Consider the following 71,122-nt stretch of genomic DNA (forward strand, 5'->3'; position numbering starts at 1 on the left):
TGAAGAGTTCTATTCGCAGTCAGCAGAAAGTGGATGAATGACAGGTAATCTGTTGCTCTGGTGCCCAGAATTGTAAAGAGATGCCATTGGCACTGTGTGTTTTCTTCACTGGGAGCAATGTTCCATTCATCTGCGGGAGTCTCTCCCTGGAATGTACCCTGAAGGCCAAGCTGCCCCCGGAGTCACGGCAGGAAATGCTTTGGCGGTTGTGTGTGTGCTAAGCATGACCCTGAGGTGTTGCAAAGATTGGTGAAGTTATGCGCTTTTGTATCTGTCTTCCCTGCTAGGTTTCAAGTGTCTCTGAGGCAGGGGCTTTGCCTTATTCATCTTTCCTATAGTGCTCACAAGAGGGCCTTCTGTCAGTACGTGATGAGTTGAAGTGAAGGACTGACCCTTCTCCTTTGCTGGTGTCCTCTGACTTTAGGAACAGCAGCACGGACGAGGAGATCGAGAATCCGTACTGGAGCGTGCGCGCTCTGGTGCAGCAGTACGAAGGGCAGCAAAGGTCCCCGTCTGAGTCCAGCTGCTCCAGGTAACCGTGGCCTCAGATTCTTTACCACTCCGGTTCTGGCTAAAAGCTGAATTCCTGGGGAGTCTCGGGGTTCTTAGCCTCAAGCAGCAACACAACAGGCCATGAGGCACCTAAACCCGTTCTCTTTCCCTCCGATTATGTTTGGCCTTAAAGGGGTAGCCCCCAGCACTGCCTCTTGGTTTTGTGCTGGCAGGAGGGGAGGGTGGGATGCTGTGAATTTCCCACCTGAGGAAGCTTTGTGCAGAGCCACAGTGCCCGTGCTGGGACCTGCCATGGTCCAGCCTGGTGGTTCGGATGTTTATCAGCTGCCAGCGTTTATGAGAATCAGTTCCATTGCACTGGCTTATTGTCTGGGTACAACTAAGTTATGGCCTGACGGGGCTGCAACAAGCTCGTAGCAAGAGAAAATGAGCAGAGTTGTCGTAGAGCATTAGACTGTTTCCGACTTTCACTTACAGGGCTGGGAACTATGGCATATTTGAGTGGGCTAATGATTAGAATACATATGTGACTAGCTGAAAGGCTGCCTATATACTATAGAGCCAAGTGGGGAGACCAAAACAGGACACAGTGCTCTCATAAAAGCCTGATCAATGCCAAGTATAGTGGCAGGAAAAGACTACTTTCCTGGCTTATGTAAATCCTGCTCCTACGAACACATCCCCAGGTCATGTTAGCTTATTTACTAACTTCATTTCATTGCTGAATCGTGTTTAATTTATGCTCTTTTGACCTTTTTTTTGTCTCCTGCCTCAATCCAGCTTAGGCTGTTCTAGTTAAGCCTAATTGCTCTTTGTCTTATAAGCATTTTATGTGTCTTTGGTGTTTTTCCTCTTATTTCTTTTTCTCATAATATTCCATCTTAGTTTGATGGACCAATTCCTAGTCTGTGGAGGTCACATGCAATTCTTTCCCCATTTTAATATTCTGGTAACCTTGCTCAACTTTAATGATCACATTTAATAGATGTGCTTTCTTATGTATAAAATTCACAAAACATAAAGTTAACCATTAATCATTTTACTTTTTTAAAAAATATATTTTATTGATTTTTTACAGAGAGGAAGGGAGAGGGATAGAGAGCTAGAAACATCGATGGGAGAGAAACATCGACCAGCTGCCTCCTGGCACACCCCCTACTGGGGATGTGCCTGCAACCAAGGTACATGCCCTTGACCCCGCAACCAAGGTACATGCCCTTGACCGGAATCGAACCTGGGACCTTTCAGTCTGCAGACCGACTCTCTATCCACTGAGCCAAACCAGTTTCGGCCATTTTACTTTTTTTTTTTTTTTTTTTTTTTTTAATGAATCTTTATTGTTCAGATTACAATTGTTTCTCCTTTTTCCCCACATATCTCCCCACCACCCAGTTCCCACCCCCCCTCTGCCTTTACCTCCCCCCCCCCGCTGTCCTTATCCATAGGTGTATGATTTTTGTGCAGTCTCTTCCCATGCTCCCCACACAGACACCCCTTTCCCCCTGAGAATTATCAATCCACTCCCATTCTATGCCTCTGATTCTAATAAGTTTATCAGTTTATTCTGTTCCTCAGATTTTTAATTCACTTGACTTTTAGATTCACTTGTTGATAGATATGTATTTGTTGTTCATAATTTTTATCTTTCTTCTTCTTTTTCCTCTTTTTAAGGAATACCTTTCAGCATTTCATATAATGCTGGTTTGGTGGTGATGAACTCCTTTAGCTTTTTCTTATCTGTGAAGGTCTTTATCTGCCCTTCAATTCTGAATGATAACTTTGCTGGGTAGAGTAGTCTTGGTTGTAGGTTCCTGCTATTCATCACTTTGAATATTTCTTGCCACTCCCGTCTGGCCTGCATGGTTTCTGTTGAGAAATTAGCTGATAATCGTATGGGAGCTCCCTTGTAGGTAACTAACTGTTTTTCTCTTGCTGCTTGTAAGATTCTCTCTTTGTCTTTTGCTCTTGGCATTTTAATTATGATGTGTCTTGGTGTAGTCCTCTTTGGATTCCTTTTGTTTGGGGTTCTGTGCGCTTCCTGGACTTGTAAGTCTATTTCTTTCATCAGGTGGGGGAAGTTTTCGTTCATTATTTCTTCAAATAGGTTTTCAGCATCTTGCTCTCTCTCTTCTTCTGGTACCCCCATAATTCTGATGTTGGTTCGCTTGAAGTTGTCCCAGAGGCTTCTTACACTATCTTCAACTTTCTGAATTCTCTTCTCTTCATGCTTCTCTGGAGGAGTGTCCTTGGCCTCTTTGTATTCCAAATATTTGAGTTGATTCTTGCAATCCTCTAGTCTGCTTTTGGGTCTCTGTATAATATTTTTTTATCTCAGTCAGTGTATGTTTAATTTCTAGTTGGTCCTCATGGAATTTATCGGCCTTTTCCATGAAATTCTTGAAAAACCTTATAACCGTGGTTTTGAACTCTATGTCCAATCGCTTGTTTTCCTCCATTTCTTTGGTTTGTGATCTGTTTCCTTGTCTTCTCATATTCTCTGCTTCCCTGAGTTGGTAGGGTAGTTTTGTGTACTAGGTGTCCTATTGGTTCAACGGGTCAGCCTCCCAATTACTTGAGGTGGACACTCTTGGTGTACTCTTGTGTACTGTGTGTCCCCCAGCAGGAGCTACAGCAAGGTCTAGTTTTCTCCTCCTTTGCTTGGGCGGTTTTGGAGCAGTCTGACTGGAGCTGCAGTTGGTTAAGCTGCCACAGAACAGGCCATTTATATGTAAAAGCCGCTGTGTGGAGCCTGGGCGGGTTTGTAGAATGTGCGGGGCGGGGCCTCAGGGCGGGGCCTCAGGGCTGGGCGGGGTCTCAGGGCGTCACTAGGCTGGGGCGTGGCCAACGGCGATGGCTGCCGTCAGCCGTCTCTGCCTTTCCCGTTTCCAAGTCCCTGCGCCCCACGGTCCAGCGCAGTAAACAATGATTGCTGGGCGCACCACCGCAAAAAAGTCACTCTCACTTTCCGACCCGATGGCCGAGAGTCCAGCTTCTCCCCATAGGTGTCTGTGTCTCCCGAGTGTCCCCAGAAACTGGATTTCAGAGTGATCGGGAGCTTGTCTCCCTGCGGGTTGAAGAAAAGCCGCGCACCCAGCCGCCCGCCGCTGGCCCGATTCGCGTGCCTCCGTACCTCAGTTTTTCAGCGATTGTGCTCCTTTCTGTTCTTAGTTGTCAGTCTTCCACTCAGCCAGCTTTCCCGTGGTTCTGGGTGGTAGACGTTTTTGTCTTTTAGTTGTGTTTTTGAAATTGTTGTGTGAGGCAGCAGATTAGTTGTTTAACTATGCCGCCATCTTGGTTCCTCCTCCGGAAATCTCGGCCATTTTACTTTTTAAAAATCATCACCCGAGGACATGTTTCGAGAGAGGAAGGGATGTGGGAGGGAGGGAGGGAAGGAGAGGGAGAGAGGGAGAGAGAGAGAGAGAGAGAGACATCAGTGTGAGAGAGAAACATCCATTGGTTGCCTTCCTTCGTAAGTGTCCCAGGCCTGTAAGTTTTCGGTGCACAGGATGATGCTCAACCAACTGAGCCGCTCCGGCCCAGCAATCATTGATCATTTTAAAGTGTACAATTCATTGGTATTTAGTACTTTCACAATGTTTGCAACCATCACCTCTATCCAGTTTGAAGACATTTTCATCCCCCCCAAAAGGAAACCCTGTACCCATGAAGCAGTAGGCGTGCCTTTAGTGAGAATCCAAACCATTTCTTCCTTGCTTGCTTCTTAGAATGTCACTTGGTACAGAATCAAAGGATGTTTCGTTGTATGATGAGATCTATTGCTTCCTGCATGGCCACAGGCCTTTTGCTCTTCTGTGCCTGCCAGCGTTGTGGGGGTGTGTGTTTGGGGGGCGGGGTGGAGGAGGGGGGGCCTCGATTTCTTCCTGAGAGCAGCTGCTTCCTTCCGCTCTGGCAGGACGCAGACTGGGGCAGCCTCCGTGAGGGTGTGACTTAGTGACCCACTGGAACTCCGACTGCAGTGGGCTGATGGGACAGTTTGCTAGGAGGGGCTCAGAGAGCAGTTTGCATTCCGCTTTCTGTCTTTGACTCCTTCCTGATTTTGTTCTTTTCTTCTAAGCTGACCGCTCACTCACCTTGTTAGGGTGTTCAGTCAGCACCCTGCCTTTTCCTCAGCTTGCTCCCTGGGACCCAGCAGGCTGGGGCACAATCTGCTCCCTCCCTCCACCCTTGCTCAGGGGGAGCCCATCTAATGGCTCAGTGACCACGAAAGCCGGAGACCCCGGGATGTGACTGGGAACCGGGAGAAGGTTAAGATTGGAAGATAGCCCTCAGTGTCTAATTCCCTGCCCCCCTCCTCGAGGGACACCCTGCCGGCCCGGTGCTTCCAAGACCTCAGGCCAGCCTCTCCCTGTGTCCAAGCAGAAGGATCCCTAGTGGGTAAAAAGGCACACGCGGAAACGCCCGGAGGGGAGGTGGGAGAGATGGGCGGTCCGCGGCTTCCGGGGGAGACCGCACCCTCAAGAAGCTGGCTTCTGCCTACCCCGACCTCTGCGTCCCCGAAGGGAGGGCTCAGGGTGGAGAAGGCAACGTGTACAGATCGGGGTTCTCAGGGCCAGGACCAGCCCCCTGGGGATTCTGCCCGCCGGCGGCCCCTCCCTGCCTGGCGGGTGCACCCCCCGCCCCCGGTCCCCCGCCGGGTTCCGCCTGGGTCCGAGCCGGCGCTGCCCGGCGGCGTGTGGCCGCCTGGGGAGGGCGGGCAGGGCGGGGCCGGGAGGGACGGGGAGGCGCTGCGAAGCTGGGGTCCCCCGCCCGCACGCCGCTGCCCGGGGCTCGGCCGGCCGCGCTGCCCAGCCGCGGAGCGTCTCGCGGTCGGAGATGGGTTGAGATGCCCGCGCCCCGGGCAAGCCCCCAGCCGCGCGGCCGCGGACACCGCCATGCGCCCGCCGGTGCCCGCAGCCTGCGAGGGGAGGCGGTCCCGCCCAGCCCCGGCTGCGGCCGCGTCTGAGCTGCCGGGACCGCGCGCCACAGACCCGGAGCATCCCGGTCCCTGGGGCCGGGCCGCCGGCCTCGCAGCCCTCCCCCATCTCTCCCGCAATCGGCCGGCAGCCCGGGTAGTTGGCCTGCCCCAGCTCGGGGAGACATGCCCGAATCTGGGAGCGCTGTGACTCTCAGCCCCCCACTTCACCCCGGGAAGCAGGCTTGCTGAGCTCGGAGCCAGGAGGGACCATGGGAGGGACGCAAGTCAAATGGTGAGCTGAGGCCACTCTGGCTTTGGAGGTGGGGGCATGGGTGGGAGCAGAGCCCGACTGGAGGATGCCGTTGGCCAGAGGTAGACGGGGATGGTGGGGGCGCTGTATTGGGGAGAACAGGCTGCTGGCCTGGGATTCTCACTATAAGATACAGCGGGTGAGGGAGCTGGGGTTCTCACTATAAGATACAGCGGGTGAGGGAGCTGGGGACCACTTTCTGATAAATTAAGGTTGGAGAGATGTTAAACCTGTGGGAATTAAGTGTATCAGTCGGACCTGATTTGTAATCACTTGTTCCCTGATTTGAGAGGATTATGATGGCAGGTAGGGGGATTACTTGCTTATGAAATAGGGCTTCAAAGCACATCAGGCAGAGCCTATAGCATGTAATTAATCAGTGTGAAAATACTTTTCTCTGACTTGAGGAAGAGGATCTAATGCACCATCCTCATTCATGAGGTTCTTCTTGCCTCGGGATTTTTCTTCCTCGGTCCTTTCTCTTTTAACTTGGCCATCTAGTCCCATGGCCTTAGCTCTCTGGCCTCACAAACTGGCAGCCTCAATTCAAGAAAGAAAAATGTTGTTTTCTTCTGGCTGCTCGGCCACTCCCCCAGTGGGGTTGGATATGCAGACATCCGCCTCCTTCTGCCCTTATGTGGGAGACAGCTCACTCAGGAGGGAGAAGGTGGAGCTGAGCATGCTCTCTGCTTTTAGGAAAGCAGCATCCTGGTTCACACCACCCCCCCAACCCACCCTCCTCTCACACGTTACCCACTGTGGCCCGTCCAGTGCAGGCAGTGGGACATGTCAACCACAGCACCTTGTCAGCTGAGAAAGTGTCTTAGTTCTCAAAGCGGAGCAGCTGCTTCAGGCCTCTTTCGGCACGTGGATCCCAATTTCTATAAGGCGAATGCTGAGGCCTGAGCAGTCATAAGTCTGTTTCTTTTGTTTAAATATATTTTTATGGATTTCAGAGAGGGAGGGAGATATAGAAACAGCAGTGATGAGAGAGAATCATTGATTGGCTGCCTCCTGCACACCCTCTAGTGGGGATTGAGCCCGGAACCCAGGCATGTGCCCTTGACTGGAATTGAACCCGGGACCCTTTAGTCCGCAGGCCAACGCTCTATCCACTGAGCCAAACCAGCTAGGGCTTAAATCTGTTTCTTTATAAATAACACTAGAGGCCTGATGCATGAAATTTGTGCAAGGGGCTCGGCCCTCGTAGCCCCCGCTTCACCTGAAGGACATCTGGAAGGACGTCCGGGAGGTCATTCGGCTGTCCGGTCTAATTAGCATATTACACTTTTATTATTATAGAGGTACCCCTAAACTAGTGCTTTTCCAGCAGCTAATGCATGTTGGCCTGGAAGTTAGATACCTAAGTAGTGAAAGGTGGATAAGAGAATTCCATAAAGCAACTCCTTCCTTCCTTCCTTCCTTCCTTCCTTCCTTCCTTTGAAATTTCTCTCTCTTTTTTTAAATTACACTTTATTTATTTATTTTTAAATCATCACCCAGGATATTTTTCCATTAATCTTTTAGAGAGAGGGAAAGACAGAGAGAAACATCGATGTGAGAGAAACACATTGACTGGTTGCCTCCTGCACGAGCCCCAAACAGGGCCTGGGCTGGGGAGGAGTCTGCAACCGAGGTAACTGCCCTTGACCGGAATCAAACCTGGGAACCTTCGGTCCACAGGCTGACGCTTTATCCACTGAGCCAAACTGGCTAGGGCGCAATTACCTTTTCTTAATACCACTTCTTGCCACTCTTCACCCCCCTTGCTTGTTTGGGTTGTAGATCTATAGGTCTGGTTAAGTTCCTTTCTTTAAGTTGAAGAAGCAACAACTTTAAATTTTTTTGTGTGTTCTAATAAGGATGAGAATGTATTACTGATTGAGGGCATTTCCATTGAAGCCTTTAAACTTTGGACAACGAGGAGGATGAGAACCTAGTCCTCAGGTTGCCTCAGGGGCTCTGAATTCTCTAGGCACCTCCTCTGTGCTTGCCTCTTGTTTTTACTGGTTTCTGGAAAGAAGAAATGTTAACTCCTGATGGTGGCTGTGAGGATTAGCCTGGGAGACTTCAGGGGCATGTTAAGTGGGTCAGTGAATCCTAGACACTGTCCCTGTTGTCTAGGTGATGGATCTGGAAAGGATTCCTGAGAGGGGGCTGGGCCTGCAGCCCCCATGGCCCCTGAGAGTGTTTCAGTGCTGATGTTCTCAGGGTGCAATGCAAAGAAGCGGGCTCTGCAGCTGCAAGCTTCAGCCTCACACCCCCATCTTGTCTTATAGCTTTGCTGTTGTTCTGGAGATTTTAAATTCCATTTCCCCAAAAATCCGAACAGTTCCTTCCAAGGCTAGTAAGAATTATATCAGAACGTAAGAATTGTTGTGAGTTGCTCATGACAATTTGAAACCAGTGTGGCAGACATATAAATAACTCTGGGAGTAAATCAAGTAAACCTTTACCATCTCCAAGCAGGTGTTCCCCTTTTGACCTGTTACCCTTTTCCTTATCAAGTCCTGGCTCTATTGATGTATCGCTGCTCCTTTGTCCATCCTGGTGCTGTCCACACTCCAGCACTTTCTCCCTGCTGAGGCACCTTCCACGCCTTCCTCTCCTTTGGCATCAGCCCAGAGCTGGTTTGCTGTGATTACTCTGCTGGTATTGCTTGTGTGTGTGTGAGTGATTAGTATATTGGAAATAGATTTTCCTTCAAGTATTCAAAGATAGTAAAACACATACTATATCAGTCTCCAAACTTGGGCCCAGGATGGTGATGGTAGTGAGTAAAAAAAACAAAACAAAACTTGCCCTGGCCAGGTGGCTCGGTTGGTTGAGCATCAGCCATATACCAAAAGGTTGTGGGTTTGATTTCCAGTCAAGGCACATACCTAGATTGTGGGTTCAATCCCAGTTGGGATGCTAATGAGAGGCAACTAATAGATGTTTCTCTCCACATCAATGTTTCTCTCACTCTCCCTTCCTCTCTCTCTCTCTAAAATCAATAAAACATATCCTCGTGTAAGGACTAAAAAGAAACAAACACACACCAAAAAACCCTCAGAAGCTCTTTAAAATGCTAGATTACCGCCGAAACCGGTTTGGCTCAGTGGATAGAGCGTCGGTCTGCGAACTGAAGGGTCCCAGGTTCGGTTCTGGTCAGGGGCATGTACATTGGTTGCGGGCGCATCCCCGGTAGGGTGTGTGCAAGAGGCAGCTGGTCAATGTTTCTCTCTCATCAATGTTTCTAGCTCTCTGTCCCTCTCCTTTCCTCTCTGTAAAAAGTCAATAAAATATATTTAAAAAAATAAAATAAAATAAAATGCTAGATTACCAATTCTGATAAATTTCTTCTCAGTGAATTAAGCCTCAAGGCAGCCTTGTTGTGTAAAAGATTTCCTAGGACTGGGTCATTTATTCATTCAACACGTTTATTCATTCAACAAATATTTGTTCTTACAGTGATCCAGGTACTGTGTTAGGCAATAGGAGTAAGATGGATAAGAACATGTCTCTGGGCCTTAGCTGGTTTGGCTCAGTGGATAGAGCGTCAGCCTGCAGACTGAAGGGTACCGGGTTCAATTCCGGGCAAGGGTATATTCCTGGGTTGCAGGTTCCATCCCCAGTAGGGGGCATGCAGGAGGTAGCTGATTGATGATTCTCTCTCTTTCTCCCTCTCTGAAATCAACACACACACACACAACACACACACACACACACACACACACAAATATATATAAGAAAAACAAAACTTTAAAAAAAAAACCCACACATGTCTCTGGGATAAATTATGGAAGTTGGCTTCTAAACAACTTTGTAATAATTGTTTCTCTTTCTTTCATCACAGCCTGACTTCACCCAGTCCTATCCACAGTGCAAAGAGCGAATCCATTATCACCCAGTCGGAGGAGAAGGCAGAGTTTGTGATTATTCCCTCTGAAGGAATAGAGAACAGGACAGGTACTATTTCGTGGATGCCTGGGTTGGCTCAAGGAATAGCTCTCGGCTTGAAGAGTTTGGGGATCCTGACTACGTACCTATAAGCTCCCTGGCCTTGTGCCTCTCCATAGTCTGTGTCTGCAGGCTCAGCTCTACAGGGCTCTAATGTTTTAGAGCCAACATAGTTATCCTCTTGGAGAATGTCACTTCCGATGTCCTAGCTGTCAAAAACCTTGCAGCAGTATAGACAGGCTCTTCCTCGGGCCCCTGCCTATGAATTAGGAAATGACTTTGGAACAGTCGGAAGCCTTATTCAAGTAAATAGATTTCATGATTTCTGTGTTATACAAATAATTTCAGTCCTTCTCTAACTTAAATTGGGGCCAGGAATATAGAGGAGTTGCTGAGGTGTCTGTGAGAACGTACAGTGGAGAGCAGGTCTGCATCAGGTTTGGTATGAGGGCTACAGAAAGGACCACAGGAGTTCCCTTTGTTTAGACTTCTCCTTCCTCTGTTTCAGTTGCTCTGTTTACTCACATAAACATAGAGGAAAACAGGAAGAAGCAAAACACGTGATTTAGATAGAGTTTTCTTCACCTATTAGGGGACACAATGAAACCGAAGCCCTCAGAGGAAAAACTGGAATTAATTTCTTCCTTATTCTATTCCCTCTCTAAACCTGGCATTAGTAGCAAAGAATACTACTGAGAACGGTACTGAGTCAGACACTCCTGGGACCCTGAGGAGGGAGAGGGAGAGCATTTATTGAGCGCTTGCTCTGGGCCCCACACCACATGGCCCTGGGCATAAATTACCTCATTTAATCTTCACAGTGACCCAGAGGGATTAGCCTTACTATACTCATTTTTATGAATGAAATCAGAAGAGATTGTACAGGCAGGAAAACAAAACAAAACCAGAGAGAGAGATTAAACAATTTGTGCAAATATGGTTTACTGGTTCCTTTTCTGTGTGAGACACTGTTAAATGACAGAATGGTCTCCTCTGAATCTCCAGAGCAACCAACAGGACTTTTGTTTTCATGGCCTCTGACAGTTCCCCTCTTTGTACCTGGCAGAATCAAGCTCTAAGAGTGCCCGTTCTAGAGAATTAATAGTAAAATCTGTATGTCCCATACCAAGACTCCCAAAGAGGAGGTCTTATGGCTTCCTAAACGTTCTGAACAGGATGTGTTTCCCCAACCCATTAAGTGTTACTCCCTTGAGCCTGGGGTCTGAGTTAATAGCCAATTCTTTATGTCTCACAACCCCACCTGGTGGCGAGTCCAGGCTGTGCAGCGAGGACAGGTTCAGGAGGCAGTGACCTGATCCTGTGAATGCCAGGACTGGGAACGCTTCCTGCCGGAAACTCGGTTTTCTTCAACATGAACTGTGCTCCCTCCTTTCATGTTGTAGAGGAGACAGACTCTCCGGTATCCCGAGACTGGCGACCAGGCAGCCCCACAACCTGTCTGGAGACGTCATGGGAAGAACAGCTGTTGGAACAACAAGAACATTTAGAAAAAGAAATGGAGGAAGCCAAGAAAATGATATCAGGACTACAGGTAGCTCCTTCCCTTGTCGTTCGTTCGTCTTCGGCGCACCAACTGATTATTATTCTTAAATCACTGGTGTCAGTTGAAAATAAACTGACTCAGTTTTGTGTGAGGTCAGAGTTGAATGGGGAGTTTAGACAGAGGGAGTATGACTCAAAGGGCAGACAATTCCTTTTATGTGAGTAAAGCCCTTAACATGGACCAGATGGACTCTTGTTTACAACACAATTGTCAGGAGTTCTACGAGCCTGGGAGCCATCAAGCCCTATCAAACCCTGGTTCTGGCTCTCAGCTCATAGGTGGGTTCCTGCCCGCTCTGCAGCTACAGCCGTGCAGTTGCAGCTTTCACCAAATAATGGCACTCTGAAGAGTCAGGGATTGTCTCCTAGGACTTCTTCAGGAAGGGTGTGGGAGCCAGTAATACCAGGGTCTCTGTCTGAATCTAGCTAAACTTTCAAGGATTCAGCTCGCTCCTAATGCGTTTACAAGTGAATGCCAAGGCTTCGTGATCAGGTAGAAGAGGTTTTCTTTGAGCAACAAAGCCCTTCAGTCTTTCCTATACCTTCAGTGCCAGCTCAGGAAATCTCCCAGAGGCCGGCTGACCCACTTGACTTGGTTTCTCCCCTGAAATGACCCCCCAGCCCTCTGACTTTGTGCGTCTGTCTCTATTTGGGGGAGCCCTTGTAGTGTGCTGATGACCCTGAAATTGTCTAGGGATATTCCTTTCTGTTTGTGCTGGGAACTGCACTGCTCTTGAATTGTCAAATATTTATGGAGACATAAACAAAGCCCACATTATGTGAGTGGTCTGGCAGCCGGCAGGCGGTGCTGCCAGCCAACCAGCAACAGGGTGAGGACACAAAGGGTTCCTTAAAAAAACAAGGAGATTGGTGCTGTGGTAAAATATTTGCATAATGTATGCCCCAGGAAAGGAGAAGGGTGGGAGGAATGTTTACTGCCTAAATATTCCTCCCTGGAGAGTTGTTGATTTCCCACCTATTTTCTTTGTATGTTTTAAATTTTTTTAAAAATATATTTTTATTGATTTCAGAGGGGAAGGAAGAGGGAGGGAGAGATAGAAACATCAATATGAGAGAAAATCATTGATTGGCTGCCTCTTGCACACCCCACAATGGGGAGCTGGCAACCCAGGCATATGCCCTGACTGGGAATCGAACCATGACTTCCTGGTTCATAGGTCAACGCTCAACCACTGAGCTACACAGGCTGGGCTCTTTGTATATTTTAAATGTCTGCCTTTTAGATAGACATTTTCTGCCACTCGATTAAGGCATGGTTTAATTAACGGGATGTGTGTGTGTGTGTGTGTGTGTGTGTGTGTGTGCTGTCCTTTAATTGGAACTATTAAAGCATGAAAAACTTTGGGGTTACACCCAACCAGGTTTTCCCCAGGATAATGTGATTATATGAACATAGATAACCATCAGTTTGGTTTGCATTTTTCAGTCTGGAAGAAACCCAATGGCGGATTAGACAGAAAAAGAAGAGAATCAATAGGCAGAAAGTCAGCATCCTAATATTCTCTGCAAACAGAGGAGTTTAATTCACAGCCACATGACCACAATGAGAATTCAGTTTCCCTGTGGAATACAATGGGGCTCACAGCATCTACTGGCGTTTTAACTCCTTCAGGGATGAACAAGTTGCGTGCTAAGCCACATCCAGTTTCTGACTTATTCGTAGGCTCTCATGAGAGCCCATCCAACACTTTGCCATTAGGGTCAGTGTTTCTGTAACATGGCTCTCCCTTAGTTCCCTGCAGCGCTGTGGATTCTTACACGTCTATGCATACTTCTTACCACAACTCCATGGGATAACCAAATTAATTTGATTTACTAAACTTTTATTATTAATTAGTGCTTGGTCGACCAACCAGTGCTTAGATTCTTATATACCAACATTTGTGGTTAGTTTGTGTTATATTTATTGAAACAGGATTTAATCTCTGTAACTCTTCTCTTGACTGGATTAAGAAAGCTCAAGATACAAGACAAGGACACATTTTTAAATATTTCATTCAGTTGATAGGTCTTGTAATACCTGCCTGCAGGGGTAGATCCAAGTTTTGTGAGTCCAAAAGTACACAGTTTGGGAGGCCATCTTTAAGACTAAGATTACAGCCTGGCCGGTGTGGCTCAGTGTTGACCATGGTTTGATTCCTGGTTAGGGCACATGCTCAGGTTGCAGGCTCAATGCCCAGATTGCAGGCTCAATCCCCAGTGGGGGGCTCAATCCCCATGCAGGAGGCAGCTATCGATGATTCTTTCTCATTGATGTTTCTATCTCTCCCTTCCTCTCTGAAATCAGTAAAAAATATATTTTTTAAAAGACTATGATTATAGATTATGCATCCAATAGTAGATATAGGAACTTGGGAGGGCAGTGCAGGCGAGTGGCCCTTGGGTTTGAGCTTCCTTAGCTTCAGGGTAAATCTGCCCCCTCCATATTCTGATGAAAACAAAGCCTGGTGTGGGGAGTGGAAATGAATGCCCATATTTCTCTGCAAGTATGTTTTCCTTCTTGTTCTATCAGGTTGCCTTAGGGAGTAAAAATGCAGAATTATTCAAACAAACCCAAGTCAGTGCTATAATTCTAACTAATTTATTATAATAAACTTTTATATGCTAGGAAATTCAACACTGCTTTTAGTTCACTTCCCAGCTGGCAAAATTCAGTTTGAGGAGCTCTGGTTTTGAAATGCCGCTTCTGAGAGGAATATTTATTTTAGATTGTTTTCTGGGGCCAAAGAGCCTTGGAGCAGAGGAACTCCAGATAGACCCAAGATGAGTCATTGGAGGTATCTAAGGATCAGGGTCACAAATTACCAAGGAAATTTCTAGAGGAAGCCCAGTTGTGATTTCAATAAGGGATGAGCCTACCAACCCCAGACTCAGTTCTCTGATGGGAGGTGCATTTCTTTCTGTGTTTGTGGTTACCCAGGCCTTGCTGCTCAGTGGGTCCTTACCTGAAGATGAGCAGGACAGGCCCTTGGCCCTCTGTGAACCCGGAGTCAATCCCGAGGAGCAACTGGTGAGCTCCATCTTTTGTGACAAAACCAAATAACCTGGTTAATGTACTTGATTTGTTTTTAGTATTTGACCCCGTTGTCTGCACCTGCTTGAAATGCTCTCTTCCCTAACTCCAACTCTTCTGGTTTTTCTCTTCTATTTTAGAGTACTTTTCCTTTCTTTTTTCTTCCTTTCATTCAGTCAGTCAGCAAATATTTATTGAGTGTTGACTGTGCTAGCTGCTGTTTCAAGGTGCTGGAGATACGCGAATGCCAAAACAGTCCCGGGACCCTCCCCTCGGGCATTACATTCAGGGGCCTGTTCTGCCTGAGCCTTAAATGCTTGCTCCTCAGGGCCCTCTCCTGACTCGCTTTCCCCTGGGTAATAGGTGCCTCCATGGCTTCACTTACCTCCCACCTGACTCAGATGTCGCCTCAAATATTTATTTCTAGCTCAGTTTTCTCTGTGGACTTCTAGATTTATATATGCCACATGCAATTGCCTGTTGATTACCTCCACTTGTGTATTCCATAAGCATCTCCGTTTCAATGAATCCTAAATTAAACAGCTTTTCTCTCCCTTCTCTCACCACCACCAAAACTACTTCTCCTTTTGGATTCTGTTTTTTATTACTGTCCATCTAGCCAAATACCCCAAACAAAAATCTAAGTGTCATGTTTTTAATCCTTTCTGACCCTTCCCTCTATAACCAATTAGTCACTAAATTTTGTCAGTTGACTTTTTAAATATCTTCATCCAGTTTTCTCCATTCTCACAGCCACTACTTTAATTCAGGCCTTTATCCAATATTCTAGCAACCTTCTAAATAGCTTTCCTGATTCCTCTCCTGTTCTTCCTGATTCATTTTGAATATAACAGCAAGAATGATTTACCTTTAAGGGAAACCTCATTTTGTCATCTCTTCACCTAAAATGTTTCATGGATTCCCCATTGCCCTCTCTGGCCTTTCATGATCCGGCCCCTATTTTTCTCTCCAACTTCATCCCTTGCTATTTCTCTTTGCCTTTGCCCAACCTCCTGCATCCAACACATACTAGTAGTTACTTTAAACTTTGTCCCTGTTCATCTGCTTCCATCTCCCTGGGCATATGCATCCACTAGAGGGAGGACACTGTTTTCTAGCCTTTGTATCCACAGTAGTAAATGTTCAATAAATGTTTATTGAATGAATGGCCTCTGAATTTCACAGCATAGGTACTTAAACATCACTTTTTGCCTTATATTCAGATTATAATCCAAAGTCGTCTGGATCAGAGTGTGGAGGAGAATAAGGACCTAAAGGTATGTCAGGACATGTACATTTACCCTTTGAAAAAAAATTCAAACTTCAGGACAGTAATAGGGAGGGGGTAAGAGATGCAGACTCATGACTCTAGCTGTACCTATGTCTGTATTGTGCCTTTGATTGAAAGAGAGATATGTCCTATATATGGCAAAAGGTAACATCTTTTTAATCTCAATGATGAGTAATAGGCATCTATGTCATTATACCTTTATGTGTTTGAAATGTTACATTATTTTTTAAAATAATATAAATAAAAACTGGATCTATTATCAGTATGCTCTTTTTTATAATTGACATAAACATATTAGTTTCAGATAAAGAACTTATTGATTTTATATATATATTTATGTAAATGATCACATTAATGTTGGTGCTGCAAGTGTTCAGGAAGCCCCAGTTTGGGACGCCAATTAATGCCGGACGTTGGGTTACATTTATCACCAGTGGGTCTTGATCCGGCATCTAGAAGGGTTCTGGAATCTGGAGAAGGCTGTGCATAGATTAAGTAAGAGTCCAGAGATGAAAGATAATTTTGAAAGGCATTGGGGGTCAGAGGAGCTTTAGCTAAAGGAGCTAAGTTCTCCTTGTCTCAGGACACCTTGCTTTTTATTAACACAAATTGTCCTAAGGCAAGGTGGAGCCACACTTCAAAGGGTAGGGTTTCGTACAGAAGCATTGACAGATTGGGGAATAGCCTACAGCTGTTCAGGTGTTTGGCCAATAGGAGGCAATAACATGTAGATTAAGATGCCCTGAGCTGTCTGGCAGCAAACAATCAATCTTTTTCAGGTTTGGGGAAATGCCTTTAGCCATTCCCAGCAGGTGATAACATATGTGACTCAGCCCTTGTTGAGTCCTCAAGTTCCATCAACCTTTTGATGAAACTCTTGCAATTATGACATGCTGGAATTGGCTTCTGGCATCACATAGTTAAAATTTTTTTCTTGTGATGTTATCTTTTAAGATCTACTCCCTTAGCAACTTTCAAATATGCAGTACAATATTATCAAATATAGTCCAGTATCTTTTTGTTGTTGTTGTTAATCCTCACCCAAGAATATTTTCCAATTCATTTCTAGAGAGAGTGAAAGGGAGGGGGAGAGACACAAAGAGAGAAACATTGATGTGAGAGAGACACATCGACTGGTTGCCTCCCACATGCGCCCCAACTGAAGCCAGGACCTTCAGTCTGCGTGCTGACACTCTGTCCCCTGAGCCAAACTGACTAGGGCAGAGTCCAGATCTTTTTAAATGAATACTTCCCAGAATTCTTTTAGGTCAGTGGATCTTAACACATTGCAGACAGATCATGAGAATTCTTGCTTCACAGTGTTTTACAAAGTATCATACTTTAAAAAGATATTAGCTTGTAAGAACATGTAATAAATAACTTCAAAATGTAATGGGTATTTAATTTTAAAGCGTGCCTTTAACATTTATGTAAAACGTTTTTTGTACTCATTCAATAGAAACTTATCTGGCCACTGGGTAAAGCTAGCAATAAAACTACTGGTCCGCAATGTGTTAACTTGTTTTGAGCCATAAGTATATGCCTAAAACCATTAACCCTCTCCCCAGAAATATGCAAGAGCACATGCACACACACTCACTGACTTGAATTTTTATTGGCATAACTTTGGAGCCCATCTGTGGAGTCCAGATTAACCGTTTCCATTTCAGATGTGTTCATTCCAAACTCTTGATGTGATGCAATAAGAAGAGAGTGGGGTCCGAGTTATGGGTGTTCCTCTCCTAAAATCTCTTTCCTAGTGATAATCATATACATATGTTTATTCTATTGTCAAGGAGGGGTAATTACTTGACACTGCATTATTGGGCTAAATGTATTTTTGTTTGGTCCATGAAGAACAGCACGCTCTTAGAGAATCAAAAGCAGCTTGACCCTTGGCTAAACATTAGAAACCAAGATAATCATTGAAGACATGGGGGTAGGCATATTGAGATGGATCACGTATTTCATGAGAGGGATTTAGATTATTATGATTCCGTTTCCTGGTGGTGAAGATTGCTAATTGTAGGAATGAGAGCCTATGGGAATGTGTGGTGTCTTCTTTCTTGGCGTTGAGCCTGGGTGCCACCGGGCAGAATGGACTGGGTCAGCCTTCAGTGTTCACTGGACCAGACCTTTGTGCCTCAGTAGACAGTTAATTTTTCATAGAATGGTTATCTGAGTTTTGTGTTCCTACTGACAGAACGAGGTAATGCATCTGAAGCAGCCCAGATGCTCTCCATCTGATCTAACTGTATTTGGTTTGCAGAAGGACTTGCTGAAATGTAAACAAGAAGCCAGAAACTTACAGGGAATAAAGGTAAAAAGGAAGACATTTAAATCTTTAAATAAATTATCTACAAGGTCAAGCAGTCTACTGGTAAGAGTAGGTGCTAGGAGGTTGGATGGGTCCTCTAGTCTTTCTTTGTATACATTTGGTGGGACCTTTGGCAGACTCTGTGCTATTAGGAAAGGGAGAGCTTTGTAGATGGGAAGTGAGACATGGTAAGGAATATATATATACCTTTGTTTTGCTGAGGCTTATTTCTGGGGGTTATGACCCCTGGTGCTGCCACTTCCCTCTGTGCTGCCTTGTTTGTTTCTGTCTGTAAACAATCAATTCTTACAGTTCTCTTCAGTTTTAGTATTTTATCAGTTCTAAAGAGGTATATCCTTGCCCTGACTGGTTTGGCTCAGTGGATAGAGTGTCGGCCTGCGGACTGAAAGGTCCCAGGTTCGATTCCGGTCAAGGGCATGTACCTTGGTTGTGGGCACATCCCTAGTAGGGGGTGTGCAGGAGGCAGCTGATCAATGTTTCTAACTCTCTATCCCTCTCCCTTCCTCTCTGTAAAAAATCAATAAGCCGAAACCGGTTTGGCTCAGTGGATAGAGCGTCGGCCTGCGGACTCAAGGGTCCCAGGTTCGATTCCGGTCAAGGGCATGTACCTTGGTTGCGGGCACGTCCCCAGTAGGGGGTGTGCAAGAGGCAGCTGATCGATGTTTCTCTCTCATCGATGTTTCTAACTCTCTATCCCTCTCTCTTTCTCTCTGTAAAAAATCAATAAAGTATATTTTTTAAAAAAAACTCTTAAAAAAATCAATAAAATATATTTTAAAAAAGTAAAAAAATAAAGAGGTATATCCTCTTAAAAATTGTAATTTACTTAGTTCTTGAATAGTTAATAGTACTCAAATGGTTTAAAGTTAATAAGGTACAAAAAGATAATCCTTAAAAGCCTGACTTCTGGCCCTGTCCCCCCAATCACCTAGTTCTCTATCCTGGAGGCAACTTATCAGTTATCAACAAATCCTATATAATAAAAGCCTAATATTCTAAGTGTCCAGTCGACTGGTGGGCCAAAGTGTAATATGCTAATGATATGCTAAGGCCACTCAACCGCTTACTATGACATGCACTGACCACCAGGGGGCAGACAGTCGGCTTGTTGACCAGTCGCTATGATGTGCACTGACCACCAGAGGGCAGATGCTCTGACTGGTAGGTTAGCTTGCTGCTGGGGTCTAGCCGATCAGGACTGAGCAAGATGGACCAGACATGCCCTGGAGCCCTCCTTCAGTCCCTCTGTGGCTGGCCAACCTCCCGTGTCTCTCCCTGGCCCCAATCGTGCACCGGTTGGGTACCTCGGCCTGGCCTTCACCCTCTTACAATCCAGGACCTCTTGGGGTATGTTGGAGAGCCGGTTTTGGTCCAATCCCATAGGGGAGTGCCGCTCAGCCAGAAGCCGGGCTCATGGCTGGCAGGCGCAGTGGATGTCTGACTACAAGAGGGCGCAGGCCGGGCTGAGGGACCTACCCCCCTCGAGTGCACAAATTTCGTGCACTGGGCCTCTAGTCTATATATAAAGCCTAAGCTCCCGTCCAACCAGTAGCTATGATGCGCACTGACCACCAGGGGGCAGACACTTAATGCAGGAGCTGCCGAGCTGTGGTGATGCACCCAGAACCAGAGAGGAGGGAGCCTGATTCTGGGGTGCGTCACCTGAGAACCGCCCTCTTGCAATCCGGGGCCCCTTGGGGGATGTCGGAGAGCCAGTTTCAGCCTGATCCCCGCAGGCCAGGCCGAGGGACCACACCGTGCACCGGGCCTCTAGTACATATATAATTTCCCCCCAAATAATAGTATACAGCTTGACATGTTGCTTGTGGCTGCACAGTGTGCCACTAAATGTGATTATTTAATCACTTGCTCATACAACCAGTGATATAGCTAATCAACTTGAATGCATGTTATTTCACCCAAGTGGGAGCATGTCTGTGTATAAATACTGGAAGTGGAAAACAGTGTTCCCCTCTTCCCTGCACTTCCATTTGTGGGCTAGACTAGAGCATTTTTCAGAGCCTTAGTCTTTTGAGATACTTCAGAAACAAACGTGTTCCATGGTCAAGTAAGTTTGAGAGCTGCCCTCTGGACTTGAAGAGTCACAGTGAATAGTAACATATTAAAGGACCTGGGAGGTTTCTCATAAGGAAGGTGGCCTAAAGCAAGTTTAGAATTAATAACCACAGAAGCGCTTTTTCTTCCATGGAGCACTGGGAAATGTTCCTCTGAACTGCTGGTGCCAGGGCTTCTTAGACTGCCTTTGCCATGTGCCATCCTGGCAGACAGCATGTTCAGGAATGGGCTCCCACATTCTCCAGAGCCTGCACCACTTCTCTGTGGTCTGCGAAGAGAGGAAAGTCAGGGTCAATACATTGGAATGCAGCCCCAGTCCATAGTTCCATTGGAGGTCAACAGTGGTTGGAGGAATGACCCTTTTAAGTATGTATAACTCACCTTTTCTTAAGCATGGGAGAAACCAAGCGTGTCCAAGCTGAGAGAAAGATAGCCTAAAGTTGGTAAGGTTCTAGGATATGGGAGGAGGAACCATAGTCCAAGAACAGTTCTGAGCATGGAAATATGTATATTCCCAGGCCTGGTCCAGATTAGGCATGGAAGCCTCCGGCAGGTGCAGGGCTCTGGGAGGCAGGAGGAGGGACCTCAGGGATTCTGGATGAATAGGGTGGCAGGCAGAAACAGGTCCCAGCCTTCTAGGAAATAGGGCATTGGCAGAGAGGAAGACTGAGTATTTATATGCCCAGGATATAGATGAGAAAGCCAGGGTGGGAGGAAGGACAGTGCATCATCCAAGGTCACTGTCACAAAAGTAAGTGGTGAACTTGTAATTTGAATCTAAGTCTTTTTATTCCCCAAGACCTCTCTCTATGACACCACCCTGTCAGGAATGAAGTAGAGGGTAGTGGTGAGTACTAAGTGAAGGAAAAATCAGGTTTCGTGTAGTTTGGTAGGACAATGGATAGGATTGTCCTGTAGATGTCACTGTCCTGGAAGGGGCAGAAAACCCCTGCTTATCTCCTGTGGCAATCCCTAAAGTCACTCCCACCTGCGTTGCCAGAACTAATGCGGGATACGTAGTGAGGGGTTTAATAACTCTTAGTAGTAACTGGCTGGTTGATTAATTGGGACCACAGTAATTAGCTCCCCCCCACCCCACCCCCCAGGATGCCTTGCAGCAGAGGTTGACTCAGCAGGACACATCTGTTCTTCAGCTCAAACAAGAACTACTGCGGGCAAATATGGACAAAGATGAGCTACACAACCAGAATGTGAGTTAAATGAATGAACTCTGACTTCACTGAACCCCAATTAGGTCTGCTGTCCTAACCTCTTAATTTCAGGTTGTCCGCTCTCAGTGTCTGCAGTTATTTTATTTCCTGTTAGACTTGAGTCTGTTCCCAAGGGAGAATCTCCAACACACTGGCCTCAAGCCCTTCACGTTGAGGACACCGCGACACGGAGGCTACCCTGTGCTTCCAGTCTGTGTAAAGACACGGAGAGCAGCTGTGTGTTTTGACCACAGTCATGCCCTCTCTGCTTCTCACATGAACTGTGGTTCCTAAATAGCTATTTTCCTGCTGGGCTTGGCAGACAGTACCTCCATGCCATTAATTCTTTCTTACCCTTCTTGCAGGTGGATCTGCAGAGGAAGCTAGATGAGAGGAACCGGCTCCTGGGAGAATATAAAGTAAGAATGAACGTCAGTTTGGAAATAATTTCCATCTGACCTTGTTTTATGAACAGCCCATGTTGCTGTTGTTCAAAGATCACTTAAGTGCTCTGTTCTCATCCTTGCTTTTGGCAAGGAAATCCTTTTCTGTGTTCCCTTGTTCACTAACCCTAACCCTAAAGATAGAGAGCATGGCTAGGAGAAGGGGCACAGAACTGAGTGTGGAAACTTCAGTTCAGTCTTAACCTTTCTATCTAACTAGCATGGATAGCAGGTAGTGGTCCTTCTACACACAGTAGTTCCCTTTCTCCTTACCCCTCCAAGAACCCTCTGCGCTATGGAAGACTGCTGTGGTGTGCGATGTCTTCCGGGTGTAGCTGGAGGAAAGCACCGCTCTCCTAAGGCTCTGCTTTCCTCCGATGGAAGTTGCATCGCAAAGGGTGAACTGTTCGATGTTCTTGACTTTGCCACGTCTGGAAGCTCTCTCTCCATTGCAGAAGGAGCTGGGGCAGAAGGACCGCCTCCTTCAGCATCACCAGGCCAAGCTGGAAGAAGCACTCCGGAAACTCTCTGAGGCCAGTTACCAGCAGGTGGGGCATCTTCAGCACGGACTTCCTGTCCCTGTGGCCTGAAGAAATGCTTTCCTGACTTAGTCTCTGGTTTGCAGGTGGATCTAGAGCGGGAGCTAGAACACAAAGATGTCCTTTTGGCTCACTGTATGAAAAGAGAGGCAGATGAGGTAACCTCTAACTCGGGGTCTCCCTCCCACATTTACAAGGGCAAAGAGGGTTTTGTTTCTGAGTCAGGACTGAACCAAAGCCACAGGTCAGTTTTTTAGGAGGTTATTTGGTGAGGGGGTTATGAATACAGATTCCAGGGTAAGAAAATCTGGTGTCAGATACATCTTTACCACTTTTTAAAATTAAATTTATTGGTGTAACATTGGTACATCTTTACCACTTTTGACCATTGTGTGACTTTAATTTAGTTAGCTTCTGAACCTTAGAAATAAGGCTTATCTGGAAAATGGAAGTAATAGTGGCCCTCTCTGCCATTATGAAAAATACATAAAATAACCCAGGTATGGGGGGTGGGAGTGTCTGGGGAGAGGTCAATGGGGGGAAAAAGGAGAATATACTTTCAATAATAAAGAATTTAAATTTAAAAAATAATCCAGGTAGATAACTAAACAGTCCTGGCTCAGAATCAGGATCAAGAAAAGTTAATCATTACGTGGTTGGTGTGACTCAGTAGTTAAGCTTCAACCCATGAACCAGGAGGTCACAGTTCAATTCCCAGTCAGGGCACATGCCCAGGTTGCTGGCTTGATCCCCAGTAGGGGGCATGCAGGAGGAAGCTGATCAATGATTCTTTTTTTTTTTTTATCAATGATTCTTATCATTGATGTTTCTATCCTCTCTCCCTCTTCCTTCCTCTCTCTCTGACATCAATAAAAAGATATTTCAGGAAGGAAGAACGGGAAGGAGGGAGGGAGGGAGGAAGGGAGGAAGGAAGGAAGGAAAGGAAGGAAGGAAGGAAGGAAGGAAGGAAGGAAGGAAGGAAGGAAGGAAGGAAAGGAAGGAAAGGAAGGAAGGAAGGAAGGAAGGAAGGAAGGAAGGAAAAGAAAAGTTAGTCATTGTTTTTTTTTAAATTACTGAAGCAAAGGCCGGAGGTGCTGTAGCAGCATTCTCAGGCCCTCCAGTGGCCAGGCAGAGTGTAGGTTGGGGGCTTCCCAGCTGAGGTTTCTCTTTTGTTTATTCTACATTCAACAGTGCCTAGGAAGGGTCAAGTACAGGGGATGTAGCGATGAACAAAGGGGGAAAAGGCCCTATACATTCTAATAGAGAGAGATAGGAAACAGATATGTAATTATATAATTATAAACTATGTCAGGAAGTGATAAGTGTAAAGAAGAAAAGTAAGACAGGAAATCTTGGTTTGGAATTCTCTCATAACAGGCATCATTTCTTCTTGCTGCTGTAGGTGACCAATTACAACAGTCACAGCTCTCAAAGCAATGGTTTTCTCCCTCCGGTGGCAGGAAAAGGAGCTGCTTCAATCACTCCTAGAGGGGTAGGTTCTTAAGATTTGAGTACAGACCTGCCACTTCAGCTGAAACCAGAAGAGCACCTTAGCCATCACCAGTGGACTCGCCTTTTATACCCCACTTCCCTGTTCTTGCATCTGTTGGGTGTGTAAAGATCTGAGGCACTTGTTATTCGAAATGAAGAATTGGTGGGAAACAGCAGGCCTGCTTCTGTGGAGGAACAGTTCCTATAATCCACACCTCCTCCCTCAAAAATAAAAGATCTATCCTGGAAATTTCTCCCCTATGTCTTCTTAAGCCCAGTGGCCGGGAGATAGTTAATAACATGATATGCAGCCTGCCAGCAGCACCTCACTCTCGCCCACAGACCAGCGACCTGCAGCTCGTTCGAGATGCTCTCCGCAGCCTGCGCAACAGCTTCAGCGGCCACGACCCTCAGCACCACACCATCGACAGCCTGGAGCAGGGCATCTCCAGCCTCATGGAGCGCCTGCATGTCATGGAGACCCAGAAAAAGCAAGAAAAAAGGGTAATCCTCGTTCTATGCTGTTTCTCTCAGGCAAGCTCCCGAAGAAGCTTAATTTTATCCATTTTAATCTAGAGGAAGGCAGTGCTAAAGGAGGAGACCCTGCTGAAGGTTAGAGTTGCTTTTCTCTTTGGTTTTCCTCTTCATCATGGTTTGACAATCCAAGGAGGGACTTCATGATAACGCTCATTCCTAGCACCTGTTTAACTGTCTAAGGAATTGTGGTGCTTGGCCCCGTGGCTCTCTCTACTGCTTATTTCCCTTCCCCTCCCCGCTGAATGAGCTCGCATTAGATGAGGAAATATATGGAAAATGCTTGAAAATTAGAAACCCTTTTATAAATGTGCATTATTATTGTTAGAATAAATATGTACAGTTTTATACACTGTGGAAGATGTATATTTTAGGCAAATGGTAGAAAGAGTATATTTTAGGCACACTTTTTTAATTTAAATTTCTTGGTTAAGTTCTCCCGTTGATCATAATTCTTGTGATTTTTGTATGGCTCTCCAGGTTCGGGGAAAGTCACCCAGAACTCAAGCAGGTAGTGAATACCAGGAGTCCTGGCCTCCTAATTCCAGTAAGTGCTCATTATTGCTCAGTAAGTTCTCCTGGAATATTAAATCAGACATTAGTATTTTGTGGATCGAATTTTTCTTATATAATTTCACTTTCATAATGTGTTGTTTCTGTAGCAATACTAGTTAGTATCGAGTTATTTCTAGGACTATGAAGATACCATCATCATCACCTCTATCACTTCAAGCACCATTTATTTAACCATGTTCTAGTGACTCAGAGAGGCTAAAATATCTTTGGGAAACACTATAAGCTTAAAACATTTACCAAACAAAACAAAATTTAAGACAACAAAAACATACACAAATCATCCTACAACCCAAATAGCACAGAAAATTCCAGTTCTTCCTAGGAGCAAGAAGGTTGATTTTGGGGGGGATTTTTCTTAAAACTTTGAGTGCTTGTCATTCCGTTTAAGTCCTGCAAAATCATTGCGCCATCTAGTGCTCATGGCTAGGTAGTATTTCTTACCTGCTCTATGCCTGCTCATTACATTTTCCCCCCTGTTCATTCCAACATGTTGGAAATCTACCCTGCCTCATAATTTCTGTTTTACTCTATATCTTACCTTTTGATTTAATAACTTACACATTTTCTTATCTTTTATAATTTACCCAGACACAATCTAAAAGTATGTAAATAATTTTCAAAAACCAAATAGTATAAAGCTAACCATAACCAGTTTTGTATGCCACATATACAATTAAGAAAATAATAATAAAGTATGTCCTGGCCAGTGTTTCTTAGTGGTTAGAGCGTTGGCCTGCAGACCAAAGGGTCTGGGTTCTATTCCTGTCAAGAGCACATACCTTGGTTCAGGCTCCTCCCGCATGCAGGAGGCAACCAATCAATGTGTTTTTCTCACATTGATGTTTCTCACTATCCTTCCCTCTCTCTTCCACTCTCTATAAAAGATCAATGAAAAAATATTAACAACAACAAAAAAGAAACATGAAACCCTGGCCAGCGTGGCTCAGTGGTTGAGCCTCGACCTATGAAGCAGAAGGTCACAGTTCGATTTGCAGTCAGAGCACATGCTTGGGTTTCGAGGGCATGCAGGAGGCAGGCGATCAGTGATTCTCTCTCATCATTGATGTTTCTATCTCTCCCTCTCCCTTCCTCTCTGAAATCAATAAAAATATATTTTAAAAAAGAAAACTATAGAACACAGATGAAATAAATCAAAGAACATATAAAGAAATGGGAAGATATACCATGTTTATTGATTAGAGTACTCAATATTGATCCATTCTCCCCAAATAATCTATAGCTTCAATCATATTCCAATAAAAATCCTTTTGTAGATATAAACAAGCTGATTCTAAAACTTATATGGAACAATAAAGGGATTTAAATAGCCACACAGGCTGGAGGGGGTTAATGGTGGGGGGGGGGGAGTGACATATGTAATACTTTCAACAATAAAGAATTATTTAAAAAAAAAAAAAAAGGAATAGCCACACAGAAAAAGTTGAGAAAGATAAACAAAGTATTTGGATAACCACACTATCTGATTTCAAAACTAAATAGTACAGTATAGGTCAGTGATGGCGAATCTATGACACGCGTGTCAGCACTGACACGCATAGCTATTTCTGATGACATGTGGCCACTGAGGCGGCCGCATGCCGAGGATGAAACATTTGCTGCTCCTGAGGATGAAACATTTGTGAAATAATGTTTTTTCCTCAAAGTGACACACTACCCGAGTTATGCTCAGTTTTTTGGCGAAGTTTGACACACCAAGCTCAAAAGGTTGCCCATCACTGGTATAGGTGAATGCATAGACACATGGATTAGTGGAACAAAATAGAGAGTTCAGAAATATTTGGCCAGTAGATTTTCAGTAGCTATGAAAGGGCTAGTCAATGGCAAAGGAATGAAGGTTTAGGTTACCCGACCAGAAAAAAACAACAACACAGAAGGATAGGCTTTTCAACACATGGTCCTGGAGTAATTAAAGACCCATATAAAAACAGTCTTGACACATACCTCATGCGATATATAAAAATTAACTCCAAATGATCATGAACTTAAAAACTACAATTGATTTGTGATGCCTTTTAAAGTTATGTATTAAATTTATACACACACATACACAAAGATTTGTTTTGGGGTCTTTTATTTGAGTTTTTTGTACATGCTTTTTATAGTAATTTCACACTGAAGTAACAATTATTTTATCATGATTTAATGTTGTGTAAGGCTTGTTCTCCCTCATTACTCTCTTTTTCACTAGGAAAGTCTGTAATCCAACTCAGTTTTCTTTACCAATCAACTGAAACTGCTCTCTAATGTACTGATGACCTATTTACTAAACCTATTTTTAGTTCTATGCCTCTGTGTGGCATTTGACATCATGATTACCCTTTCCTTGAAATTCACCCAGAATGTGTCCGTAGCATATGTATTAACTTGGGCTGCCACAACAAAACACCACGGACTGAGGGACTTAAAAAACAGGAGTTTATTTCCTCACAGTTCTGCAGGCTGTGAGTCCCAAGATCGGGGTGCCAGCATGGCCAGGTTTTGGTGAGGGGGAGCTCTCTTCCTGGCTTGCAGATGGCTACCTTCTTGCTGTGTCCTCACATGATGGAGAAAGAGCTCTGATATCTGTTCCTCTTCTTATAAAGGCACCAGTTCTATGGGATCAGGGCTCCACTCTTATAACCTCCCTTAACTTCAATCCGTCCTTAAAGACCCTGTCAGTAATACAGTCACACTAGGGTTTATGGTTTCAATATATGAATTTGGGAAGGCCATAATTCAGTACATAGCAATATTATTTTCACATTCTATTATATTGTAACTGTTTTGCTATTTCACCCCACTAGACTTTGAGCTCCTTAAAGATGGGGATTGGATCTAATTTATTTTTGCATCTCTAGTATTTGATACATAATAGGCAACCAATAAACATTTTAAAGTATGACATAACTCACCTCTCTATCCCTATATTAGTTAATAGTACTATCATGCATCTTTTTTTATTTTAATTGTTGATAGTATTACAGATGTTCTCCATTTCCCCCCACCTCTATCCTCTTTCACCCTCCTCCTCCCGGCCTTCGCCACATTGTCGATGTCCATGGGCTATGCATATATGCATATATGTTCTTGGGCTAATCTCTTCCATTCCCCCTCCCTTCTGAGATCTGCTGGTCTGTTTCATGTATCCATGCTCTAGTCCTTTTTTGTTCATTAGATTCCACATATGAGATAATATGGTACTTGTCTTTCTCTGACAGGCTTATTTTGCTTAGCATAATAATCTCCATGTCCATCCATGCTGTCACAAAGTTCCTTCTTCTTTACAGCCGCGTAGTCAGAAAGAATATATGCACCCCTGTGTTCACTGCTATGTTATTTACAATAGCCAAGATCTGGAAACAGCCCCAGTGCCCATTAGTAGATGAATGGATAAAAAAGATGTGGTACATTTACACAATGGAATACTGCCATGCATCTTTTTCCCCCCAGACTATAAAACTATTTTTACTCCCCTCTTATCCCCAACATTCAACTATATCCCAAGTACCAAGACTTTTACCTTCTAAAAGTCCCTCAAATCTGCCTTAGCCGGTTTGATTCAGTGGATAGAGCTTCAGCCTTCGGACTGAAGGGTCCCAGGTTCGATTCCCGTCAAGGGCATATGCTCAGGTTGTGGGCTTGATCCCCAATAGGGGGCATGCAGGAGGCAGCCAATCAATGATTCTCTCTCATCATTGATGTTTCTATCTCTCCCTCTCCCTTCCTCTCTGAAATCAATGAAAATATATTTTAAAAAAATTAAAAAGAAAGGTTCCTTAAATCTATCTCTTCTCTGACCTCATCTTGCCCTTCCTCATCTTTCAGATTGTTTTTAATTGCCTGTTAATGGGATTACTGGTTTCCAGAGTTTCTCCCATCCAACTCATACTTACTTTGCTGCTAGATTGGCCTTTCTACTAGTAAATGCCTGTCTGATCGTGTCACTCTTTTTTAGTATCTCCCAGAGCTTACGACTAATGTCTAAATGTTTTATGCTGGCAGAGCCCTTGTGATATGTCCCCTGCCTATTTTATTATTCTCATCTTCCACAACTTCCCAATGTATTCCTTGTGCTCCAGCCTTACTAGTTAACTTTTAATTTTTAACATACATGATCACATTCCATGCATTTACATGATCACTTGGAATGCCCTTTCGACTTCTCTATCTGATGATTTTTTAAGTGCTTTATGGGGCCTTTTGACCTCTTCCAGGTGGAATTAACCACTCCATCTTCAGTCCTCCTGTGCAGTTTGCACAAGTCTGATTTCAGTGTAATTATTTATGTCCATATTTGTCATCCATACTAGATTATAAACTCTTTGAGGTCAGAGACCACATATGGTTAATTCTATATTTCTGAAATTAGCACATGGTAAGTGTACAATAAATGTTTGTTGAATGAATGAATGAATCAATCAATCAATCAATAATAAAATTTAGTGATTTAAGTGAATATTTTAGGTGCTAGAGTCCAACGAGCATCATGGTATATAGTTTTAATAATTGGCATTCTTTGAAGAAAAATTCTGAAAACTGTGATTACTATACAAAGAGTGAATATTCCCTTGTTTTCCCCTGTATTAATTCTTCCCTCACAGTCTCCTTTATTTGAAACCCCTTCCTAGAAATGCTCTCCTTTGGCTGCCAGTTTGAATGGGACCAATATCTAGAAAAAGTTAAGAAGAAAATATATGTAGATGGAATTTCAGGACAGATTTTTAAATTTTTATTAATCCTCACCTGAGGATATATTTTTCCATTGTTTTTTGTTTTGTTTTTTTAGAGTGGAAGAGAGAGAGGGGAAAAGAGAAAGAGAGAGAAAGAGACATTGATGTGAGAGAGACACATCAATCAGTTGTCTCCCACACATTCCCTGACCAGAGCAGGGATCCAACCTGAAACCCATGCCCTTGACCGGAATCGAACTCATGACCCTTTGGTGTGCCGGCCAATGCTCTGAACACTGATCAACACCAACTAGGGCACAGGACAGATTTTTAATGACACTTTATTATTTTTTTGTTCTTATGATAAAAGTTTCTGATTGGTCTTTCCTCCTGTTCTCTTTTTTTTTTTTTTTTAAATATATATATTTTATTGATTTTTTACAGAGAGGAAGAGAGAGGGATAGAGAGCTAGAAACATCGATGAGAGAGAAACATCGATCAGCTGCCTCCTGCACACCCCCCACTGGGATGTGCCCACAACCAAGGTACATGCCCTTGACCGGAATCGAACCTGGGACCCTTGAGTCCGCAGGCCGACGCTCTATCCACTGAGCCAAACCGGTTTCGGCTCCTCCTGTTCTCTTAATTTTTTATTTTTTTAAAATATACTTTTATTGATTTCAGGGAGGAAAGGAGAGGGAGAGAGAGATAGAAACATCAATGATGAGAGAGAATCATTGATGGCTGCCTCCTGCACGCCCCCTACCGGGGATCAAGCCTGCAACCAAGGTATGTGCCCTTGACAGGAATCGAACCTGGGACCCTTCAGTCCGCAGGCCAATGCTCTATCCACCGAGCCAACCCAGCTAGGGCTCTTCCTGTTCTCTTAAAGTCATAATCACAAGTACTCATTAATAAAAAGTTTCCAGTCCTGGTTGGTGTGGGTCAATTGGTTGAAGCATCATTGTACACCAGAAGGTGGTGGGTTCTATTTCCAGTTAGGGCACATACCCAGGTTGCAGTTCATTCTGGTCAGAGAACCTACCAATCAATGTTTCTCTCTCACATTGATGTTACTCTCTCCCCCTCCCCTCTAAAATCAAATTTTTAAAATTCTAAAAAAACACACAATACAAATTTATTTTAAAACTAAATAAAAATTTTACATAAGTACCTATACAAAGGGTAGAGACAAGATGTGGATCAAGAGAACTGAGTTAAAAACCACGGGCCAACACATACAGATCCTCTGTAGCTAAGGGATAAGGTAGATCTTCTTTGACTGGAAGCATGAGGCTCCCTTGCCATCTGAGTTTCTAAGGTTATTTTGCTCCTATGGTTCCTGTTCCTATTCATTTCCCATTTCATGAATTGCATGAGCATTCTCTACCACAGACCTCCAAAGCTTACGTGTCGGCAGTGTCTGCAGCTCCTGCTGTGTCCACTCGGCCCTAGCGGAAACGTTGCTGGGCTTCTCTGGCCTCTTGGACTCTTAGCAACAATACCTGTCAGAACAGTTGCTATTTCCCTGCTAGAAATACCTAGAATGGATAAGAAATGATGGTCTTGGTGATAGTGTCCATATCCAAAGCACTTCCTGTCTTTGTGGCCCTAGTGGTGACTTCCTGTGGGGCCCACCCTGTGGACTTGGTGTTTGGCAAGGGTGTGGAAAGAAAAGTGTTCTGTGACCTCAGGCAGCTTCATCCTCCTGGGACATTTAAAAAAAAAATTATCTTTATTGTTGAAAGTTTTACAGATGTCCCCCTTTTTCCCCTATTGACCCCTCTCCCCCCCACCCCCAGTCTTTCACTTGTTGTCTGTCCATGGTTATGCATATGTGCATATAAATTCTTTGGTTAATCTCTTCTCCACCCCCCTGCTGCCCTCCTGGGACATTTTAAAAAACTGGAAATGAGGGGTGGTTGAGTACAAGTTGTACGTTCTGACCAGTCTCTCTGATTGCAGCCTTGCCTCACTCACAGAGCTCTCCAACTGTCAGCAGCACCTGCACTAAAGTGCTCTATTTCACTGACCGCTCACTTACACCCTTCATGGTCAATATACCAAAGAGGTAAGATTCTTGGATCTATTTCTCTTTTTAAAAGGGCAGGAAGGCAGAATCATTAGTTATTGCCCATCCATCTAACCAGCTAAGAGGTGTTGGAGAAGCTTATGGTGTAGTGAGGAGAGCACAGGACATAGAGCTTCTGGTTTCAGCTTTACCAGGGCATTACAAGGGACAAGTCATGATCTGCTAGGCACAGATACAACAAATATGCTTCCAATCTTGATATGCAAATAGGCATATCAAGTTAGGAAATAGTTTAAGTGCTCATAATAGTTCCTGCTGATAGCCATGGATTGCTGTCATTGATCTTTGTTACTATTTGATGACTACAACTACTGTATTGAGAAATCATATTAAAAGAAACTTCAAACTCTGGGCCAATATACTCCCTTCTAAGGTTAAAGGCTCTGAAATAAATATTTAAGCTGTGGAACCAACTACTGAGAAAAGTGACAGGATTTCTCTTTCTTAGAGAGTCTGCTTTTACTTGGTCTGGGTTAGAAGGGAATTCAACAAATTAGATTTTAGAGACCTTATGTCTTTTATCCAGAGAAAAGGAAAAGAGTGATTTGGCTGTTGCTGAATAAATCTATTTTAAATTCTCAGATCACCCCATTTGTAATGCCATTTTTATTCCCTAATGGTGACTAGCTCCCTAACCTCTGCTTTGTAGAATCATCTGGGTTATAAGGGGCAGTGACCTAACAAAACCAAGCTATTTCTGCCTCAGGAGACTTTGGCAGGGGCCTGGGTTTAAAGCTAGCCTTATCTTTCCAACCTGTTGATAAACAGTCTATTTTAGAGCTCTATTTGTTGCAGGCTGGGGGAGGTGACACTGAAGGATTTTAAAGCTGCTATTGACCGAGAAGGGAATCACCGGTATCACTTCAAAGCGCTGGATCCTGAGTTTGGCACTGTTAAAGAGGAGGTACAGTCTTCTTGGGGAGTCTGGGTGGTATTATTGGTCATTCCTGAACCCCAAAGGCTTCTACTCAAGGACTAGTATCCATAAGTACCTGAGGTCCCTAACCAGGTCAGAGGAATGTCCCAAAGCCTCAGACCAGTCTGACTACTCTAGACTGAGAAGGTCAAGGAGTGGCCCGAGAAGTTGATAGCTTCTTTACTTCAAGGACTTAATTATTTTGACCAAACTTGTATAGAATTTTTATTTTAAGAAAAATAAAGGACCTTCGATTGAACAAAAGCTTGGCTTTGGGGTTCCTTTTGTATCTGTAGTCAAATCTTAGAAAACGTTCTGCTTCCTATGTAGAGCAAAATAAAGAAATAGGCAAGAATATGGAACTGTAAGTAGTGGTGGTACTTTCTCAGATATGAAAGTGAGGAACTTCTGAAAAGTCAACTGTACTTATTCTTAACTCCTTGATTATTGTCTTAGCCTATGCTCCTCTTTATAGTCCATCTGCTAAAAATAGACTTTCTTGTGGAAAAGAATTCTAGGTTATGGAGTATTATAAGTGCTTTCATTGTAGTTATAGAATGAAGAGGGTTGGGAAAGCCAGTATTTTATTTTGTAACTAGTTCCTCATTGAAATGTTTTTTAAAAATATATTTTTATTGATTTCAGATAGGAATGGAGAGGGAGAGATAGAAACATCATTGATCGGCTGCCTTCTGCACGCCCCCTACTGGGGATTGAGCCTGCAACCCGGGCATGTGTCCTTGACTGGAATCCAACCTGGGACCCTTCAGTCTGCAGGCCAATGCTTTATCCACTGAGCCAAATTTGCTAGGGCCTCACTGAAGTGCTTTAATAACCCTGTTCTCTTAGTGGCTCAGTAAATGAATTGAATGAATGAGTGAAAAGAACTGCATGCAAACATGTTAAGATTCTTCTTTCTGACCAATTTTTTCCCCATTCTTGTTTTAATGTTTATACTGCTGCTTCCTCCTAAGAAGCCTAATGTACTATATGGTTCCTAATTTATGAATTCTTATATATTTCTATGAGCAAAGTAGTGTTAGGGATGCTCTTACCATTTTATACATGTGGAACTAAGACTAAGTAATTATATATATAATTTTTTTTACCCGTTATAACTTTAGGGACAAAACCAAAGGGACATAGACTCTAACTCTCAAACTCAAAGCTTTCCTCTACACTTTTCTTTTTTGTTATTCCTCATCTGAGGGTATTTTTTCCATTATTTTTTAGAGAGTTGGGGAGGGAGGAGAGAGAGAGAGACATTGATGTGAGAGACACATCGATTCGTTGCCTCCTGCATGCACCCCGACCAAGCTTGGGATCAAACCTGCAACCCAGGTACATGCCCTTGACTGAGAATCAAACCCACGACCCTTTGGTGTGCAGGTCAACACTCTAACCACTGAGAAACACTGGCCAGGGGTCCTCTATGCTTTCTTATCCTTTATATTTGAGGTCTTATTTTTATCAGCAGCAGTTGTTTAGTGAGACTTCCTATCTTACTGTTCTTTTTTCATTATGGCTTTTTTTCTCTCTCTAGGTTTTCCATGATGATGATGCTATCCCTGGATGGGAAGGGAAAATTGTAGCCTGGGTAGAAGAAGACCGCGGGGAGAATTAATTCTAAGTATCAGATTTGGACTGGTGGAACTTGGCATGCCCTGGCTGCTTCACTCAGGAACGAGAACTAAAACTAGAATACCCTACAAAGTTTCTAGTTTTTGCTGCCAAAATAGAAGCTTCTCCAAGTGTGACAGCCACAGGCCAGTCGTTTCTGTGCCTGGTGTATGTGGTACTTAGAATCCCTGTCCAAATGTAGACCATGAATTCATCGGGAGTTCCTTGTCCGTGGGAACACAGTATTTTATTCTGCTCTGAGGACAACAAACCGAAGGCCTTAACCAATAGGATGGACGATCTTGCTCCTGTAGGGGCATGGCTGCTACTATCTGGAACCTGGGAATTGGATGCCTCGCTCTGCTGTTATTTCAATTGGCCTCAGTGGTTGCAGCAATCAGAGTCCAGCAATTGTACTCACAGACAAGGCAAAGATACCAGCTTTTTTGCTTCTTTGCAGCTATTACAAACCAAGAATAACTCATGGAGTGGTACCAAAGATGAAAGCCACTCTTCAGGAATCTTTTGGACTGGACATGGATGGTACTGAATTGTTAGTTGGATGGAAAAAGGGCTGCCCATATTTGTGCTAAACTGTGCTAAAACCATAATTAAGTAAGACCTCGGGCTGCCTCTTGTGTCTTAACTGGATCTGCAACTTGTCCTTTAGCCCACAGGGCATAGTCCATGTACTGCTAGTTTTCTCTGGGGACTCTTCAACTTTAGAGCCATTTTTCCCCCTTCCAACTGATGAATTTTATATTTGAAAGGAATAAGGAGTGAAAGTCTCCTTAAAAATCCAGGCGGGTATGGAAAGGTGCTGCTACCCATATCTTCTTGACTTTCTTTCTCTCATGACTTTCTTTAGCTCATGGCATCTCCTTTGCAATTAAAAGGAGACAGACCATTAATTTCAGTATTTGTGGTTTATGAAGTATTGAGCATGAGTTACTGATCTGCCCTTTAGTTCAAGGCCAGAGTTATTTTCTCATATATTTAGTCTAGGCTGATCCTTTAGGACACAATAGAAACCATGGGGCATGGAGCATGGGTTGTAAATGGCAGGGCTGATTCTGGGTGAAAAAACCTAGAATCCTTTCTCATGTGTAACATTGTCAAGTGTAAAGTTAAAAAAGAAAATTGTTAAATTTCTAGAGATTACTCAATAACTTGGGTTTTTCTCATTCATTCATCAAACACTATCAACCAGCCATCATGAGAGAGAGAGAGAGAGAGAGAGAGAGAGAGAGAGAGAGAGAGAGAGAGAGAGAGAGAGAGAGGTTTGCCTTCCAAAAGCAGTCTGCCTGTGACCACCAATGTACACTGCCAACCAGGAGAGTTGGGCAGGTCAGTTCTGGGTTCTTGACCTGTCTGTCTCTAGTTCATCTTCCCTTTTCTGCCATTTCAACAGACTACTCACTCATTGGAGTTCTGAGATGACATTTTGTTGTTTTATAAGGATGTGTTTGGAGAATTCTTTTGTACTCACTTGATTTTTTGTCTGAGAACCATGTCTATTTTTATAATGAGTGTGAGTTCTGTATATTCTCACGTTCTGTATACTGTGTCCATTGTCTGGAGAACCCAGTAGCTTTTATATTGGGCTCTTCTTATCAGCCCGTGGTTTCCGAATGAGCTTTATTTTATTACAGGCATACTAATGATAACTAACTCCTGTTCCAGTTCTACCTGTCATAGTGTGGAGCTAGTTTTACATAATCTATTTGATAGTTTTTCTAGCAGACAGGAGATCAAAAGACACCTGATGTCTTCATGTAAGTTTACCTGGTCTTCTATTGAAGGATGATTTCTCATCAGAAATGACTGTGAAAACTTGGGAAAGTCAGTCATAAGAATAATTCATTATGAAAGCACCCCGGTATATTCTCAGTTTATTTTTCCCAGAAAGTCTGGAGAAAAAGTCCTAATGTCACTAATTTGTCTGTTGCATGGATTTTAGTGTTTTGCTATAAGACAGCATGAGGGTTATCAGGCCAAAATTCATTACTGTATTTCCAGTACAATTTACCTTGAGTGTCTGTCTCTTAAATCAGTTTGTACTTGTCAGTTTTCTTTCAGCAAACATTCTTACCATCATGTAGAATCTACCTTTTCAGAGAAAATTAAATCAGAGCAAAATTTCAAAGTTCTCTAGCTTTCTTGTTTTTTTATCTCTATGTTCTTTGGAAAAGGCGCTGCATGGCCTTAGTGCCTCCATAGAAAGCAGAAGTTGAGTTCAGGGGAGAAAATGAGATAATTTTTTCCCTTTAGCTCATCGATCTCTTATGCCCTAAGCACCTCCGTTACAGGATGTCACTCCAATAATTCTTGTGTAAAATGTGTTGGTAATCTTCATTCCAGTTTCTAGAGACAGAGAAACCTTCTGGGGTGGAGTGTGCATTGATTCATGCTGGTGTGAATAGTCTCCTTTTGGATACACTGTGGCTGTACTCTAGGAGGTGTCTTGATTTAGTATCATCCCCTATCCGTGTGGGGCAGTCCATCCTGCGACAGCTGAAGTTCTTTCTTTGAGAAATCTAAGGAACTAGAATGTTTAGAGTTCATAAAATAATCTCTATACCCTGTTAGATATTTTTAAATGATCCTCTTATACAAACTAGTCTAATCGAAAGCTCAATTCCTTTAAAAGTTTTCATTTAAAAACAGAATACCGTGCTTAGTCAGTTCCCTAAATTAGCTGAAAGTGGAACGCTTTACAATTTGTACCTAAATAATTCAGATTAAACTCACTTGGAAATGACAGTCCTACTTACTGACCAACTTTTCAGCTCTTTTTGACCAGGATGGTTATAAATTAGGGAAAATATCTTATGCTCTACATCCAATCCAAGAGGACTCTAAATTACTTAAAAAGCATTTAGGTCAAAATAATTTTTATCTTTTTCCTATAAAATAAACATTATGATTGCACACTTCTTCTATTGTCTGAATTTATGTAAGAGGTATAGCTTGCTTAAATATATATATGTAAAATTATATTTTCTTAGAAACATGGATGTTTGCAACCATTGCTTTCAAAGAGATTACCATGTATTCTCTCGGTTTTACAATGTTTTCACAAAGACCATGGTTATAACAGAGGCTTCTGATTATCAAAGTGATAACCAGTTTTAACTGCCTGTATATACCAGATCTGTGAACTAATTAAAAAACACACACACACACCAAGCTATGAATAAAATGGAATTTGCAAACCAAATACTATTAATCATTTTCACTTGTGTTTATTGACTGAAAGGAATCAATAAGCAATTTACATTTAGTGAAAGTAAATTTCCTCAAGTGATCTCCCTGGTAGCATGTTTACTCATTACTTGAGGAGTGGAGATAAGGACTACTTTATTGCTACAGATATTTTACTATTGGTATTTCCAATGTAAGCACAAAACATTATTATAAAGGAGAATTTATTGATTTAGCACTTATTTTGAAACTATAAATATGCAAACAAATAAGAATTCAAGAGTGCAAACCTTTTTAGTTTTGAGTTTTCCTTTTCTTTAAATTCCTTTACCAATCTGTTTAGGGGAGTTCAGACCTATTCTTTCAGGACTGATTTGAAGAATGTAAGAATTTCCTAGCCTATCTCTGGGGTCAACTTATTATCCCAGGACTGTTTGACCTGTGCCCTCCTCTGATTTAGCTATACTTGTCAAAAGTAAATACAGCCCTAACCGGTTTGGCTAAGTGGATAGAGCATCGGCCTGTGGACTGAAAGGTCCCAGGTTCGATTCCGGTCAAGGGCATGTACCTTGGTTGCGGACACATCCCCAGTAGGGGGTGTGCAGGAGGCAGCTGATCAATGTTTCCCTCTCATCGATGTTTCTATCCCTCTCCCTCCCTTTCCCTTCCTCTCTGTAAAAAATCAATAAAATATATTTTAATAAAAGTAAATTCAGCCGTGGCTGGGTCGCTTGGTGGGAGTGTTGTCCCATGCACCAAAAGGTTTGGGGTTCAAGTTGGGGCACCCAATTGATGCTGTTTCTCTAAACATGTTTAAAAAATACATATCCTTGGGTGAGGAGTTGTTTATTTAAAACACATTCTTGCCCTAGCTGGTTTGGCTCAGTGGATAGAGCGTCGGCCTGGGAACTGAAGGGTCCTGGGTTCGATTCTGATCAAGAGCATGTACCTTGGTTGCAGGCTTGATCCCAGTAGGATCAATAAAAAGATATTTAAAAAATAAATCCTATATAATAAAAGACTAATATGCAAATAGACCCAACAGCCGAACTGGTCGCTATGACATGCGCTGACCACCAGGGGGCGCGTGTAGAACATGGTGGGTGTTGGCTGCGGTGAGATGGTGGACCAGGTGAGCGGGGGTGCCAGACCAAGGCGGGGTGCTGGTTGCTGTAATCAGGGCCAGCCTCTGGTGGTTACTGAAAATTCTTTGCTCCCGTGCACTGGGATCATCATCTACAAAAGCTAATTTATAATTTAGATCCAGTTATTAAATTCAAATGCAGTGGAAGTCTTGTAGGTGGTGGGAATGGCACCAGGTGTCTGACCAGTGAGTCAAACCAAATCTGGGTTCAGCAACATCAGTACTAATGCCGCAGGCAGTTAGACAGACATGAGCAGAGCAAGGACCATGGGCCAGAGACAGAAGGTCACCAGGGTGTAAAGTCCCAGGTGCCTAGCAATGGACAATCAATTGTAGGGTGGAACCTCGGGCACAGGGTGACTTTTTCTCCCCTAGCACTGGTCATGAGGTTTGGACCCCTGACCTTTCCTCTTTAGAGATGACATTGAGGCTTCAGTAGTATTTAAGCAAACATTCTTACCATCCAGGCCCAGATAAACAAAACCAGCCATGGCTGACATCAGGACCAGCTGCACGGAATAATGACCCGCCTGCCCTGGTGCTGGCCAATCAGTGGAGACCACAATGCTGAATGGACAAACCTGGAAAGTTACTGAATATTTAATTGAAATCTTCTCATGGGACCTCCTCTAAAATTCTTAGCATGGAGAACCAGTGTGCTCTTCCTCCCTGGAGCACGCCCCAGCTTTTCCCTTCTCCATCCTCCTCCCAGCCCCAGGCACATTGCCCAGGCAGTGTGGCTCTGTAAGAGAACATTGATTGGGTAAATCACAGATGTAGAAGTAATTCCTAGAACAAATGGGCTTAGAAAACAAGCTATGGAGGTAAAGGAAGGGCCCTGAGAGCTTGGGAGTGAGGAAGCTAATGGTAGCACGCCTAGGGCAGGGACGGGGAGAGGGTTAGGCAAAGGCATGGGGGTATTCCCAGGAGGGAGAGTGCAATGGTTCCTCTGTCCTAGGGGTTTTAAGGGTGGAGATTTTAGGGGAGGTCCCAAGAGCTCTTAATAGAATATTTTTGTTTTTTGTTTTTGTTAATACTAAGCAGTTTTCCAGGTGTGTCCTTTTAGGGTTGTGGTCTTCACTGACTGATTGGTGGGCACCAGGGCATTGGCTCAGTGGATAGAGTCGGCCCTTGGACTGAAGGGTCCGGGGTTTGATTCCAGTCAAGGGCACATACCTCAGCTGCAGGTTCCCTGGCCCTGGTCCCTGGTTGGGGTGTGTGCAGGAGGCAACCAATCAATGGGTCTCTCTCACATCAATGTTTCTCTCTGTCTCTCCTTCTCCCTTCCACTCTAAGAAAATCAATGGAAAAATATCCTCAGCTGAGGATTAATAAAAAAACAAAATCGAAGCTGCTGGTTCTGAGATCAGCGATGGCTGCTTTAGCTTATTTCTGGAGCTAAAATACTACTGAAGCCTCAATGTCATCTCTAAAGAGGAAAGGTTGGAGGAGGGCGGGGGGGGGTGGGGGGCGGTGGCTAGGGGAGGAAAAGTCACCCAGAGCCAGGTCCCACCCTACAACTGATCGTCTGTTGCTAGGCACCTCAGGCTTTCCACCCTGGTGACCTTCAGTACCTGGCGCATCGTCCTAGCTCTGCTCATGTCTAACTGCCTACCACAGAAGTATATATTTTAGGCAATTCAAAATCATTACTGTTAACGTGAAAAACCACTAAAACCTATAAAGAATTTTTGTGAGTTTATTTGAGCCAAACTGTCCACATATGCCGGGAAGCAGAACCTCAATGAATTGAGATAAAGCTCCGGAGAATGGCGGGTTACATCTGTATTTATACGTTGCAACCAAAGGAAAGGGACATAGGTGGGTTACATGAAATCCATTGGTGATAGACTAGAAAGGTGGGAGAAAGCAAAGTAGGCAAACCCTTGGGATTGGATAAGAAGTAAAATGATGGACACATACTTAGGTGGGTACAGGAACAATTAACATAATAATGAAGGAATTTGTAGTCTTTGTCCTGGAGCCCAGGTTGTGCCCCAAGGGGTCCAGATAAAGGGAAGTTACAAGTTACTCAGGCATTTCAAGGGTATGTTATCACAGATGCAAAAAGACAGATAGGCTCAGTTTAAGTCAAGGTTGACCTTGTCTGTGAAGATACCGGCCTAGGACGTAACTATCCACCCTAACTGCTTTTAGTTAAACTTTAATTTCAGACCACCCTTTGTGGTTACTTTAGGTCTCTGAGTTTGCAGGCCTTCCCTGAGCGTGTCAGGTTAGCAAGTGGCCCCTTTCGTCCACATTACATTTTTGTAATGATTTGTAAAATTATAAGCCCTTTCACCAATCACAATTATTCCATTGATTCTTCCAATTGTTATTTTTTACGTAACAATATAATTGCCCTATTCTAAATATTATTTCAAATATGCCTTTCCACTTAATCTGGAAATTTTATACAGTATTTCTCAATTGGATTGCCTGCATATTATTTTGTTAGGCAGCTGTGCCTGCTTAGTCTTTTCCTCATTTTTGTATGTTTTTCCATTTCTTTTTGTTATAAAGATACTAAAATCTTTTTCCCTTGTTTTGAATGCCTCAAGGACACTAGAATAGAATTTTTCTTGAGAGGGTATGTAAACATTTTCCCTCTTATTTCAGATTACTATATTGCTATCTCTAAAGCAAGCAATAGTGCCCCCAAAGGAGATCATCTCTGTCTATAATCTCATTAATGCTGGCTTTTTAGACTTTCAAGTTTCTAATTTAAGTAGGTGTGAACCCGTACCTCTGGCTGCTTTCATTTTCCAAATGTTTAATCACTAGCAAGGTTGAACATGTTCATTTCAAATGTTGAGGTTTCCTATTCGTTGTGTTCTTGGTGTTCTCTGACCATCTCCAGGGATTTAAGGACGATATAAATAAATACAGCACTTGCTTCCTTCTAATCTAATGTCACTCTCAGCTCAGAAGTGAGGTATTTTCTAATTATAGGATGATATCCCGACAGTAAATTGTACCTACCAAATGTAGATAACTTTCTGTTAATTCAATTCAAGATATGCATTCAGCCTCCACTGTTCACCAGATACTGAGCTATGGGAAGACTCCCAAGAACTATATAGACATGTTTCCTGCTCATGGCCTTGGAGTTTAGTTTTAGGACAAATATTTTTTGCGATTTATAGGGATTCTACGGTAAAATAGCAATGCACACCTGTTTTGTATCTTCACACAGAGAATATGTTAATCCTGCTACCGTACACCTGAAAGGGGGAATGTACCTTCCCCTTGGCTGCCCTTCACACCGTTTGGCTGGAAAACTCGTGCACTCTAGTTTCCGGCTGGGCTACAAACCTGAAATTAAATCAAATCTGTAACCCCGCGCAGCCGGCGCGGCTCGGCCCCACCGCAGGGTCAGGCCGCCGGGAGCGGCGCGGGAACGCGGAGCCCCCTCGGGCGGTTCCTCCCCTCCGGGCGCGGCCCCAACCCCGCCCTGGGCCCAAGGCTCCGGCGCCCGTCGGTCCTCCCGCTTTTCTCCCTCTGGTCACCCCGCTCAGCCCACCTCCCCGGACCGCTCCGCGGTGGGCCCGGCTCCCGCCACCTGGCGAGGCCTCTCCCTTTAGGGCGTGCCCTTCGTCTGGCCGGGCCAGTGCCGCCCCGAGGCCCCTCTCCGCGGACCCCCGCCTTCCGCTCCTCTCAGCGTCTTCGCTCCAAACGGGAGTCCGCGCAGGCTCCGCTCAACTCTCCGCCCCCGGCGCCCTCACCCTCTTGGGACCACCCTTTCCCCGGCCCCGGGGGAGGGGGAAGAGCGCACGTTCCTCACCATCCAGGGTGCGAGGGGTGGGGCGAGTCTTTGGAGCCCGTTTACGACAACGTGCGGCTGCGCGGCTTGGCTGACGGCAGCGCCGCACCGCTCTCGGGGAGGTCACTCCGGAGACGGCGTAGGTTTGGGGGTGTTGGGGTCGGTGGTACAATGTGGCGCGTCTGTGCGCGACGGGCCCAGGATGCGGCTCCCAGGGCAGGGCTCGGGGCTCGGTGGGCCGCCTTGCGGGAGGGCCCGGGAGCCCCGATCGTCACCCCGCGGGGCGGTCCGGCCCCGGCTCGTTGCCGCGGCGCGACCCCTGGATACTGTGGAGTCCGCGCCGTCTGCGGCTGGCGCTCCGGCCCGTGGACCACGCCGCGGGATCGCTTCCTGCTGCAGCTTTTGGGGTCGCCTGGCCGCCGCTGTTACAGTCTCCCCCCGCATCAGAAGGTGAGCCCCAGACCTGCCCTTCGCGGGACCCCGTTGTCCTTCAGGGTCGACTTCTTGGCCGTGACTTGGCCGTGAGTCTTCCTCGGAGGCCTCAGCGGTCCTCCACCCTCTCCCCGTATCTGCCCTGCACCGTTCCAGTACCCAGCTTTGCAGTCACTGCAGCCTCCTCTCCTGATCCGTTCCGTGGAAAGGAGGGCGCCCAGCCTGGGGCTCTGGGTGGGTGTCTGCGAAGGTACGCGCTCCGTCAGACCCGCGGGACTGGGAGCAGGAAGCTTGCACTGCAGAGGTTCTGGCGGCGGGAACTCGCTTGACATCCCCAAGTCCCCAGTGCCCAGCGGGTGGCGAGACTCAAACTCTGCATTAAATTGAATGGCATGAAACGTTAAACCAGACAGAGTGAGGTAGCCCGTTTAAATTTTAGTGTTTCTCCTTTTTCTCCTCCAGCTTGCTTTGCCCTCTCTTTCCCCCACAATGCAAGCAGGCACCATAGCCCGTTGGGAGAAAAAGGAAGGGGAAAAAATCAAGGAGGGTGAACTAATTGCAGAGGTAAGTTGTTTTAAAATATGGAAATAAGTTAAAAGGGACTGAGTTAGCATTAACTTTCTGGGTGGGTAGTTATTCCTTTTGCTTAAGAAACTTAGATGTTTATTTCAACTTGATATTAGAGAAGCTTGGTTAAAGTGTCAGCAGCTAGCAGAAATGAATTTTTAGCTAAGTTTTAAAAAATAATTCCTTCTTTCAGCTCTGTGGTAGAGGTTATATCTTCACATGAACTGTAAAATTCTAAACACAAGCTAATAATCTTCATACTTGGCAGCACAAGCCTAAGCTCCTACTTTTGTGTTAAAAGATTGAAACTGATAAAGCCACTGTGGGATTTGAGAGCATGGAGGAGTGTTACATGGCAAAGATACTTGTTGCTGAAGGCACCAGAGATGTCCCAATTGGATCAGTCATCTGTATCACGGTTGAAAAGTGAGTACTACCCTGGTAATTTTTGGAATTTAGGTGATTAGTGGACTATTTTAACTCAGAATTGAGGAATCAGGAGTTAAAGGCTCCTAAGACTCCTGTAGGAGCTAAATCCGCTTTATAACCCCCCCCACCCTTATACTTATGCATTCTTTCTCTTCCTTAGACCTGAGGATGTTGAGGCCTTTAAAAATTATACATTGGATTCGGCAGCACCCACCCCACAAGCAGCCCCAGCACCATCCCCTGCTGTCACTTCTTCGCCACCTACACCTTCTGCTCAGGCTCCTGGTAGCTCATATCCCACTCACATGCAGGTGAGGCTCAGCCTCTGGGTGTTAACTCTAGAGAGTTGATTATCTGTTCATTAGTTTACATAGATGGCTATCACATTCTGGAAACTGGCATTAAATATGGCTACCTCTGGTCGTGAAAGTAAATAGAAATTTAACCATGAAAATTGATAACTTTTATTCCTACTTATTTCCAGGTGTGTTATTCTCAGCCACAATGTAGTAGCAGGATAATACTTGGCATTTTTCATTCACGACATTATGTTATATTTGAGGATGATTTGTACTTAATGTGTATCTACTCCCTGTATAGAGTTTTTAGTAGGCCTCAAGTGCTGTCTGTTGAATGAAAGTCCTCAATTGGTGTTTTCCTTTGCAATGTGGTGTTCTGTTTTCTAAGAGAGGGTGAAGTAGTCCAGTAGTATTAATGAATGAGAGAATTATGCCCTGGCCGGTGTGGCTCAGTGGATAGAGCGTCGGCCTTTGGACTGAAGGGTCCCAGGTTCGATTCCAGTCAAAGGCATGTACCTTGGTTGCGGGCGCATCCCCAGTGGGGGGTGTGCAGGAGGCAGCTGATCGATGTTTCTCTCTCATTGATGTTTCTGACTCTCTATCCCTCTCCCTTCCTCTCTGTAAGAAATCAATAAAAAAAATAATAAAAATAAATAAAATAAATGAGAGAATTAACCATAAAGAATAAGTGTAGAATAGACATATATCATAGCATTGAAACAAAGCTGAAGGCAACAATCACAGTAGATCCTCTTAACTAAACCAGTTTATTAGATATTAGGGTAATCTCATGTATATTTGTGTGTTTCTGATACTAGAAATGGATAAAAACCAACTGCCTCTGTAAAGGATTAAGACTAGGACTTTTCCTTCACTCAGTTATTTGTAGAAATTTCTATACAAGAGTCTCTTTTGTGTGAACATAATGATCTACTCCATGATCTATTAACAGTCACTCATGATGAAGTTTTGCCTGGTGTTTATTTCACATATTTATTTCATCTTGTTCAGCAAATTCTGTCTCACTACATAACTCTGACTTCATTTCTCTCCATTTTATATCTGTGGCTTTATATTCAAGGGTTAGGGTTATGTCTTAATTATCCTAATTTTTTGTTGTTAATCCTCACCTGAGGATATTTTTCCATTGATTTTTAGACAGAGTGGAAGCAAGGGGGAAGAGATGGAGAGGGAGAGAAACATAGATGTGAGATACATTGATTGGTTGCCTCCCACATGAGCCCCAACCAGGACCCGGGATCAAGCCTGCAATGGAGGTACATGCCCTTGACTGGAATCGAACCTGGGACCCTTCAGTCCAGGGGCCAATGCTCTATCCACTGAGCCAAACCAGCTAGGGCCCATATCCTAATTCTTTTTTAGTGAGAGTTTTACTTAAAATTATTGGGATAGTATTAAAATTATTGGTTTAATAACATTAGATAAATTTCAGGTGTACAACCTTATACTACAATACATTTACTCTGTTATGTGCTCACCATATGAAGTCTGGTCTCCTGTTACCTTGTATTTGATCCCCTTTATCCTCCTGCTAACTCCCTTTCCTTCTGGTAACTACCATTCAGTATCTGTAAGTTTTTGTTTGTTGCTTTTTGTTTTGTATCCCACATAAGTGAAATCATACAGTTCTTTTTCTGTCTCACTTATTTAGCACAATATTCTCAAGATCTATTCATGTTGTCGCAATGGCAGTGTTTCATTTTTTTTATGGCTAAGTTATATTGCGTTCTGTGTGTGTGCTTGTATGTGTGTATGGCCCCTCAAAATGTATGCACGCACTTGGAATTATTTTAAAGGTAGTGTTCATTAAAAATACATTTCATTTTCAAAATTGAGCTATCAGCTGTTACAGTGTGTATACATTTTTTTGGGGGATGCTCTGTATGTACCACATCTTCTTTATCTCAGCTCCACTAATGATAAGTAGATGAAGATGATAAATTCTGAACAAGAAAAATATTTAAAATTTCTTTCTAATCAGAATTCTAAGTTTTGTTTTACTTTTTTCCCTGCCTTCGTGAGACATCAATTGAAATGATTTTTCTCAAAGCACTACAAAGACACCAAACAAAACCCATAATCAATTAAGCATCCAAATTCAGTGGACACACAAGCCATATAAATAGGAAGACAATTTTTAATTTAGATTAGCCAATCTGCTGTTTAGATTTTATTGGGGTGGAAGTGACTTATAAAGAACAGTTCTTTTTCATTTTTTTAAATCCTTTTATATTTTGTTTTGTTTTCTCATCTGAGGACTGAGGATATTTTTCCTCATTGATTTTCAGAGATGGAAGGGAGTGGGAGGAGGGAGAGACACACAGATCAATTGGTTGCCTCCCACAGGTGCCCCGACTAGGGGTAGGGATGGAACCTGCAAGCTAGGTATGTACCCTTGACTGGGGAATTGAACCTGAGACCCTCTGGTGTGCAAACTGATGCTCTAACCACTGAGCATGCTAGCCAGGACTGTTTTGTGTTTTTGTTTTTAATATATTTTTATTGATTTCAGCGAGGAAGGGAGGGTGGAGGGGGAGACCTCAATGATGAGAGAGAATCATGGATCAACTGCTTCCTGCACACCCCACACGGGATTGAGCCCGCAGTCCGGGCATGTGCCCTGACCAAGAATCAAAACTGTGACCTCCTGGTTCATAGGTCCATGCTCAACCACTGAGCCAAGCTGGCCGGGTTGTTGTTGTTTAAATATATTTATTGATTTCAGAGAGTAAGGGAGAGGGAGAGAGAGATAGAAGCATCAGTGATGAGAGAATCTTGATCAGCTGCCTCCTGTACACCCCCTACTGGGGATCGAGCCCGCAACCCGGGCATGTGTCCTTAACTGGAATCGAACCTGGGACCCTTCAGTCTGCAGGCCAATACTCTATCCACTGAGCCAAACTGGCCAGGGCTTAATTGATTTTTAGAGAGAGCAGAGGGGGGAAGGAGAGAGAAACATTGATCAGATGCCTCCTGTATGTGCCCTGACAGGGAATCGAACTCAAAACCTTTGGGGTACACGATGACGTTCCAACCAACTGAGTCACCCGGCCAAGGCGAGAGCAATTCTTAATATTAGTTGTTTTTATCTTGGAAAGATGTCTGGGAAGTTTGGGAGAAATGCAGTTTTCTCTGAGTGAAAATACACAGAGTACAGCAAAATTTTAATGGAATAGCCTGGACCAAGATCATTCTGTGAAAATGAAAAATTCTACCTTAATCTAAGTGTTAAAAAAGTTGAAAAGAGATTCTTTGTTTAGATATTGAGGACTTAATTTTGACTCTAGAAATCTTTCCCATCTGCTCATTGCTTTTAACTTTGGAGGGTGGGTCAGAGTATTATTGATACGACAAAGCTTGAGATTTGAAGGATTATTTAACTGGTGGGACACTGTTGAGCACTAAGCTTTTGCTGTTTGGGGGTATCCAGCAGATGGGAGTCTGGATTGTCATAGTCACTATTGTTATAAAACTAAGCTTGCCTGAATGCTGTTGTGTCCAAGGCTTTCTAGTATTAAGCAGTAATTGTTTGTTTCTACAGGTGCTTCTTCCTGCCCTCTCTCCCACCATGACCATGGGGACAGTTCAGAGATGGGAAAAAAAAGTGGGTGAGAAGCTAAGTGAAGGAGACTTATTGGCAGAGATAGAGACTGACAAGGCCACTATAGGTGAGATTTCTTCAGCTGTTAGTGGTTGAGACACTGAGTTTTCCAATGAGGGAAGAGGATTGCCGTCCTATCCTATAATGAGTGAGTGATAACATGAAACATTTTAATTGTTGGAATTCATTTCCTGGAACAGGATATTTCATAACAGAAGTATGCATAGTCAGATTTGTCAGTTTCATACTGTACTTTCATTGAATCAGGGATATGTCAACTTGGAGATTATTTTTAGGCCACAGTTTGCTTTTTAGCCTTATATATGTTACTGAGAAGATATATCAGAACTGTGTTGTCTAAAGTGGGCAAAGGGAACATAACTTCCAAGGCAGGAAATATCAAAGAATGTAAGATGACTTTGAGGGAAAACCGATACCAGGGTTTAGATTGTCCTCATAGTTTGAGAATGACTGATAGAATGTATATACACCTGTTCAGATATCATATTTTTATATGTCTTTCCTATTCATTTTTATGCTCAGCAAAACTCATATAGATAATCATATATTTATAATAATACTTATAGATAATTTGTAGATAAGTATATTTCTTTCCTGTCCAATCCCCAAAGATGCAGTGGGAGATGCTGGGCATCCTCTGCAGAGGTTGTTTTCCGGTTGTGTTCTGAAATCATGGAATCATTGGTTTCAAACCCCATGATTCCTTGATGGCATCGTGGGGCAAAGGAGGACTTAACAAGCGGCACTCTCCTGTGCCTATTCCCCTCCCTCACTTCTACCAGGGCAGCTCCTTCTCTTCTTGCATATTGTGTTTCCCCCATAGATTTTATCAGGAGAGTGGATTGTTTGTGGAAAAGAGAGAAACAAACAAAAAACATTGGCAACAATAGATCTGCAGTATCTGCTTTGAATGCCAATGTTGCTGTAGAGCAGGCATCCTCAAACTACGGCCCGCAGGCCACATGCGGGTGTTTTTGCCATTTTGGTTTTTTTACTTCAAAATAAGATATGTGCACTGTGCATAGGAATTTGTTCATAGTGTTTTTTAAACTATAGTCCGGCCCTCCAACGGTCTGAGGGACGGTGAACTGGCCCCCTGTTTAAAAAGTTTGAGGACCCCTGCTGTAGAGGCTGGTATTCTAGAGACTAATCACTAGAGAAGTATAACCTTGGTTAACTTTTTTTAAAAAAATATATTTTTATTGATTTCAGAGAGGAAGGGAGAGGGAGAGAGAGAGAGAGAGAGAGAAAAAGAAACATCAACGATGAGAGAGAAGCATGCCTCCAAGTGGAGATCAAGCCTGCAACCCAGGCATGTGCCCTTGACCGGAATCAAACCTGGCACCCTTCAGTCCGCAGACCGACGCTTTATCCACTGAGCCAAACCGGCTAGGGCAACCTTGGTTAACTCTTTAAACTATTGTGGTCTTGGAGTCCTTTATTTTCTTTTTCTTTTTCTTTTTTTTTAAATTTTATTGATTTCAGAGAGGAATGGAAAGAGAGAGAGAGAGAGAGAGAAACATCAATGATAGAGAATCATGGATCGGCTGCCTCCTGCATGCCCCCTACTGGGGATCGAGCCCACAACCCAGGAATGTGCCCTTAACTGGAATCGAACCCAGGACCTTTCTTTCAGTCAGCAGGCTGATGCTCTATCCACTGAGCAAAACCGGCTAGGGCCTTTATTTGCTTTTTATAAGAAAAGCAGCAGCTGAATATAATGTAAATTGCTGACACCATAGAAAACCTAGTAATACTGTATTTCTTAATATTTGGTAATACCAAATATAACGTCTTTGAAAAACTCCAAAGATGCTTTTAGTAGCTCCCTTTGTTTAAGATCCATGTGGTTCTGATCTATACCAGTATGCTAATGCCATCTTAGAGTCTGTTTGTCTGCCTTGGGCCTGCCCTTGGAGATGTTTTTAGGAAAATGTTTAGTACTAACTACTGTCTATAATCTCTCATAGTTATTTAATAGATACTAAATAAATTGTTTACTTTGTACCAGGTACTGTTTCTAAGTACTTGAAAAATATTAATTCATTTAATTTTCATAATATCCTGTGAAGTAAATAATATTATCCCCATTTTGCAGGTAAAGAAGCTGAAACACACAAGTTAAATAGCTTGCAAAGGGTTATATAGCTTGAAGGAGAAGAACCTTTTACTTAAAACTGTACCATGAATTTGGAGGAGTAGTGGAATCTTTTAGGTTCCATAATAGTATTTCTTTCTGTTTAAGGTTTTGAAGTACAAGAAGAAGGTTACCTGGCAAAAATTCTGGTCCCAGAAGGCACAAGAGATGTCCCTTTAGGAACACCACTCTGTATCATTGTAGAAAAAGAGGCAGATATAGCAGCATTTGCTGACTATAGGCCAACTGGAGTAACTGATTTAAAGCCACAAGCACCACCACCTACCCCTCCCCCGGTAGGTATGCTTCCAGACTGGAGGGAACTCTTATTTATCCCTTTCTAAATTTCTAAACTAGGGATTAGATTAGATGATATTCTAGGTTCCTTCTAGCTCTAAGAGTTTATGAATGAGAGAGGAGATGGTTAACATTTGTGGAGACCTACAAGGGGTGTGGTACTGCACCATTCACCTAATAGCCAATAATTTGATCCGTGTAGCTTTCCTTTTTTTCATGCTGTCTTGAGTCATGCTGAGAACAAAGCTGAGATGACAGGTTCCTTTTCTGCTTTAGATGTTGATATGCATATGGAAGGTAATGCTTTGTTCCCCATTTTCTATAGAATTTACTATGTAATCTTTGTCACTGTCAACCCTCTTGGTGGTTGCATGTTACAGTGCAGGCGTCCTCAAACTATGGCCCGTGGGCCACATGCGGGTGTTTTTGCTGTTTGTTTTTTTACTTCAAAATAAGATAATGTGCCCTGTGCATAGGAATTTGTTCATAGTTTTTTTTAAACTATAGTCCGGCCCTCCAACGGTCTGAGGGACAGTGAACTGGCCCCCTGTTTAAAAAGTTTGAGGACCCCTGTTATAGTGTGTCAGGCTTATATTTATAATACATTGGAACCTTGACATAACATGACTTGTTTTGCATAGACTTTAGCCTGGCAGTATATACTCTACACTGTATGCTATATACCTGTAACATGAGCTTGTATGAACTCTAAGCATTGATAGCACTGTCAGAAGGCTTCTGCAGATGCCAGAAGCATGATGGTGTAGACTAGGTACACATTTCTGCCAGAGAAAATTTGATTTCTCACTGCCATACATTCATGGGGAGCTGGCAAGTAGTTTTATTTCTTAAGGTACTTTCAACATGAGACTTTCCAGCATAATTTATTATTTTGAAATTAGGTTTAGTCAAAACAAAAACCATGTTGTTGATGTAAGAAAATGAAAATAAAGAAGTGGCAAGAGAGTAAAGTGAAGAAAATCAATAAGGATATATATACTGGTCAGTGGTATTAAATTCCATGCTTCTATGTTATCATGGAGTAAGATGACTTTGTTCTGTCTTTGACATAAAGTATTGCTATTATTCATATATCTATATTATGTTAAGTAGGGAAACTGTTATGATCTTTGGGGGAAAATGAAAGTTATTCAATTAAAATATCTTTGACTTAAAAAATGTAAGCTGTTGATCTTTCAGATCAATCTTTGCATTGGTGAATTAACAATTTGTAACTTTTTTAAAAAGGTGACCCCTGTTCCTCCAACTCCCCAACCTGTAGCCTCTACACCGTCAGCCACCCGCCCGGCTACTCCTGCTGGACCAAAGGGAAGGTTGTTCGTTAGCCCTCTTGCAAAGAAATTGGCAGCAGAGAAGGGGATTGACCTTACACAAGTAAAAGGTAAGTCTGTTTCTATGGAATGGAGTTGCAAAGCTAAAATTTGGTTGAGTTTCTTCCTTAACCCTTTGCACTCGCTTGCTTTTTTCTCGATTCCTTTATTCTACTTGGTATTTAATTTTTTAAATACCCCAGATTTTACAAAGCACGGCAGTAGAATAAAAAACTGGAGTTTCTTTTCATACAAACTTATTTATTTGGATTTTTTTATATTTCAAATTATTGATACATTCAAAGAGTAATTTTAATCTCGACATCCGAGTGCAAAAGGTTAAGACCAGTAAGTACAACTATATGTAGTCATTTTTTCTGGGAGGGTGGGGAGAAGGATGAGGGAGGGAAATAACTCCTTTCTTGCTACCACAGATTTGGGAAACTTCATTGTGCTTTAGTCTCAGATCTACCTATAAATATAGATAGCTTTTTTTCATTATCTACTCATGGGAACTGCTTAATTGTTGGTAAAACTATAATGTGCTTATTCAGCAAAGTTGGTTTATAGGACTTGATTATATAATAAGAAATCTGTTAGTTCTAGGCTGACTAAATGTAGCAATACACAAGCACACCATGAAGTTTGGGTGATTAGAAATGACTTAAAAACTGAAGTAAAGCTCCCAGAGGGCAAAGAAAATGTTTTACTCATCTTTTTCTCCCCAAAGAAAAAGTATAGCTTGGTGATAAGAGCATGGGGTCTTGAATCACTCCATCTAGGATTTAATTCTGGCTTTATCATTTTCTGTGTAATATTTTCTTTGGTGAATTACTTGAAGTGTATATGTGTTTATAGGAATTACTTCATCTGTTTTTACATCTGTAAAACTGAGATAATTGTGTGCATTAAAATAGGTGAAGTGCTTAGAATAGTATCTAGAATATATAAGTACTCAAAACATACTTGTTTTGTTCATATTGTTATTATTGCCTAGCATTTAAATAAATGTTTTTAAACTAAAATTAAGCTAAAGTTTAATGTAAGGCAATTAAGATTCTTATTGAGATAAGGGGAGAAATTACTATTTGTAAAACCTGGTTTGATGGCTACTACTTGTACTAGTCATTTAGTACTACATTTAATTTCTATAACACTTTTTGAAGTAAGAATTATCATTCCCTATTTTTTTGGATTAAAAAATAGACTCTTAAGGGAGCTCCCTTTCTGTTAGGTAGTAAAGTTACAATTTGAATCTAGATTTGTTTAATTCTAAAGCTTATTCCCTCTACCCTTATGCTGCCTTCTGTTTTGATGTTCTGCCTTCCTTAATTAAGAAAATAATAACTGGTTATTTTCCCAGTTATCCAGCTATGGGCACTCAGTGCTGGTTATCATCTTTGCATTCAGTTGTTTTGTGGTTAGGAGACAAGCCAATCTCCAAAGATGCAAGAATAAGATACTGTAAATTTTTGTAAAATTAGATTCTTGTAATATTGTAAGACCTGTTTTCCCATCTTAATGTATATAACTAGTATATTGTCATTCTTTATATGTTATTAGAACCAGGGACAACAATATAAGTTGGAATAAATTTTAAGAGGAAGGACTGGGTTAATAAGTATATCTGAAGAATTTAGACAAGTAAGATGATTCATTTATTATTTAAACAAATACTCATTGAGTATTGTCTGTACATCCAACATTTGCTCATAAGACAGGATTTCCATGTCAGATGGTTATATTATCAACAGTAAGTAATTAAATGTACAGAAAGGGAATATGGCATAGTAGTTAAGAGTGTAGATTCTGGAGCTGTAATGCTTGGGTTTGAACCCCAACTCTGCCATACATTATCTGTAAGATCTTTTGTGTCTTAGTTTCTTCATTTGTATCTGAAAATAATTCCTTATAGGTTGTGAGGATTAAATAAGTTAAACACTATCTGCACATAGGAAGCATATATAGGTATTAGCTATAATAACAATAACATTATTATTAAATAAGATGATTTACATGCTAACAAAGAAACCAGATGATATATGAGTGAGTAACAGGGTCAATATATGTGCAGTTATGATTGCTTTTAGACAGGGTGGTTGGGAAAGATCTTTTAAATGTGACATTAGATCTGACCTGGAAGATGAGTCAGCTATGAGCCAACTATGTGGAAACTGGGGAAGAAGCATTTTGGGCAGAGAAATCAGTAGTACACAGTTTGAAAGTGGGAAAGAGCTTAGCATATTTGAGAACCTAAAAGTGGCCTGTGTTAATGGAGCATAATGAGCAAAGAAAGGGTCTAGTGATAGATGAGGTTGGAAGAAACATGAGTGAGAACATAAAGGACTTTATAGCTTACTAGAGGCCTGGTGCATGAAATTTATGCACGGGGGTGGGTCCCACTCAGCCCAGCCTGCACCCTCTCCAATCCGGGACCCCTCGGACATCCCTCTCACAATCTGGGACTGCTGGCTCCTCACTGATCACCTGCCTGCCTGCCTGATCGCCCCTAACTTCCCCCACTGCCAGTCAAATCACCCCTAACCACCTCTGCCTGCCGGCCTGATCGCCCCTAACTGCCCCCCCCCCCCCATCAGCCTGGTCGCCCCTAACTGTCGTTCCCCCCCCCCCCCCCCGCTGGCCTGATCGCCCCTCACTGCCCCCCCTGCTGGCCTTGTCGCCCCCAACTGCCCCCCTCCCCCCATGTAGCCTGCTGTTTGGACAGCATCCCAGACAATTTGCATATTCCTCTATTAGTATAGATGGTAGAATTTGAATTTTATTTAAAGTACAGTAGGAAGTCACTGAAAGATTAAAACAAAGAACTTATATTTTTAAAGGATCATTTTGGCTGCTCTTTGAAAATGGATTAAATTAAAGCCAAGACATCTGTTAAGGTGTTGTTGCTGGAACTGATGGTGTTAGCTTAGCTCAGGGCTGGGGAACGTCTGGCCCTCTGGCTGTATAAGGCCCACAAAATCACTTGGTCTGGCCCTGTCAAGGCATTCGGGGTGAGTTATTTAAATGTTTGACCAAATATAGCAGGCTAATTTTTTAAAATATATTTTATTGATTTTTTACAGAGAGGAAGGGAGAGGGATAGAGAGTTAGAAACATCGATGAGAGAGAAACGTCCATCAGCTGCCTCCTGCACACCTCCTTCTGGGGATGTGCCTGCAACCAAGGTACATGCCCTTGACTGGAATCGAACCTGGGACCCTTGAGTCCGCAGGCCAATGCTCTGTCCACTGAGCCAAACCAGTTAGGGCAGCAGGCTAATTTTTAAGTTGATAATTTTGTGTGGCCCTCGAATGATATTATAAATATTCAAATGGCCCTTGTCAGAAATAAGGTTCCCCACCCCTGGCTTAGACTATGGTGGTGATAGTGGAAGTGGAAAGTAATGGACAGCTTCAAGATACATTTTTTGACATAGAATGAACAGAACTTAGTCAAGGATTGGGTATGGGGACTCAACAACAGTAATTTCAAAAGAAATGTGTGGTGGAAGCCTGTTTTGATAGGTTGAAAAGTATCTCTTACATTTTGAGAAAGTAAGAGGTGTTGGGATTGGCCTTTGACAGGAATTAGGGACATTGTGTTTTTATAGGAGAGAGAGGAATATGGGATGGGATTGTAGGTTTGGTGGTGGAGGATGGGTAGAATACCTCTCTGGTTGCTGCTATTTGAAGTAAGGATATCAGCTGGAGAATGAGTGTGGCGAGGTTTGAGGTTAGGTTGTGTAGTGTTCTCAGAGATTGGGAAAGTGAGTTCAAGGAACACATAATTTCAGTGTAGTTTTGTGTGTCTGTTTTAGGTTTGTGGTATAGTTAGTTAGCTAGGTGTGTATCTCCCTCCACCCCCCACAGCAACATTAAGCAACTCTGGTGCTGGCATTGAGAAGGCTGACATTTTGGAGTTTGATCAGGAAGTGATTATAACAATGATCCATAGAATGTAAGATGGGTAAGGAGGAACTGAAGACAAGAGGAAATAATGGATGATGACAACAGAGGAGTCAGTGAAATGAAGGTCTTGATGAGGTCAAATAAATTTTACAGTAGGGGGAGGGAGTGGTTTAGAATAAGTGAGCTGAGAGGATCATTGATTGTGTGGTGTTTTCTGACATCAAATGTATTTTTTCCAAACTCACTTATCAGTTCTACAACACCAACTGGGTGTCCAATAATTCAATCCTATCATGACACTAACTATCCAGAGTGAGTGTCAGACTCCACAGGATTAAGGGTTCTGTCCCATGAGACATTCCTACTTCAGATGCCAGTTGCAAGTCTAGGGACCACCATACTCCTGACCTACTGGCTGTAAATCCGGAGTTCTTAACACCCCTCTCCCCTGGTGCAGTAATGTACTAGAATGATTCACAGAACTCAGGAAAGCACTTTACTTACTATTATCATTTTATTATAAAGGATACAACTCAGAAACAGTCAAATAGGAGAGAGATATAGGACAAGGCGTGGGGTGGGATGGGTTGCAGAGCTTCCATGCCCTCTCTGGGAGTACCACCCTCCCAGCAGAGTGACATATTCACCAATCTAGAAACTTACCAAATCTCATTATTCAAGAATATTGTTTCAATTTTTATTTATTGGAGAGAGAGACATCGATCTGTTGTTCTACTTATTTTTTGCATTCTTTGGTTGCTTCTTGTATGTGCCCTGGCTGAGGATCAAACCCAAAACCTTGGCATATGGGACAATGTTCTAACCAACTTAGGTACCCAGCCAGGGTTCGGGGGTCTTAGTAAGAAGGCATGGTTGATTAAATCATTGGCCATTGGTTGTTGGGCTCAATCTCTCTGGAAGGACAGATTACTTAGCAAATTTGACCAAAATGTAATCATTTGGGGAGAAACTTTTAAATCCTAAACCCTGATGTTCAAATTTTGATTTGTGTCAAAGCTAGCCATATTGCTTTTGTTTTTGGGTTTGTTTTTTTTTATGCAAAGCACTTTCACATCACTATCCCACTTGAAAAAAAATTTTTTTTTTCAATTGCTGTTGACATACAATATTAGTTTTTTGTGTTCAACATAGTGGTTAGACATTTATATACCTTACGAAGTGACCACCCTGGTAAGTCTAGTACCCATCTGACATCATACATAGTTATTAAAATACTAGTGACCCAGTGCACGAAATTCATGCACATTAAAAGGGGATTAATTAGAGGAAATAATTTAATATTGCTATTTGCCCTTTCTCTATAATAGAAGTGTCAGAGATGAAAAAAAATTAGTAAAATGTATATGAAAACTTTCCTCCTGTCAGAGCCTGGGGCATACCACAGGACCAAGAGTCAAGTCCCCGCCTATCTACATGCACCTCAAAATCGCGTGAGACCCAGACCCGGCTTCCATCCCCCCCCCCCCACTGTCAAGTCCTGCCGGGCAGGGGGCATAGCCTCAGGTCCCCCGTCAAGCCCTGCTGAAGGGGTGCGGCCTGAGTTGCCCCAACCCAACACTGGGGGTGCACCTTGATGTCTCCAACACAGGCCAGTCAAGCCCTGCTGGGTGGGGGGCATGGCCTGAGGTCCCCTGTCAAGTCCAGCCAGGCAGGGAGGCACAGCCTCAGGTCCCTGGCCTAGTGCTGGGGTGGGGGGAGCGGCCTGAGGTCCCCTAGCCCAGCACCAGGACAGGAAGCGCACCTTGAGGTCCCCTGTCAAGCCCTGCCAGGTTGGGGGTGCGGCCTGAGGTCCCCTGTCAATCCCCATGGGGGAGGGGAAGGGGGTAGCCTCAGGTCCCTGCTGATTGCTCACTAAGGCTCCTTATGGGAACTTGGCCTCAGCTGTGGGTGCAGCCATCTTTGTGATGGTCAGTTAGCATATTCCCTCTTTATTAGATAGGATTATTGACTATATTCCCTATGCTGTACTTTACATAACCGGAAATTTTGTCACTATTCCATTTTATCCTGTGAATAGGAACTAGTATTGGAGTCTCTCTCCTACAGTTGAGACTAAAGTGACTATAGCTATTTGTTTAGTTTATTTATTTATTTTTATTTTATTTTTTTTTTTTTTTTTTAATTTCTTTATTGATTAAGGTGTCCCATATTTGTCCTCATCCCCCCATTCCCATCCCACACCCCTCCCCACGGATGCCCCAACCCCCTGTTGAACTTAACCGTTGGATAGGCTCATATGCATGCACACAAGTCCTTTGGTTGATCTCTCCCCCCTCCTCCCAACCTCCCCTATCCTCCCTCTGAGGCCCCATAGTCCGATCGATGCCTCCTTGTTTCTGGTTCTGTTCTTGTTCCTCAGTCTATGTTGTTCATCATTTCCCCTAGATGAGCGAGATCATATGTCACTAGATATATACTTAGAAGAACTGAATGTGAGACGGGCAATAATAGTTATGCTGACAGGCAAATGAATCAGTCTGTAGTGAGTTTCTTTCTGGACCAACAGTTCTTTTGAGACCCAATTTCAATGTCCACCAGTTCCTTATGTGTACATGTCAGCACTGACCCCTCAGCTCTGGATGGTGGACAAATGGTGGTAACGGAGGTCCGACTCCCTCTGGTTTGGTCTCGGCCAGACCCAGGGGCATGGCTTCACCCGGACTAAGGGGAACGTGGCCTCACCCAGACCCAAGGGGCGCGTGGCCTCACCCGGGCCCGGGACCCAGCCTCACCCAGATGGATCCAGGGGCACACGGCCTCACCTGGACCCAGGGGCACATGGCCTCACCCGGGCCCAGGGACCCAGCCTCATCCGGGTCCAGTGGCGCGTGGCCTCACCCGGGCCCAGGACCCAGCCTCACCCAGATGGATCCAGGGGCACACGGCCTCACCCGGACCCAGGGGCACATGGCCTCACCCGGGCCCAGGGACCCAGCCTCATCCGGGTCCAGTGGCGCGTGGTCTCACCCGGACCCAGGGGCGCGTGGCCTCACCCGAGCCCAGGGGCGCAAGGCCTCACCTGGACCCAGGGGCGCGTGGCCTCACCCGGGCCCAGGGACCCAGCCTCACCCGGATCCAGGGACACATGGCCTCACCCGGACCCAGGGGCGCGTGGCCTCTCCCAGACCCAGGGGCGCGTGGCCTCACCCGGACCTGGGACCCAGCCTCACCCGGATCCAGGGACACATGGCCTCACCCGGGCCTAGGTGCACGAGGCCTCACCCGGACCCGGGGGCGCGTGGCCTCACCCGGACCCAGGGGCGCGTGGCCTCTCCCAGACCCAGGGGCTATTTGTTTAGTTTATATTTGAGAACAATCGTACACTTTTTGTCCTAGTCTAGTTTTCTTCCCTTTACCAGTATTGCTTTATGATGGTCTGTTGTGCCTTCCTGGGGAGATAGGCAGAAGAATTTAACTCCTAATAGTTAGGTGGCTGAAGGTTAGCATAGGCGAGGCAATACCACAGCTTTCCTTCTTTGGAGGGGTTGCAGTGTCTGATCAGCCTTGGTTGTAAGGGGCGGTTATGGTTTCTGTCTTTAAAAGGAGGGGAATCTAATAGGGGTACTACTACCTCTGTTCTAGAGCGCCTGGTGAGGATAAACACAATCCTAGCCAACTCAATTTTCATAATGAAGGAAAGGAGTTGGGACGAACTTCATACAACGAGAATCCTTTTAAAAGTCTGCCTTGGGGGAAGATGAATCAATTTGACCAAATTTTTTCTAGAAGTGGGCCATTGTAAAAGGTATTTTAATAACTAAATTCTGAATCTCCTTAGAATTAAGGTTCAGGATTATTTACTACTTGGGTCTGAAGTTAAACCTAAAGAGTGCATGGGAGGAGGAAGGAAATTGAAAATAAACTCTAGTAAGAGAACTTTGAAGATCTTTCCTTATGTGTGACATACCTGTTTCCTTCAGGGTCTCCAACACAGGCCAGTTTAGACTTAGACCCTTGGCTACTATGGGAAAGTTGTGAAAAATGGAGACCACATAAGGAATGAATGGTTCTACAGATAAGATCATTATGACTGAGAGTAATTCATGGTTTTGGGATAAAACCATTAACTTGCCTGATTTATCTAACACAATTGTTACCATAACTGTAGACTCTGTACAAAGGGAGTTCTTTTCTTTTCTTTATTAATTGATTTCACAGAGAGAGAGACACACACACGCACACATCAATCATTGATTGGCTATCTCCTGCACGCTCCCTATTGGGGATCTAGCCCGCAACCCGGGCATGTGCCCTGACCCAGAATCAAACTCAGCGCTCAAACCACTGAGCATACCACCCGGGCTCTTTATGATCAAATGAATCTGGAACCCAAATGAGATCTGTTTAATGGTTCAGAAAGAAGTTTTTTTGAGCCTACCAGGAGGAGGCACCTAGACTTCCTTTTGGAGGTATAAATTGTACTCAGCATTACCCTTATGCTGGTATTTCCTAATTTGAAAGTAAAGGAGATGAAAAAAATAAAGTACAACTTAGATAAAACTTCAAAAGAGAAATACTTGCTATGGTTAAAAAGAACCACTTCTGCCCAGCAGGCGTGGCTCAGTAGTTGAGCGTCTACCTATGCACCAGGAGGTCACGGTTTGATTCCTGGTCAGGGCCCGTGCCCAGGTTGCGGGCTTGATCCCCATTGTGGGGTATGCAGAAGGCAGCCCATCAGTGATTCTCTCTCATCATTAATGTTTCTCTGAAATCAATAAAAAATATATATAAGAAAAAGAAAAGAAACATCAAATGATGAGAATCATTGATCGGCTGCCTCCTGCACGCCCCCTACTGGGGATCGAGTCCGCAACCCGGGCATGTGCCCTTGACCGGAATCGAACCTGGGGCCCTTCAGTCCTCGGGCTGATGCTCTATCCACTGAGCAAAACCGGCTAGGACATCATCATTGATGTCTCTATCTCTCTCCTCCTCTCCCTTCTCCTTTGAAATAAGTAAAAATATGTTAAAAAATAAATAATAATAAACCACTGCAGATCAAGCAAGAACACTCTGTGAATTAAAAGTAATAATCAGCCGAAACGGGTTTGGCTCAGTGGATAGAGCGTCGGCCTGCGGACTCAAGGGTCCCGGGTTCGATTCTGGTCAGGGGCATGTACCTTGGTTGCGGGCACATCCCCAGTAGAGGGTGTGCAAGAGGCAGCTGATCGATGTTTCTCTCTCATCGATGTTTCTAACTCTCTATCCCTCTCTCTTCCTCTCTGTAAAAAATCAATAAAAATATATATTTAAAAGTAATAAGCGACAAAAGCTGGTATTTCCAGAAACTTGCAAGGGCAGGATTAAGGCTGTGATCCCTTAAGCCTTTGGTAGAGAACCTTAGGAACTTGCACTCAGAAGCACAGTGTTGGTCTCCTTGAGGAACCAGCAGTAGGCTGTTGTCTGTGGGATTGATATTTAGGTATCTCTTCCAGGGACGGGACCAGAAGGCAGAATCATCAAGAAGGACATCGACTCTTTTGTGCCTACTAAAGCTGCTCCTGTGAGTTACATTGGCGTTTTTTTGCCAGTTTGTCCCCGGAAACGTGCTTTGTCCAGCCTGTTAGACCCTTTCATACATTATATATGAATGAAATAGCTTAACCTGAACTGTGTTTTCTTTTGCCTGATGTCAGGGGCTAGCAGTATATGGATATGAATGTGATGTCATTTATCTATAAAAGCAAGGATGAGACACTACATTGACATGCATTCCAAATTGTTTTTTTAATGACACTACATTTTAGTGACACTACATTTTTTTCTAGCACATCCTCTTTTTTCCATTCAGGCCCTACTTTTATTTTATTTAATTTTTAAAAAATATTTTTAATGATTTCAGTGAGAATGGGAGAGGAAGAGAGAGAAACATCAGTGATGAAAGAGAATCATTGATGGGCTGCCTCCTGCACGCCCCCTACTGGGAATTGAGCCTGCAACCCAGGCACGTGCCCTGACTGGGAATCAAACTGTGACCTCCCGGTTATGGGCTCAATCCCCCAGTGTGGGGCATGCAAGAGGCAGCCAACCAATGATTCTCATCATTGATGTTTCTATCTCTCTTCCTCTCTGAAATCAATGAAAATATATTTTTAAAAAATTATTTTGACATAAACTAATCATTACACATACTCTGGCTCAAAGAACAATTATACTTAAAACATGATTACAGAAGTCTAAGTATAAAAATTAAAGTAAAAACTCTTAAGCATGTCCAAATCTGAATCCCTTTTGCACTTGGGATAGAAATAGCTATTTTTCTGTTAGCCTTTTAATTTGTATTTTGTCATCTGTACAAGAGTCATTAGTAGTTGTTCCCATTTGCTTATGTTAAGGTTGAGCCACAGTTATTAAGAGCTTTTTTACCTTCCCATAGGCTCCAGCAGCTGCTGTGCCTCCCCCAGCTCCAGGAGTGGCACCAGTACCTACAGGTGTCTTCACGGATATCCCAATCAGCAACATTCGTCGAGTAAGAGTATTATCATAAATCTGGAACTAAGGCGGTGGGAGCACCTTCATTGCATTCATAGTTTGAAACAGACTTTTTTTAGTTGGCAATCTTAGATGATTAGTTTAAGAAATGTTTGGTTTGGCCAGTTATATACTTGGGATAAACACTGTCTGATTCAACAATGTTAGAAGGGCTAAGGTAATGTGTAGTCCAAATCTAATAATGCTTTTGAGATAAACATTGCCAGGAAAATGGTAAAGAGGCAAACGGATCCTGAATTAGGTAAAGTCTCACCTCAACTCAAGATAATTGACTTTTGATTCTCTTTGGTTTCAGGTTATTGCACAGCGGTTAATGCAATCTAAGCAAACCATACCTCATTATTACCTTTCTATTGATGTCAATATGGGAGAAGTTTTGTTGGTACGGAAAGAACTTAATAAGGTAAAAGGTCTGGAAATTCCAACTCTATAAACCACTAAACATTGACATTTTGCCCATATCTTTTGTAACAGTATGCCAGTTGATGATGGAAAATGGGTGTCATCTTAATTTTAACTTGTAAAAAACTGTCCTGGAGAAATTTCATTTTTCTAACCCTTGATTAAAGCCTGTCATTTAAAGTTGACTTTGCCATGGATCCGTTTTAGCCTAGCAGAGTCACTATGATTCTATGAGACTACTGAGTCCTTTGATAGATAAGATATAGTATGTTTACTTTGTGTTAATAGTTAAATACCAAACACTTATATAGTGTTTAGCATAAGGCACTTTTCGGGACACAGCATAAGGCATAGTCCTTCTCCATGAGCTTATCTAATTAAGATCATGCATGTGAAAAAGAGAGGAGGCAATTTTTAAAATATATGTATTTTTTATTGATTTCAGAGAGGAAGGAAGAGGGAGAGAGAGATAGAAACATTCATGATGAGAGAGAATCATTGTTGGCTGCCTCCTGCAAGTCCCCCACTGGGGATCGAGCCCACAACCTGGGCATGTGCCCTTGACCGGAATCGAACCTGGGACCTTTTAGTTCGCAGGCTCTATCCACTGAGCCAAACTGGCTAGGGCAGGAGGCAATTTTTATTAAAGTGAAAATATTCATTTGTAGATCAGTCTCTGTGGTAATGCCCCTGGTCTGCTAGATTACGTTGTTAAGTGTTACAGGAGTTCTGAGAATGGGCAGACCAGTGACAGCAGTTGGGGAATTGAGAATGGTGTAGGAAACACTTGGTTGAACTGTGGAGAATAGGAAGTGTTTGGACTGGCAAAAAAATTGAAGAAAGTTTTCTCCCCGCTCCACTTCCTCCTTTCCCACCCCCACCCCCCCAAATCAATAAATTTTTTGTAGTCCTCACCTGAGGATATTTTTACATTGAGAGTGGAAGAGAGAGGGAAAGACAGAAAGATTGATGTGAGAGAAACACATCGATTGGTTGCCTCTTGCACAAGCCCCGACCAGAGCCCAGGCCGGGGAGGAGCCTGCAACCAAGGTATGTGCCCTAGACTGGAATTGAACCCAGGACCCTTTAGTCCATAGGCCGACACTCTTATCCATTGAGCCAAACTGGCTAGGATTTTTTTTTTTTTTTTTTTTTTTTTAAGGGAAATAAGGATAGCATATGTAGGAGATAGGTTACCTTTTCTCAAGTGGATACCTTTATTTATAAGCAGAAGAATTTGGACTCGATGAATTAAACATTAAGTAATAGTGACATGATGATAGCAATATTTTAAGAAAAATTAATATATTAGATATATACATACTGGCATACCTTAATGGTAGATAATAGTTTTGTTTGTCATATAAGCATGAAGTTATGGTGGTAAGGATCTAGACTAGAGATTTGTATTAAGAATGGAGTAGGAGGCCCTGGCTGGTTTGGCTCAGTGGATACAGCATCAGCCTGTGGAATGAAGTGTCCTGGGTTCGATTCCGGCCAGGGGCACATGCCCGGGTTGCGGGCTCGGTCCCCAGTAGGGGGTGTGCAGGAGGCAGCCAATCAATGGTTCTCTCTCATCATTGATGTTTCTATCTCTGTCTCTCCCTCTCCTTTCCTCTCTGAAATCAATAAAAAATATATATTAAAAAAAGAAAAGAATGGAGTAGGAGACAGGAAGATGAAAAATATTTTCAAGAATTGAAAAGTAAGAGCCAAACTTCTTAAAGTGGCATCGGGTCCTTACACAGGCTGTCTGTAACCTCTCTGACTTCCTCTTCTACTACTTTTCCACTTGCTCGCTCTGCTGAAGACACAATAGTTGCCTTGCTATTCTTCAACATTCTACCTATACACCTACATGCTGTTCCCTCTGCATGGGATATGCTTCCTCTAGTATCTACTTGGCTTCCTCCTGCACCTCCTGAAGGATTTGATTTAATATTACCTCATTTTCTCTGGTCATCTTACTCTAAAGTTAAGGGATATACATTTTTTTTCATTGCTTTATATCCAGGGCTTTAGAGTTATATGCCCAACAGAGTAGACTCTCAAATATTAGGTGCAAGAATGGATAAATGAAGCAGTGAATCATTAGCACAACTTTGTAACTGGCCTCAGGGGTCATAGATGATGACACACTTTCATTGTCAAAATATTAAAGCTATTTTATAATATATTTGTGAGTTAGGTATGAAAAATATATGTCCAATATATTATTTTATCTTACCTTATAATAGACAAATATGCAAATTGACCGCACCTTCGCTACGCCCAAGCCACGCCCACCAACCAAGCCACGCCCATCAACCACGCCCACCAGGAAACCGTTGCAGGGAAGCTGGGGTGCAGGGGAGCCCAAGGCCCGGAAAGCCGCCCGGGGCTTTCTGGGCCTTGGGCGCCAGCGGGGTGCCTGCTCCAATCGCAGGAGCGAGCCAACCTGGGGGGTCGGCTCGCTCCTGAGATCGGGTAGCAGGGACTCTGGGTGCAGCTGAGCCTAAGGCCACCACCCAGGGCCAAGCCAGGACCCTGAAAGAAGGTAGAAGGCGGTGGCCACAGCCAAGGCCTGGGTCCCCGGTGCCGGCAGAAAACTGGTGCAGGCAGCCAGGTGAATGAAGGTCTATTGCATGAATCTTCGTGCAAACGGGCTATTAGTTTAATTATATTAAATTGTTTATTCAGATATAATTAAATAGCATGCCACTCACCCATTTAAAGTTTACAATTCAGTGGGTCTTAGTATATTCAGATTTGTATGACAAATCATCACAATAAATTTTAGAATGTTTTCATCATCCCAAAATGAAACTATACACCTTCCAGCTATAACCGCAGCCCTAAACAACCACTAATCTACTTTCTGTCTTATAGATTTGCCTATTCTGGATATTTCCTGTAAGGGTTAGGGATTTCATTGAATCTGTAGATCAATTTGGGGAGTATTGCCATCTTAACAATATTAAGATGAGCACAGGTGTCTTTCCATTTATTTAGTTTTTTAATTTCAATGATTTTTGTAGTTTTAGAGTACAAGTTTTTGCACTTCTTTTGTTAATTTTTTTCCTAGGTATTTTCTTTTTAATACTGTTTAAATTTTATTTTCAGGTAGTTTGTTGCTATTGTATAGAAATACAAATTGACTTTTGTATATTGATCTTGTATCCTAAAACATTGGTTTTTAGTGTGTTCCTTAGAATTTCCTATATACAAAGTCATGTCATCTGCAAATAAAGATAGTTTTGCTTTTTCCTTTCTAATCTGGATGCCTTTTATTTCCTTTTACTGCCTCACTTCTCTGGCTTGCACATCTAGTGCAATGTTGAATAGAAGCGGCAAGAGTAGACACCTTGTCTTATTCTTGATCTTAGGGGGAAGTAAGTCTTTCCCCACTGAAATATGATGATTGTGCAGTTTTTGTAGATCTTTTATCATCAAGCAGTTACCTTCTATTTCTAGTTTGTTGAATGTTCTTATGAAGAGTTGTTGAATTTTGTCAAATGCTTTTCTGTGTCTCTTGAATGTTCATGTGGTTTTTGTCCTATACCCTATTAAGACATTATTACATTAATTGGTTTTTAGATGTTAAAGCAACCTTTCATTCCTGGAACAAATCCAGTTATGTCACGGTGAATAATCTTATTTATTTATTTATTTATTTGTTTGTTTGTTTATTTATTATTATTATTTTTTAATCCTCACCCAAGGATATTTTTTTTTATTATTTTAATATATTTTATTGATTTTTTACAGAGAGGAAGAGAGAGGGATAGAGAGTTAGAAACATCGATGAGAGAGAAACATCGATCAGCTGCCTCTTGCACACCCCCTATTGGGGATGTGCCCGCAACCAAGGTACATGCCCTTGACCGGAATCGAACCTGGGACCCTTGAGTCCGCAGGCCGACGCTCTATCCACTGAGCCAAACCGGTTTCGGCCAAGGATATTTTTTTTATTGATTTTTAGAGAGAGTGGAAGAGAAAGGGAAAGACAGAGAAAAATATCGATGTGAGAGAAACACATCAATTGGTTGCCTCCTGCACATGCCCCAACCAGGGCCCAGGCCAGGGAAGAGCCTGCAACCAAGGTTCGTGACTTTGACTGGAATCGAACCCAGGACCCTTTGGTCCACAGGCTGACGCTCTATCCATTGAGCCAAACTGGCGAGGGCCACACTTCACTTCCTTTAGTAATTATAGATCTATTTAAAGGTTCTGTTTCTTTATTTTACTTTGGTAGTTGGGTATTTTTCTAGGAATTTGTCCATTTCATCTAGCTTATCTAATTTGTTGGCATATGGGTATTCATAGTATTAACTATAATTCTTTTTTTATTTCTGTTCGTCAGGTGGTAATGTCCCCTTCATTTCAGATCTTAGGGGATCTTTTTCTTTGTCATGCTATCTAAACATTTGTTGTTTTATTGATCTTTTCAAAGAAACAACTTTTGGTTTTGAGATAAATGAAAATGAAGACACAACATACCATAACTTATGGGATGCAGCTAAAGCAGTGCTTAGCAGGAAACTTAAAAGCTGTAGACACCTACATTAAAAAAGACGAAAGAATCAACTTTTGGCTTCATTTCATCCTTTCCCCTTCAGGACATTTGTATATCCCTCTCCCACCCCCTTTCCCAAGATTATATAATTTCAGTATTGGGAAGCTAATTTAAGCAACTACAATGGTTTCTTGTCTTTGCAGATGTTAGGAGGGAAAAGCAAAATTTCTGTCAATGACTTCCTCATAAAAGCTTCAGCTTTGGCATGTTTAAAAGTTCCTGAAGCAAATTCTTCTTGGCTGGACACAGTTATAAGACAGTAAGTATAACACTGCTGGGGAAGGTATAGATCCATCAGCAATTTTGTTGTGTTATCTAATGTATACCTAGGAGTGTAGGGTGAGGAGAGATGGAATACAGAGAGAACTATAACTGCCATAGGTTAAAACAGTTTGTAAACAGCATAGAACTATTTATGAGACAGTCGTAAGTTTACATAGTAAAGAATACAGATTCTTTGTATGAGCTCAGGAAAGGGAGATGATTAGAGGGGGGACAAATTTGAAAACAAACCAAAAAACAGTTTTATTAATGTTATGATGACATGTGACTAGTGGTGGCACTGTGTCTTTCACATATTGTCTCATTTAATCCTGTGACCACCTTATAAGCTAGGTGCTTCACTCCCATTTTCCAGACGAAACTGAGGCTTAGTGAGTTAAATAACTATCCCTGAGTTAATATGTTAATAGTAGAACTATGATCGGAAACCAGGATTCTGACTTCTAAGCCTAGGCTTTTCCTATTATGTAGGCTTTTAAATATTATTATTAATTTAATCTTTATTAAAATAATAGTATATATGTTAAAATATTGCTGCATGGCTTACAGTGACCTGCTCAGCCTTTAATCTGAAGTCCACTCCCAAGAGGCAAACACAGCTTTTAAACTATTATTTCTTCTGGTATTTACCTTCATATTGGATTTTTAAAATTTCTTTTACTTTACTGAATGATTTCCTATTAAAGAAGAATTAAGATTTATTGTACCCTCCCTAAACACTCCCACCCACCCATCATCCCATGAAATGGATTATAGCACAAATTTTGTGTATGACTAAAATGTTTAGTATGCTTTGAATACTAACCTAACTGCTTTTATTTTATTTATAATCCTCACTCCAGGATATTTTCCCCCCCATTAATTTTTTTTGTAATCTTGTTAAAGGTATTACATGTCCTCTTTCTTCCCCCATTAACCACCTCCAGCTATCTATCCCCTGCCCCACACCCAGGCTTTTACCACCTTCACTGTCTGTGTCCATGTGCCGTGCACACATACATACAAGGTCTTTGGTTGATTACCTCCCCACCCACCTTCCCCCCGCCTTCCCTCTGAGATTCTGCATTCTGTCCTATGCTTCCATTGTCGCTGGATCCTCTCTGTTCATCAGTTTATTTTGTTCATTAGATTCCACATATGAGTGAGACCATATGATACTTGTCTTTCTCTGACTAACTTATTTCACTTAGCATGATACACTCTGAGTCCCTCCATGCTCTCAAAAGGTGCAAATGTCCCACAGCTTTTTATTTATTTTTTAATTGATTTCAGAGAGGAAGGGAGAGGGAGAGAGAGAAACATCAAATGATGAGAGAGAATCATTGATTGGCTGCGTCCCGCATGCCCCCTTCTGGGGATGGAGCCCACAACCTGGGCATGTGCCCTTGACAGAAATCGAACCCGGGACCATTCAGTCTGCAGGCCGATGCTCTGTCCACTGAGCCAAACTGGCTAAGGCTGTACCACAGCTTTTTTTTAATCCACTCTTCTACTGATGGGCACTTGGGCCGTTTCCAAATCTTAGCTGTTATAAATTGTGCTGCTATGAACATAGGGGTGCATGTATTCTTTCTGATTGGTGTTTTGGGTTTCTTAGGATATATTCCTAGAAGTGGGCTTACTGGGTCAAATGGCAGTTCCATATTTAATTTTTTGAGGGAACTCTGTACTGTTTTCCATAATGGCTGCACCAGTCTGCATTGCCACCAGCAGTGCACTAGGGTTCCCTTTTCTCCGCATTTTCACCAACACTTGTCATTTGTTGATTTGTTGATGGTAGCTATTTTGACAGGTGTGAGGTGATATCTCGTTGTTGTGATTTTTAAAAATATATTTTTATTGATTTCAGAGAGAAAGGGAGAGGGAGAGAGATGGAAACATCAATGATGAGAGAGAATCGTTGATTTGCTTCCTCCTGCACACCCCACACTGGGGATGGAGCCCAAAACCCAGGCATGTGTCCTGACTGGGAATCAAATGGTGACCTCCTGGCTCATAGGTTAACACTCAACCACTGAGCCATGCCGGGTGGCCAGGCCCTCATTTATTTTGATGTAGTCCCCATTTGTTTATTTTCTCCTTAGTTTCCTTTGCCCTAGGACAGTGGTCAGCAAACTCATTAGTCAACAGAGCCAAATATCAACAGTACAACGATTGAAATTTCTTTTGAGAGCCACATTTTTTAAACTTAAACTTCTTCTAACGCCACTTCTTCAAAATAGACTCGCCCAGGCCGTGGTAATTTGTGGAAGAGCCACACTCAAGGGGCCAAAGAGCCACATGTTGTTCGCGAGCTGCAGTTTGCCGACCACTGCCCTAGGAGAGGTGTCAGTAAACAAGATTATATAATTTCAGTATTTGGGAAGATAATTTAAGAAACTACAATGATTTCTTGAGGTGGCTTCACTGTCTTATATGGCTACTAGTAGCCCTGCACATGAATCAGTGCATGAGTAGCTCGCTGCCGCATGCCTCAGCTGGCCTCCCTGCCCACCACCCACCTCCACTCGTAGCTCCCTGCCCCGCCTTCCTGTAGCTCTCAGCGTTAGGTGTCATGGCGTAAGGACCATTTGCGTATTACCTCTTTATTATATAGGATGAGAGATGTCTGAGATTTTGCTGCCTATGGTTTCTTCAAGAATTTTTATGGTGTCCCAACTTACATTTAAGCCTTTTATCCATTTTGCGTTTATTCTTGTGTATGGTATAAGTTGGTGTCTAGTTTCATTTTTTGGCATGTACCTGTCCAATTTCCCCACATCATTTATTAAAGAGACTGTCTTGCCCTATCTGGTTTACCTCAGTGGATAGATAGAGCATTGGCCTGAAGACTGAAGGGTCCCATGTTTGATTCCAGTCAAGGGCACATGCCCGGGTTGTGGACTCACTCCCCAGTGGAGGGTGTGCAGGAGGCAGCTGAACAATGATTCTCATTGTTGATGTTTCTCTCTCTCTCCCTCTCCCTTCTTATCTGAAATCAATAAAAATAAATTTAAAAAGAGAGAGAGAGACTTTTTTTATTCCATTGTATGTTCTTGCCTCCTTTGTCAAATATTGAGTGTAAAAGCTTGAGTTGATTTCTGGGGTCTCTGTCCTGTTCCATTGATTTATTTGCCTGTTCTTGTGCTAGTACCAGGCTGTTTTGATTATGGTTGCTTTGTAGTATACAGTTTGACATCTGCTATTGTGATTCCTCCAACTTTGTTTTTCTTTCTCAAGATTGCTGCAGCTATTTTGGTTCCATATAAATTTTTGTAGTGTTTGTTCTATATCTGTGAAATATGCTGATGGTATTTTAATAGGTATTGAATTGAATCGGTAGATTGCCTTGGGTAGTATGGACATTTTGATGATGTTGATTCTACCAATCCACGAACACAGTATATTCTTCCACTTCTTTATATCTTCTTCCATCTCTTTTTTTCAACATTCTGTACAATGTTTCCCAGTACAAGTCTTTTACCTCCTTGGTTAACTTTATTCCTAAGTATCTTAATTTTTTGTTGCAATGGTAAATGGAATTGTTTGTTTAGTTTCTCTTTCTGAGAATTCATTATTGGTGTATAAAAAAAAGCCTTCGATTCTTGGGTATAGATTTTGTTTCCTGCTACATTGCCAAATTCATTTATTTAATCTAGTAGTTTTTTGGTGGAGTCTTTAGGGTTTTCTGCGTACAATCTCATGTCATCTTCGAATAATGAGAGTTTTAGTTCCTCCTTTCCAGTTTGGATGCCTTTTATTTCTTGTCTGATCGCTGTGGCTAGGACTTCCAGTGCTATGTTGAATAAGAATGATGAAAGCAGACACCCCTGTCTTATTCCTATTCTTAGGGGAAATGGTTTTAGTTTTTGCACGTTAAGTGTGATGTTTGCTGTAGGTTTGTAATATATGGCCTTTATCATGTTGAGATATGCTTCCTCTATTCCCACTTTGCTGAGAGTTTTTATAAAAAACTAGAGGCCCGGTGCACGGAATTCGTGCACGGGGGGGGGTTGTCTATCAGCCCAGCCTGCACCCTCTCCAATCTGGGACCACTCAAGGGATGTCCGACTGTCCGTTTAGGCCCGATCCCAGTAGGATCGGACCTAAACGGGCAGTTGGACATTCCTCTCACAATCCAGAACTGCTGGCTCCCAACTGCT

At 43.1% G+C, this 71,122-nt stretch overlaps 3 protein-coding genes and 1 long non-coding RNA gene across 4 annotated transcripts in view; 3 read left to right on the forward strand and 1 right to left on the reverse strand.

Moving 5' to 3' along the window:
* LOC129151075 (dixin-like) overlaps positions 1–536 on the forward strand; it is a 23,602-nt gene extending 23,066 nt beyond the window's left edge. The window contains exon 5 of the mRNA XM_054724725.1: positions 425–536. Within this exon, the coding sequence (XP_054580700.1) occupies positions 425–536 (112 nt within the window). The remainder of the gene's footprint in view (positions 1–424) is intronic.
* Positions 537–5,286: 4,750 nt separating this feature from the next.
* Positions 5,287–37,010, forward strand: DIXDC1 (DIX domain containing 1). The gene is made up of 16 exons (XM_008150166.3): positions 5,287–5,720; positions 9,577–9,689; positions 11,084–11,232; positions 14,185–14,274; positions 15,501–15,554; positions 17,838–17,888; positions 21,089–21,193; positions 21,559–21,612; positions 22,092–22,184; positions 22,262–22,333; positions 23,578–23,667; positions 24,009–24,170; positions 24,681–24,747; positions 31,412–31,517; positions 32,334–32,442; positions 33,998–37,010. The coding sequence occupies exons 1-16, from the start codon at positions 5,698–5,700 to the stop codon at positions 34,076–34,078; spliced, it is 1,419 nt and encodes a 472-aa protein (XP_008148388.2). The 5' UTR covers positions 5,287–5,697; the 3' UTR covers positions 34,079–37,010.
* On the reverse strand, positions 20,214–21,959 carry LOC129151076 (uncharacterized). The gene is made up of 3 exons (XR_008557878.1): positions 21,910–21,959; positions 21,548–21,597; positions 20,214–20,250 (listed from the first exon to the last, which is right to left on the reverse strand). It is a non-coding gene; the product is annotated as an uncharacterized LOC129151076 (long non-coding RNA).
* A 5,183-nt stretch (positions 37,011–42,193) lies between the features above and the next one.
* The window catches only part of DLAT (dihydrolipoamide S-acetyltransferase), a 38,565-nt gene continuing 9,636 nt past the window's right edge, over positions 42,194–71,122 (forward strand). Inside the window, exons 1-11 of the mRNA XM_008150168.3 lie at positions 42,194–42,635; positions 43,080–43,181; positions 43,486–43,610; positions 43,774–43,924; positions 47,475–47,601; positions 49,801–49,988; positions 51,238–51,391; positions 60,685–60,752; positions 61,626–61,718; positions 62,037–62,144; positions 66,842–66,957. Coding sequence (XP_008148390.2) covers positions 42,357–42,635; positions 43,080–43,181; positions 43,486–43,610; positions 43,774–43,924; positions 47,475–47,601; positions 49,801–49,988; positions 51,238–51,391; positions 60,685–60,752; positions 61,626–61,718; positions 62,037–62,144; positions 66,842–66,957 — 1,511 coding nt within the window. The 5' untranslated portion in view covers positions 42,194–42,356. The remainder of the gene's footprint in view (positions 42,636–43,079; positions 43,182–43,485; positions 43,611–43,773; positions 43,925–47,474; positions 47,602–49,800; positions 49,989–51,237; positions 51,392–60,684; positions 60,753–61,625; positions 61,719–62,036; positions 62,145–66,841; positions 66,958–71,122) is intronic.

The sequence above is a fragment of the Eptesicus fuscus genome, chromosome 13 (genome assembly GCF_027574615.1).
Source record: "Eptesicus fuscus isolate TK198812 chromosome 13, DD_ASM_mEF_20220401, whole genome shotgun sequence".
NCBI lineage: Eukaryota > Metazoa > Chordata > Mammalia > Chiroptera > Vespertilionidae > Eptesicus > Eptesicus fuscus.

What these genes read in the sequence shown, in the direction of transcription:
- DIXDC1 (XM_008150166.3), top strand. Translation starts at nt 5,698, where the DNA reads ATGGGAGGGACGCAAGTCAAATG. An exon ending in AGGAATAGAGAACAGGACAG is followed by an intron (nt 9,690 to 11,083) that starts GTACTATTTCGT and finishes TTCATGTTGTAG; the next exon opens with AGGAGACAGACTCTCCGGTA. An exon ending in AGGAGAATAAGGACCTAAAG is followed by an intron (nt 15,555 to 17,837) that starts GTATGTCAGGAC and finishes TTTGGTTTGCAG; the next exon opens with AAGGACTTGCTGAAATGTAA.